This window comes from Vigna unguiculata, chromosome 9 (assembly GCF_037176805.1).
Source record: "Vigna unguiculata cultivar grain cowpea cultivar isolate G323 ecotype 2 chromosome 9, ASM3717680v1, whole genome shotgun sequence".
In the NCBI taxonomy this organism is placed as follows: domain Eukaryota; kingdom Viridiplantae; phylum Streptophyta; class Magnoliopsida; order Fabales; family Fabaceae; genus Vigna; species Vigna unguiculata.
This window is the reverse complement of record NC_140800.1, coordinates 35,462,556-35,534,644: the sequence shown is the minus strand read 5'-3', so window position 1 is coordinate 35,534,644 and position 72,089 is coordinate 35,462,556. Positions and strand designations below refer to the sequence as shown.

General features: G+C 30.2%; 5 protein-coding genes across 7 annotated transcripts; 3 read left to right on the top strand and 2 right to left on the bottom strand.

Annotated features, from left to right (window-relative positions):
* Window positions 1-5,074: 5,074 nt before the first annotated feature.
* Window positions 5,075-7,345, top strand: LOC114162819 (STAY-GREEN-like protein). 2 transcript variants are annotated; one of them, XM_085666294.1, is made up of 5 exons: window positions 5,075-5,427; window positions 6,104-6,280; window positions 6,360-6,545; window positions 6,768-6,914; window positions 7,016-7,345. In XM_085666294.1, exons 1-5 carry the CDS (start codon window positions 5,269-5,271, stop codon window positions 7,118-7,120), a joined length of 774 nt encoding a protein of 257 aa, XP_085522420.1. In that variant the 5' UTR covers window positions 5,075-5,268; the 3' UTR covers window positions 7,121-7,345. The 2 variants fall into 2 exon arrangements, with proteins under 2 accessions (XP_085522420.1, XP_027902599.1); XM_028046798.2 differs by having other exon boundaries at window positions 5,080-5,427; window positions 6,387-6,545.
* A 2,786-nt stretch (window positions 7,346-10,131) lies between these two features.
* LOC114163098 (TOM1-like protein 3) lies at window positions 10,132-15,743 on the bottom strand. Its single transcript, XM_028047184.2, has 10 exons — window positions 15,578-15,743; window positions 14,924-15,078; window positions 13,595-13,673; window positions 13,265-13,363; window positions 13,049-13,162; window positions 12,451-12,596; window positions 11,674-11,755; window positions 11,424-11,509; window positions 11,148-11,339; window positions 10,132-10,923 (listed from the first exon to the last, which is right to left on the bottom strand). Exons 2-10 carry the CDS (start codon window positions 15,031-15,033, stop codon window positions 10,305-10,307), a joined length of 1,527 nt encoding a protein of 508 aa, XP_027902985.1. The 5' UTR covers window positions 15,034-15,078; window positions 15,578-15,743; the 3' UTR covers window positions 10,132-10,304.
* Window positions 15,744-33,087: 17,344 nt separating this feature from the next.
* On the bottom strand, window positions 33,088-35,096 carry LOC114164628 (uncharacterized). Its single transcript, XM_028049365.2, has 2 exons — window positions 34,196-35,096; window positions 33,088-33,433 (listed from the first exon to the last, which is right to left on the bottom strand). The coding sequence occupies exons 1-2, from the start codon at window positions 34,933-34,935 to the stop codon at window positions 33,367-33,369; spliced, it is 807 nt and encodes a 268-aa protein (XP_027905166.1). The 5' UTR covers window positions 34,936-35,096; the 3' UTR covers window positions 33,088-33,366.
* An 8,179-nt stretch (window positions 35,097-43,275) lies between these two features.
* LOC114196312 (Tetratricopeptide repeat (TPR)-like superfamily protein) lies at window positions 43,276-46,284 on the top strand. The gene has a single exon (XM_028086914.2). The coding sequence runs from the start codon at window positions 43,348-43,350 to the stop codon at window positions 45,424-45,426; it is 2,079 nt and encodes a 692-aa protein (XP_027942715.1). The 5' UTR covers window positions 43,276-43,347; the 3' UTR covers window positions 45,427-46,284.
* Window positions 46,285-64,241: 17,957 nt separating this feature from the next.
* On the top strand, window positions 64,242-70,350 carry LOC114162409 (mediator of RNA polymerase II transcription subunit 15a-like). Of its 2 annotated transcripts, none has more exons than XM_028046280.2 (5): window positions 64,242-64,363; window positions 64,847-64,970; window positions 66,913-67,024; window positions 67,123-67,237; window positions 69,973-70,350. In XM_028046280.2, the coding sequence occupies exons 2-5, from the start codon at window positions 64,861-64,863 to the stop codon at window positions 69,990-69,992; spliced, it is 357 nt and encodes a 118-aa protein (XP_027902081.1). In that variant the 5' UTR covers window positions 64,242-64,363; window positions 64,847-64,860; the 3' UTR covers window positions 69,993-70,350. The 2 variants fall into 2 exon arrangements, with proteins under 2 accessions (XP_027902081.1, XP_085522585.1); XM_085666459.1 differs by lacking the exon at window positions 64,242-64,363 and adding an exon at window positions 64,370-64,612.
* The last annotated feature ends 1,739 nt before the right edge of the window (window positions 70,351-72,089 follow it).

The window sequence follows — 72,089 nt, the reverse complement described above, 5'->3', positions numbered from 1 at the left end:
ATAATGTTTCTCTCAATTCCAAACCAAATTTATTATTTGTATAAATGTTATACTGATATTTTTTATTAAAAATGACTTTTTAACATATTACTTTATTAATTACTTTTTTATTAAGTACTCATGTTTTGTTAATTTTTTTTTTTCAAAATAGAACAATATTGTGTCTTACTAATTTTAAATCAAAATTTCTATTGGTATGAATGTTATACTATTTTCTTTTATTAAAAATGACTTAATAAAATGACTTTTACCACTAAATTTTAATATAAATATCAAATACTTAATTTTTGTAAAACTTTTATACTTAATTACTTTTAATTTTATAAAAACATATTTTAATTATTAAAAATATTAGGTCAAAATTGAATCAAATACATATAAGTAAGTACTAAATTGAAACGAAAAAACATAAATGGGGACTAAATCGAAATCAACACAATGACATCTGATAATGATACTGACACGTGGCATTGCAGTGTCACGTGGCATTGACAATGCCACGTGGCACACACATGGACTTCACACGTGGCATTTTTTTTATTTTTTTCAAAAAAAATAAAAAAATTTAAAAATTTAAAAAAAAATTAAAAATCAAAAAAATCACAGATTGACACATGGCACGTTGACTAACGACGTTAGTCAACTCTGTTTGAAAGGGACCTAATTGAAGCAATTTTTAAAAGTTGAGATGCAATAGACACTTTTTTTAAAACCGGGTACCTATTTGACACACTAGTCCCAAACAGGGTACTATACGAGTAATTAAACCTAAATTTTAATAAATAAAGAAAATGCATGAGATCAATCTTAATGTGTAGGATATTAAAAACTTTTTTATGAATTAAAATGAATGAATGCTAATGAAATTTTCTATCATTTTATGCGGAAAGAAGATCGAGATGCTTTCTTCACTTATTTAATTTAAAACAAAGCAGAAAACTATTATTTGGGATAGACAGTTATATTCCTGAAATAGGTATGAGTTTCTTTGTATGGTAATAATATGATGATCTATCATGCAGTTCATTCTATTATCATGTAGTATTATACCCCTGAATCCCTGATATTAGTATCTACCGAATTGTTAGTTATAATGTTAAGGGTCTTATTTAAGGTATTTTAATAATATAACTCCATAATAAATTCATACCAAGTTTGGAATAGTTTCTTTTTATTATATGCGCACTATAGGTATTTTTTATAAACTAAGTTAGAAACTTTTCGTTAATCCAAGTGTTTTGACGATCGATAGATAATTTATTTATTTCGTAAGTTCTTTTTTAATCTAAAAAAAATTTCTGACAAATATCTCTCAAATCTTTATTAGATTATGATAAATTATTTTTTATTTTTTTTAAATAGTATATTAATAAAGAATAAAAGAATAAATTCATTTGGAAACTATCTCATTAAGATGAAAATTAAACAAATTCAATCATTCAACCTCTTCATATATTCTGAAGCGATGATCCAATTGTTCAAAGAATTGTCCTTTTTAAGATTTAAAAAATTATAGGTGAGAAGTTTCATATTAATTGTTTGGAACGTGAATTACAAAAATGTCTTTAAAGAGAATATTCAATGAGCCAAATAGATGAAATTAGAATATCTTATTTAAAATGGAGTTCATATCACATACAACTTGAATACTATCATTTTCTTATGAAAAAACAACTAAGGAAATTTTGATCTAATTAGCTTAGAATTATAGGTGAGGAGTTTCATGCTAATTGTTTGGAAGATGATTTGCGAAAACGTCTTTAATGGAAATATCCAATTAGCCAAAGAGATTAAATTAAAAGAGCATATTTAGAATGAAATTCATATCAAATGCAACTTGAAAACTATCATTTTTTTATGGAAAAAACATCCAAAGATATTTGAATCTAATTTTTCCTTTTTGACTAAAGTATTCCCGACTGATGATGAAGCTTATGGTTTGACATGTTATCTATTTAGTTCAAAGCCTAATGGTCGTCCTAGGTCAAATGTGTTTATTAAACAAGATTTTAGATCATGAAAAAAGGTTAATGTAGGAAAAAAATGTGCATTTCTCAATCACATTGGAGATATTTCTTGCTAATCGCATAACAATATAATAAAAGTTTGTGAAAACGGGTTCAATCAATCTATGCGCATTAATAACATTATAAATTAGAACAATACAATAAAAGTGTATATGATTCCTTTTTTAGTTATCGTACATTATATATTTATTTTTTTATTATATTAATAATAATAATTAAATATATAAATTTTGGATGTATTATTTCCTTCAATAATATGTCAAGATCGGTTATATATATATATATATATATATATATATATATATATATATATATATTATTTCATTATATTTTTTCTCGGAACAATTGATTTTGTTTCTTCTTTTATTTCTCTTTTTTCTTAATAAACTTTGACAAACTATATTTATAAAATTGATTGTGTTATTTTATTACTTTATTTTGATTAAAAAATTAAAAAAAATATCTATTTAGTTCTATTTATAAAAAAATTATCAAATTTGCAAAAAGTTTCTCAAACTATATTTTCCTTAACATATTTACCGATATCAAACGTAGTTCTAGTCTTTAACGTTCCATTAGACAAGAATTAAACATCAAATCAAATTATAAAGTATGCTAAAAAAAGTTAGGAAGAACTGCGGTGGGCTTCGTAACTTTTTCTTTAACTTAAATGCAAGTTTAGTAAATATTCAATCTTATCCCCAAAATATTGAATCGCTTTTTTATAAGTTTTTAAATAATTTTTTCAAATAAAATACTCTTTAAAATTTTCTCCTCATATATCTAGGCTTATTAAAAGTTTACACCTACACGGTAACAGTTTTTTTTTTTTTTTTTTACTTTGATACAATGAAATGAAATTTAAATGAATATAAAGGAATTATATTCATTGTTTTAAGCTCTTTTTATATACTATAAAACCCTTTTAAAAAATCGGTAATATAAATTCAAAACACTTATAATCTTGTCTCTCTTTTCTTCTCATATTGTTTAATTTGGAAAGAAAACGAACTTTAATGAAAAAGAATGTTTAAACTTTTTATGTTTGTAGTGGTAGTAGAAGAGTATTAAAAATGGTTGTGTGATTCTGTATTGGACTGTACATGTAGATATTTGCTAATAAAATCTATAAGGGATAAAAAATAATATTTGCGGGTAATGGATATATGTTTTTTTTTTTATACACGTAAGTTAATGGGTGGATATGAGTATTATAGTATTCGTACTTATGCATATTCGTACTCGTTATATTTTAATTTTAATTTAAAAAAATTAGAAAAACCTTATTAAAACATTAAACATTGATTTTGAATAGGTTATTTTTTATTAATTGGTTTTAAAAAATTGCCATTTCATTATAAACTAATATTCAACACTATTTAAATAGGTTATTTGCACACTTTGTTTGAAATTTATGAATGTTATACACTTGTATTTTTATTTTAATTTATGGTTAAAATATTTTGTTAAATATTAATTTTTCTTATGTAAATACTCGCAGGTACCGTAAATATTAAAAAAATATACGGATAATAACGGATACCTGCACAGATAAAAGTACGAGTATGAGGCAAATATATATCCAATAAATAGGATACAGGAGAGCTACTATCCATACCATAACCGTCCTGTTGACATCTCTAGTTATGGATAAAGAGAAAGTTTAAAGTTATAGGTTTTATTTGATAGTTATCTATTTGATAGTTATCGTTGATTTATTCATTATCATTATATTTATTTTCGTTTACATGAAATGTGTGTATGAAATACATGATTATTTGTGTAACTAGCTTAAGTTTATTTGTTATTTCTCTAATTTTTTCCTAATATAAAAATGTTATTTAATAAAATTATGACTTATATTCTTTCACTACAATAAAATGTCACATTAAAAAAATCAATTTTTTAGTAATCAAAAGTTATCAATCATTATACTAAAATAATCATCATTATAAATAAAAAATTATAATTAATCTTTAAATTGATTTTTACAATTTAATTATCAAGATTTTAGTTTTTAAAAAAAATTGGTTACTAATCACTAATTATTAAAATTTTTGTAAAATTAATTTCTAATGATCAATTTAACGATCAATTATAATTTTTTATTTGTAATTATGAGTAATAACTTTGAATTATTAAAGTTGACCGTTAATCAAACATCTTCTTATAATATCTGTGTACGAAAAGAATATGTAAAAAATAATTATTCAACGACCATCTTTTATTATAAACTCGTGTTAAGTACTAATCCATTTAAACTGTTTTCTTCCTTTTGTTATTTTTTCAAATTATTTCTTTTAAATTTAATTATATTTTAATTTTTAATAATATTAAAATATAATGATTTTATTATTTTATTATTTTATAAATTTTTATATGTATGCAGTAAATAAATTATTAATTAGAGTTATATATTATTTATAGACATTTTTATTCATATATTAAATGAAATAAAATTACATTTATGATAATTAGATTATAATTAATTTGATATTATAATTAACTATGATTTTTTTAAAATTTAAAATATAATAATTTTCTTTAACCAATGCTTTTAGAATATTAGGATTTTTATTTTATCATTTATATTATTGAACTCTTGGAGACCTCTGGCCTAGTAGTAAAATAAGGGGGAACGGAAGTTACTTTCTCCACCTCATCATTTTTTCTTCCTATACTCTAATACTTCCAGAATTTATTTTTTGGAATATAAAATTTTTTTTTTTTCCGGACAGCAATCACCCATTATTGTTATGCAAAACAATTTCCGGTAGATACTTTGATAGGGTGGATGAAGAAATGTGTAGGTGCAGGAAGCAACTGTTGAAGCCCAAGCAGATCTCAATTCGCTTCACACCGAACTGTTGACTCACGTAATGCCACGTCACTACATTATCCACAACATGTTATCGAAAATTTGAGCTCTTTCAGGACGTGGCACAGCACAACGTACCATTCCATTCTCAAATCATGCACTGTGTTTATGATATATATAATTTCTATTTTCTAATGATTTACTAAAACAAAAAAAAAAATCTTGTGGAAGGAATAGAGTGATGGAGATTTTCGAGTGTGGGGTCTGAATCACAGTCCACATGACGAACCAAACCACGAACACCAATTTTCTCACATCACTTTACTCTCTTTCTTTCTCCATCGCTGTTTTTTCTTTCGGTCTTGAGAAGAAGAAATGGTAGCCTCTGAAACATGAAGAGCAGCTTTGTGTTATGCATCTTCAATGGCATGTCAATGTGCTTACAATGCCTTTTTATTTTCACAAACGAGAGAGTTCTTCAGCACCAACCATGCCATGTATAAACCATTATCCACAAGATGCAGACCCTTCCTCTTGTCCATCACCAACGCCACACCATCCTACAATACCCTTGTTTCTGAGGTCCCCGTCTTTCTTTTTTTACTTTGATCAGTCCTGCCACCGTCTTGCATTCGCTGTTATCTGCCTGCATTTTGAATTTAATGTCTAACATTAGGGAAATTTTTGTTCTTTTGTTATATGTATAAACTGTATTTTTAATGTCGCTAGTTTTGTAGGCCATTAAGGTTATCAATTTGCTTGCTTAGCGTCTTGTCTATCTGCTATTTCATTATGTATGATAAAAGGGGTGAATTTATCATTACTCATGTGAAATGTATAGAAGGAATTGTGCTTCCTGTATTTCACTACCTGATCTGTTGAAATATTAAGATTGTAGCTGTCAATGATTTTGACTTATATTGGCCAGTTGCTATTGCATTCTGTGACTAGGGGCTGTGTTACAGTCATCAGTGAATTGTGGATAAACAACTTCAATCTATTTAGATTCATGCACAAAACCAATATGCTCCATGAGACAATTATTCGCAATTTGAGATCCATCCAATTGATTTCTCGCAATAGTCAATGATTATAATCCGAAATGAAAACACCACCAAATAGCTTCCTTCTCTTTGTTGAACTCAGTTTAAGCTTACAACTTTTCATATAGCTATACCTAAGATTACTATTTGATTTGTTATAAGCTTCATTGATATTCCTTGTAAGTTGTATAAGAGGGATTTTATATTATTATTAGGCTGTTAGGCTCTTGGTTCCAACAGCAAAATTTGAAGCTTCCAAACTGAAGGTTGTTCTATTGGAAGATCAGACAAGCAAATATGCAAGTATTCTTCCCAGAACCTACATTCTTTCCCACTGCGATTTTACAGCTAATCTGACATTAGCAGTATCCAATGTGATCCACCTAGAACAGGTTGGTTCCTATTCTCATTATTTCATGCTCGGCTTGGAAACCTAGAACAGGTTTTGAACAAGAACATTAGTTCTCTTAGTTAATAGGTATTTCATGTGCCGAACAGTTGAGAGGGTGGTACGAGAAGGATGATGTTGTAGCTGAATGGAAGAAAGTGCAAAATGAAATGTGCCTACATGTTCATTGCTTTGTCAGTGGTCCCAATTCCTTCTCGGACCTGGCTGCGGAATTTAGATATCACATATTCTCCAAGGAAATGCCTCTGGTAAGTTTGCATTTAACTTATAGATCACATCAAAACATAAAAATCTGAAATCCTTCTAAACTTCCACTTTAATCCTGCATGTTTGTGCAACTTGTGTTCTGTCTGCTATATGCTGAACTCGTTCCTTCAATTGAATATTGAGGAGGTTTCTGTTTCCTGAAGATCATATTCTAAAAAAACTTATAACCATGCCTATGCTGAAAAATGACTTGAGTATGGCAGGTTCTGAAAGCAATTCATTTTGGAGATTCTGCACTCTTTCGTGAGCACCCCGAATTGCTGGATTCTATAGTTAGAGTATATTTTCATTCTAGCTCACAAAATTACAACAGAATGGAATGTTGGGGACCTCTCAAGGATGCAATGGAGGTATTGAAATAAAGATTTTTCAGTTTTTTCTAGTCCTTTCAGCAAACACATTCATTACATTTAGGATATTCATTTTCTAAATATGTATCTTGTTTCTTCAGGGAAAACAAGCGAACAAGTTCCAAGGGTCCATAAGTAGAGATAATCCTGAAAAGTGGCGGAGCCCAAAATCCATTTTTCAAGCTCTTTTTGCTTTTCTTCTTTGAACTGTGTCAAATCCATAACTTGGATTATTTGTCTTTATCCCAATTCTTTCCACAGCTCAGAATTTCAGGTGGGCTAGACAGAGGAAAATTCAGCTTGCAGGAATGAACTAATCCCAAAACCAAACTATGTATCTTTGGGAAGACTCAAAACAAGAAAAAATGTAAAGTTACACAAAAAACAGAATTCTTGTGCCGCCAAGGCAATTAATTTGCTTTTCTGATTTATGTGACCATTGCAATCTGCCAACTCAATTCACATGTCTGTGATCTTTGTCAACTGCGCCAAAGACTATCTTCCTCACTAAATTTTAAAATTAAATAATGATACACTGATCATTCTCAACATTAAATTTGTGTTTAGCAGAGATTGAAGACATATGAAGTGTTTGGTTTTAAGAGAAATAAAATGAAAATAAAAAAGTAGAATTTAAAGAAATTATATTATAATTTTATTTGTATCCTGCACTGATTTTAAAAATCCAATCTTCGATTATCATGAGATAAATTAGTGAAATTGGTATACTTTGTCTTTCACTTATTTTCTTCAACAAATCATGGTGCCAAACCATGTATACAATTTTTCTCTAAATATGAATAAAGGCAGCTTCGTTCTAAACCCTACCATTTTCTTCCAGTACCCTGCCATTCCGGAATTTATTTTTCGAAACATAATAAATAATTTTGGAATTTATTTTTTAGGACATAGTAAATAATTTTTAAACTTTTTTTCAGGGTAGGAGTATAAATTTGATGAGGTGCAGGAAGTAGTTGCCATGGATAAATGGTATATGTATCACATCGCAGGACCAGATCACCAGCAGACTCGCCTTAGTTGATGAAAGTAAAATCTTATAATAGTTAATGTTTAATACATAATAAATTATGTCCTTAGTCACGATACTAGATATAATTTCATACTTTTTGAAACGAATAAGGGTAATTTTCATAGAAGTTGTCCAAAAAGTTATTGAAATAAAATCAGAAAAGAATTTATTGATAACTTATACTCTTTTTAATCCAAATAATAAACTAACTAGTGCTAATTAAAAACATTTTTAAAATCTTCTAATTTTATTCATAAAATAATTTTTAACACAAAAATAAATAAAATTAGTTTTGATGCCATTCATTATAACTTTATGTCAAGAATAGAAAAAGCATTAAAAATAGAATTTTAATTGAAGAGTATTTTGAAAAAGAAATCAATTAAATTTTTTTATAGTTCAGACTAAGATACTTGTATTTGTTTACTTATATTCAAGAGTAGGAAAAGTGAATTATCTAAAAATGTTCTTAAAAATATTTATACAAATACTTATATCACAAAATAAATTATAACTAAGTGCTTTCAAACTAATAGCATGTTTGCATTGTCATGTAAGAGGTGAACACATCTGTATTAAAGCATATTTTAGAAGTTTTCGAACTACAATACACACATGGTATAATAAATTGTAAACCAAACACTATGGGGGAATTTGATATATTAGCAACCACCAGAGGAAATTCTATAGTGATGATGACCGTACATTATTCCTAACTCACTCTAACTTTTATGAAGTTTACAATATAAACAATGTCCAAGAATGAAATGTGATTGGATAAAACCCTCACCTGCGATAAATTAAGTCTGTACGAAAATAGCTGCTCTTGCATGAACCTTGTTATTATCGGAAGTTTATAGCCATTAAAAGCAAATTGTTAGGAAACACGAAGGTTCCTATTCTAACTTTATAGTTTATACAACACATCTTGTGTTCATATAAATGCATGTGTCACTTACTACCTCTCATACAAACACAGTCTCACATTCTCTGGTGAGATAAACCAGGTTATCTCATATTCTCGTGGAAAAGAAAGTGGGAATGGAATCGGTGCATGGAAGTAGGCAAGCATCACGCAAGAGCAGCAGAGAAGACTCATTCCCTCCTAGTAGAGGAAGCATCAAGAGGAAAATATTCATCTTCATGTGTACAAAGATAAAGAAACGCATTATTGCTTACCTGGTCGCGTCAACATAGCAAGCCATTCTCTTCGTGGGTTTTAAAAACCTGCAACACTACGTGTGTGATCCAGTACAAATTATGCATGTATCCACAAACAGTACGTATTAATTAACTACCACCTCTCTCTCATGGACATGTAATATTTTGTCTCTAAATAAATGTTACCTTATTAAAGTATTAAACAAGGATGGTTTTTCCATGTATCATATTATGATATACAAAATTTGTCCCATTTCTTTGAGAAATTGATGAAGAGGGAATTGGAAACAAGATAATATTAGCTCTAACGATGTTGGTCGGGGCTAGATCTCTGCGCACATAAATCCACTAAAACGGACAAATTAGTTGCACAACCACTTACAGCATATTGTTGGGGACGAAAGTTCCTCCAGTTCAGTCCCAACTCCCAGGAGAAGGTAAAGACACCAACATTTAACTTCATCTGGTGGGTGTCTGAGTATAACTCTCCGTTCATCTGATCCACTTTTGAAGCATAACAGCTATTTCGTATGTCGCTCCAGACCAATCCAAGCACGATATTATAGAAATAAAATATTTTATCAATAACGAATTTAAATTAGTTGGCCATCTCCATAATGAATATTAGTCATAGATTGCACCTAGATACTACTCCTTATCGACATGTTTGCTGGATGTAGTTGGTGGCTTTTCAGTTCCGACCACCGAGTAAGGAAAACTTCTATAATTCCAATGCTAGTTGTCTTAATTCTCTGAGCAAAATAAAAGCATAATCCAGGTTTCTGACGGTCATGGGGTCCAACTATTGACTGTACAGTGATATTGTTAGCCTACGAGCTTCTGGGCTTGAGCATTTCTTCTAGTTGTCGATCATCAAGCCGGATCTGAGAAGTTGGACCCCGAATCTATGCAAGAGCTTAAAATTGCCCATGCAATAACCACCCACTCCCTTTTTCAAACCAGCGTATTTGCTGAGACTCTGACACTTAAAAGAATCTGATATTATTGAAAACATAAGCCAACAAATTCAATATGAACAATATACATGAATATACGCAATATATGTAAATACACACATGATCAATTCATATCCGAAGGGTCCTAAACAACCACAAACCGGTCGTCTCAGTGATCTGAAGAAAAACGTGAAAAACAACATTCATAAACTATACCAGCATAAGCAAAGCAAACACAATATATCAATATGACCTATTGGGTTTGGAAGATGATGAGGTTTTGGATTTTGCAAAATCAACAAGATCTTTGAAAAGGGCATCTTCTGGCTTCTGTTCTTTGGTTGGGGTGGATGAATTCAGCGAGAGATTTTGAGTTTGTCCCACCAAGCTGTCATAAGAGGAACTAGATCCACTACTTGAATGGGATGCACCTTGTTGCTCAAAAAATTGTTGTCTCTGATTATACTTTGAAGGTGGAGGTGGAATGATGCCAGTAGATTGAGTGTCCCAGTGAGCTGGAGGCAGCCGCTCAGAAGATTTGTCCACAGAAGATGGCTGTTCATCATACACAGGCTGGCTGCTAAAAATTGGTGATGAGGTACTCACGGTATGGGGACGAGAAGAAGACACTGATGAGGTTGGATTAGGGCTAGAGTGAGCGGGAGCTGCTAATGAAGCGGGTTCTGAGTTTTGAGATCCTTCTGTCTTGTATGTATCACCACTGAGATAGTCGACCACACCAGTGCCAGAGTAGACAGGCTTCTTTGATGCTGGTGGTGGGGGAAGAACTGGGTTTATAATCCCTGATTCTGCCTTGTCGTAGATTGGTTTCCTATTCTGTACATGAGCATCACGTGATGACCTGAAATCATGGTATTTAAATGTTAACGAAACTGAAAAAGAAAGAGAAAAAGACAAGCGGGATAGGCGATCTATTGTCATGGTTACAGGGGAAGACATATCATCTACAAAGGGTATCATATCAATTATCTAATAAAAATACGTCAAGTCTATCCTATGACTCCCAGGCACAATTGTGCGCACTAAGAATGATGAAGTAACTACACAAGAACTTCTGGGGTTCACCTATGGGCTAGTTGAGCGAAATCCTCTTCTGCTTCATCATCTTCGTGGTTTACATTTACAAGTGGCAGAACTGAAGTTTCTGCTTCTCTAGCACCTGAATCAGAAGTTCCTTTCACAATATCATCATGTCTACGGAGCACACGCTGAAGGCTGTCATTCAGTGCCAATCCCTGGCCTAAAAGCTGCTCATCCCTGAAAGTGAAGTAACCATTACAGTCACTCTTTATAATTGCACAAAGAAAAGAGACCTAGAAATTGAAAGCAAAAAATACTTACGTAGTACTGTTCACAAGAAGCATGACCCGCTTTTGGTATGAACGGCACTGGTCAACAAGGTCAACAATCACTTCCTCCTTCACACCCTAACATATTTGTCCAGAGTAATAAGAAACAAATGAACAATGAAAACTTGCCACGGCAGTTTTGCACTGAACTATAAAGTTAATACCAAGCAAAGGCATTAAGTTTGAATCATCCTAGTTCTGCAAATGCAAGCGATGCTTCCTAATAATAATAATAGTATCACCTCATGGTCTTTAGGATTCAAGGCACTAAGCATTTCCATCAACACATCAGCTAGTCCTTCAGCATTTTGAATCTCTGTCAAACTGCTTACAAGCAAATCACGTATGAGATGGATAAAGCAAACACCAACATTTATTTCGCATGTTTCAAACAAGAATGACTACTTACGAGGAAAAACAGAGGTACAAAAAATTCCCAGAACAATGACAACAATAGTTCAGAAGAGCGTCAAAATACCCTTGTAAATTTGTAAGCAATTTTTCCCGAAATAAATTAACACCAATAGCATATCTTAACCTAAGGGAATTAATAATCCTAAATGCATCAGGCCAATGTGATAGTCAACAATGTTGCGATTGAACAACTTCTGCAATGGAAAACAAGGTAAATAAAATCTATAAACTTCACCATGATATAGCCGTCTGTGACACCATAACTACTGGCCACAAAGCATTCTTACTAACAGTGTGAATCTGTGGCATAAGGGTAGCTATGAACATTATGAAATAATCTCACTAACATGTCACTTGGGAAGATTTCTTACCAATGGTGAACTACAGTAAAGTATACATCAGTTATAGAAAGCAGGGAGCTTGTACAAAAATGCATATATTAAAAAATTAAGAAACCAAAATTTACAAGATCCACTATTATGATAAATACCCTGTTAATTTCCTTGCACAATGTGGAATGTATAATAAAACTGTTAACTAACTTCGACCCACAAAACAAAAATAAGTATTAGAACATTATGAACATGATAAAGTTCAAAAAGCACCTAAGGCCAGATGCATCTGACTGGAGAGAAGCCTGAATAGTAGCGTCATCAAATTCTTCAGCAGCATGAACAATTGGCTGAGTTTGAGGAGGAGTGAAGAATGGTACACTATTCTCATCTCGTGGTGGAAACTCAACTCCCGCAGACTGTTAAATATCAAAATAATACATTAGCTCTAAGTCAAAAAAGAAACAACTTAATGATATATTAGTTTAGAATAATGAGCTTGACATATTATTAGCGAACATAATAACATACTAGAAATGAACAATAATTTCTTATATATTATTAATTATATATGCATATGTATTTGAGAGGGTGGAATTTCCAAGATTGGATATGAATAACGCAAGCTCACAGTTGGATGCAGGTGAAGCTCAGGTAACAGTATTACCCATTAACTAAATAGAAAACCAAGAAACAAAGATGACCTAAGTCTAATTTAACCGTGGATAACAAAGCAAATATTGTAATATGATGAATACAGGCAGAAGAAACTAACATGACTCTAGTAGAAAAGAATTTCACAGTTGACACAGTACAAACGTACAGCATAAATTAATTTCAGAAAGCAATATCTAGGTAAAGAATAGCTCACCTTCAATTCATTATACGCTGCATGGTATTGAGGATAAACCCCAGTTGGCCCCCCAAAAGCTTCTTGCCATGTATCAATTAAAATCAGTATCTTTTCCCTCACATTTAAATCTGGCTGTAAAAGAAGACAGCAATGGATAAGAAAGTATTCCACTCCCAAAATACAGTTGCACACGGAACATTTAAAAAGAAATATAGCGTCAAAACCAATAAATACCTTCTTCTTCACTATCTTAACCATTTCATGTAAGATATCCCGCTCGATTATCTGCTGAAATACACTTTCACCACAATTTTTACTGAGGGTCTCCAATACCTAGATTAAATACCAAGCACCCAAGTCAGGTAATCATTGCTTTTTGAAGAATTTTACACCTAATCTCTTTCTATGACGGCAGATTAAAATCTTGTAATCATGACGACTTTTGCATATTGTAACTTTAAAAAGTGTAAAAAAAAAACTAGGAATAACTCAAAATACATATTTAACATCCAAGTAAATGAAATATTCACAATTATCCAAAAGAAAAGCAACAGAAATACTGACAAAAAGTGCCAGAAGCTGTATTTTTGGATTTTTACTGCCCAAACGCTTTTTGAGTATCTTCAATGCATCCTTTGCTTGCCTGTAAGATTTAATTAGTTATAACATAGATCATAAACAATTGAAATAAGGAAAACCCATGAGAAATCAAAATAACAATCAATCAAATCATACATACTAGAAATCCAAAACTAAAATGCAGAATCAAATTTATAAGTGGTTTAATTTCACTTATAGTCCTCCTGTTTTCATCAATTTTTGGTTTTATTCCCCTGGTTTTGAATGAAAAAACATAATGTCTGCAATGTTCAAATTGATACAACTGAATTCCTTGTCCATTTTCTCTCTACGTGGTAAGAACTTTCTATAGTTTCCAACTCAATAATCCTTTAAAAAATAAAAAACCTATACTTTTTTCAGTTCAGCTATATTTGTGATACATTAATAGAAATTCCGTTGCTCCCTTTTCAATGAAAACCCTGAAGACATAGCAGTTGCTTTACGAGAAAGAAAAGAGCTACCAGCAGTTAACACTGCCCTTTTATTCACAAATATATCAGTGCGTGACAGGAACATGGCAACTCAAAACTTGAGAAGATAATAAATGATGTAGTGATGTACACATGTCCAATAAAAGGTGACTTTGTCAAATATGATCAGCCAGACAACTTTTGTTTAAACTACCTAAACAACAAAGAACTCTTTCTAGCACAGGAAGAGTGCAAGATAAAACTTAAACCCCCTCCCACACATACACATACACACAGATACCTTTTACCAACATATAAGAGGGTAGAAGATGTACAAGTCCAGTCTTTATTTTCCAAAAAAAAAAGATTAAATTAACATCTTTTGAAGCAAGATTACTAATGAACTTACTGAACCAGAGTACAAGCAGTTATCGTAGATATAAACCAACAAAGGGTGTGTATGGACGAGTTTCCCGGAAGGACTTTCAGGAGAACAAAAAATGAAGAAAAATTAAAATTATTTTCACTATAAAGAAAAAATTATTTCATGTGCACGTTAATTTGTAAATTTTCTTTGATATAACTTCCCTAAATTCTTTTACTTGAGCATAAGCATATTTTAGCTAAGGCAGAAGCTCATTTCATTTTTTGTTCTTACTTTTTTTCTTAGAAATGTAGTTCAAAAGTCTGTCCAATCAGACCCTAAGAAACCGTTCAAGTTTGAGTGGAAAAATAAAACTCTTATCATGTATGACAATATTCATACAGCAAATACACCGACTCTCCAAGCAAAGCACAATTAGAGATTTAAGCAGTGATTGGTGGAGTACGCTAAACAAAGCATCACAGAAGAGAGCAATACCCCGGGTCCATATTAATGATATCACACAACTCTATGTTGATAGCCCAATCCGGGCCAATGAGCATGTCACTAGTTGCTCTCTCAGCACAGGCAGCAGCATTGTTAGCCATCTCTCTTTATCACCAGCGAGTCAGGTCCCTCTACTTTCAACTTTTCTGCAAACCCAACGGAACAATATCAATAATAAATCCCTTGCAGAAATGTAGAGTGCATCGTACAAAAAATCAACAGTTATTTGATCAACATCTAAAATCAAAAAACAAAAAAAATAAATAAAAAACAAAACCCAAATTCATTCAGTCAAGGTGGTAAAACAAAAACATGCTAAAAATCAAACAGAGAGAAAGAATGCAACGAAGTGAGCATCGGAATTGACTTCAGAGAAACTCAATCCAGTAGATGATCGAAATCCAGATATGGCAAAGAAACCCTATGGGAAAGTAAAAAGCTGAATCGGTTGATAGAGTGGAAAGTTGAGAACAAGAAAAAAGCAGATCATAATCATTCATTCCAAATCAAAGAAGTGAGTAAGAAGGAGCAGATGAACGAAGAGAAATAAGAAGAAAGAGATAAAGGATTATGCAGAGCGAGAAGTAAAGAGTTGACGAGAAAGAGAAATTGAAGTGAATAATAAAGACCGAGAAGAAACGATACCTGTGTGTGAGAAATCAGAAGAGAGAAGAAGAATTGAGAATGAGAAGCTGAAATGAAGAATAATGAAGTGATGATAGCACTGAATTTGGGATTGTGAGAGCAACAACACCCACACCCAACCCACGCTTTTTCTATGTCACCGTCCGCTCCTCTTCTTTATTATTCCGTCTATCAATTTATTAATTCTTATTTTCAATGTCCACATGCCTTCTTCAAAACTTCTTTTTACAAGTCTTTTTGTTGAAATTAATCTTATTATTAAAGTATTGATTATTAATATTTTATGACATTTGCACTCCGAATATTAACCAAATGTGTCATAATTGATAATACTTCTTCTGATTAGTACAAGGACGTGTGAACAGACAAATTAGGAAGATTAAGAAAAGTAGAAGGGTAGGCAAAATAAAATAGTTTGTTGATTAAAAAATGTAATGAAGCTATTGTTTTATACTAGTATATTTGGTGAGGTTTCCTATTATGACTTTGGTGGAGAAGGGAAGAAACGGTTCCAAGTCGTAAGCGCGTTTTCTATGTTTTCTCCGTTTGTCTCTGTTTGGATTGGATTGGGAATCACGGGGGTGACGTTGGAATTTGGAAGGGTCAACGGGATTGTACAAACCCCTCTCTTCTCGATGCTGGTATTCAACCTTCTAGTCAAATCTTTCTTTTTAACGTCTTTACTACATCAATATATTATTAATATTTAACATTAATTTTGAGGATTAAAAGTTTAAATACAAATTAAATTTTAATAGAATACTTCTATTTTTTGCAGAAATTATTATTTTCTTATATTATATATCCTTTATTGTAACAAAATTTGTTTACACTATGAAGAACGGGTTTAAACATTATTAATATTTAACATTAATTTTGAGTATTAAAAGTTTAAATACAATTTATATTTTAATATAACGACTTGTTTTTTTACCGAAATTATTATTTTCTTATATTATATATCCTTTATTGGAACAAAATTTGTTTCCACTATCAGATATTAAGCATGCAAGACTTGTAATATAATTATATATAAATATAAGAGTTAAGTATGTTTTTACTTCTCAAATGTTAACTTAAAATTGAAATTCGTTTTTATCTAAAATTTTGATAGATTTTTGTATTTAAATTTTAAAAATAAATAAATATAGTATTTTTAACTCAATTATATTAACTTTTGTTTAAGTATTGAATATAATAGATATCAAATCAAAAATGTGTCAAATAATCTAAACAATTTTAATACTAACATAAAACACATTTAATACATCAACAAAAATTAATATAATTGAGTTAAAATGATTATATTAATTCGTTTTTAAAGTTCAAAAACTAAAATGTATTAAAATTTTGAACAAAAATAAATTATAACTTTTAATAAAAACTTAGAAATTAAAAATATGCTAAACCTTAATTTATATATATATATATATATATATATATATATATATATAATGCAATGAAATAATACTACATATTATTCTTCTGGAAAGTTTTTCCACGAATCAACTCATGGGTCAGATCAAATGTACTGTTTTTCTATTTGATTTTTTGAGAAACAGATCATCTTGTTGATAAAATGACAATTAATCCTATTTTTTCTTATTCGTGAAGTATATCACTTGTACGTATTGAAAAAAAAACAAAAAAAAATAGAAAAATAAGGAGAAGTAAGATAATTTTGTAGTTTATTTAGAAGTTTTTCTTCATAGTATCAACAAACAACTATGGTGTGAAATAATTAGGATCGATATATCTTCTATTTTTATTTATATTAATAAAAATATTATATATTTAATTTTCTTTTATTATTATTAAATATTATATTATATTATATTATATTTTTTTTTATATGATGAGACATTATATTTTAAATATTTTAATAAATCAATAAAAAAAATTCTTTTTGAATTGTTTTTTACTAAACACTTGTTTATGTATGTATTTTTTTCTTCTCTCATGACTTACACATATTAAATGTAAACTATATGAAATAACTCTTGTACAAGAATGCTATTTATAGTAATTAATAAATCACAGTTGCATAAAATATTAAATAAAAATATATAAATACATGTAGCAAAAGAGAAAAGTATACACAAAAGTTGATAATTTAGTTTTTCTAATCAAACAAAACAATTTTTCCTTTCTTTTATTTTCGTATATATTTTTAATCGGGTTTAATTAAAACATGAGCTTAATCTGTTAAAAAAGTAAACTTGAACTTGACTTATTTTACTTTTTTGTAACTTAGTTAATATTCATTTTTAATTATTGATTTTTTAGTAAACGATTATTAATCTATTTTTTTATTAGAATATATTTTGAAAGAGTTGAAATTTTTTAAAAGATATTTCTATTTGGAGAATAGATGATGAAACAAGCTTGATTGTTGAATATCTTAAAAACCTACTCTTCATCAACTATAATTTCATCCAATTTTCCAACGTCTCAACAAGGTTATAATGCATGCATTGGAGGAAAATCTAGAAATATGAATATGAAAGAGACTAGTCACGGAAATATCCAATGGTAGCTGGTAAGCACTGCGTAATTCTCTTATGTGCATAACTAAGTCCTCGTAATTATTGAAATTGTAGGTATAAATGAGATATGGTAATTATTTTGGATATGCATGAAACATTCTCCATCATGTATGAGGTGAAAGTGGGAGTGGTAGTAATGGAGGTGAATCAACATCAAAGGCCAATTACTCATCATGGACAAATGGAGACCCATCATCACCAGCAAAGCCATGAAAAGCGGAGGAAAAAAAAGTAAATATATTTGGTCAGGTGTTTCTTCCTGCACCTACTTTTCTCTTCCTGCACCCGTAAATTTTGTAATTGCCAAATTACTCATTATTAAAATTATAACAAAAATTACTATTCCTCATCTTTTTAATATTTTTTGGATTGAATATTTTAAGAGATATTTTTAAATCTAAAAATATATCCAAAACATCTAATTCAAAATATACAAATATTTTTTGAATTAAATATTTTAAAAGATATTTTTAGATTCATAAATAACTTTTATACAAGAGTTCTATAAAACAGACGACTAAGACCAATTGGTGATGTCGTCTTTCCTAGAAGAGGGGTACTGCCAGTGGAAGAGGGAAGCCACAGCTGGGTAGAGGGGGCAGGGTAGGAGAGGGTAAAATGGTCAATTTATCAAGTATATGACGCTGCAGGAATAAGAAAGGGAGGTGCAGGAAGAAGCTGCCGATTTGGCCAACAAGGACATTTTAAGGCCCACGTTGTCTTTGTATAATAGCCCAACTCAATGTGCTGTCATAATTTATGGGCGGAGTTTTCTTCCTGCACCCCCAATATTTCTTCTGCACCTCCAAGCTTTTCTTAAATTCCAAAATTGCCCTTTTACTATTTTAAATTTTTAAATCAATCAATCTCTATTTCTCTCTCCTATTTAATGCCTCATTTTGTTTTGACTAAACCCTAGCCGTCGCTCACCCCAATCTCTCATCTGTCCCACTCTCCTCTCTAATGTGTCCCATTTTTCTCTATTTTTTGTCCGCTCTCCCTCTTCCCTTCACCATTCTCTCCATTAACAGATAAGGTAAACATATCCCCTTGTTGTATATTTTAATTTTTTAATTCTTTTTATTGTTTCTGCCATGTTTGCTTTGCTGCATCGTATATAGTCATTTTCTTTTTTAGTATAGATATGTAAAAACGTAAACCACATAAACCCGGAAGTCGACTTCCATAAGTGACGGAAGTGAACTTCCATAGAACAAGTTTTGGAAGTGTAGATCACGTAAAAACATAAAAAATGGCACTTACAGAAGTCGACTTTCGTAAGCCATCAATACCGGAAGTTGACTTCTGTGTTGAAAATGAATTATGACTTCCGTAAAGATTATTGATTTCCGTAAAAGAGTATGACTTCTGTAGAAGCGTGGCATGACTTCCGTAAAGATTGTTGACTTCCGTAAGAGAGTATTACGATTTTGAATAATTTTAATTTTAATTAATTTTATTATTGAGTAAATATAATTTTAAATAATTATAATTTAGAATAATTAAAATTTTAGTTATTAACAATTTTGAATAATTTTAATTTTAATTAATTTTATTATTGAGTAAATATAAATTTAAATAATTATAATTTAAAATAATTATAATTTAGAATAATTAAAATTTTAGTTATTTATGATTTTGAATAATTTTAATTTTAATTAATTTTATTATTGAGTAAATATAAATATAAATAATTATAATTTAAAATAATTATAATTTTGAATAATTAAAATTTGAGTATTTACGATTTTAAATAATTTTAATTTTAAATAATTTTATTATTTAGTAAATATAATTTTAAATAATTATAATTTTGAATAATTAAAATTTTAGTTATTTACGATTTTGAATAATTTAAATTTTAATTAATGTTATTATTGAGTAAATATAATTTTAAGTAATTATAATTTTAAATAATTATAATTTTGAATAATTAAAATTTTGGTTATTTACGATTTTGAATAATTTTAATTTTATCATTGTGACATTACACTCACTATTTTCTTTCAGAGTGAGTAGAATATTTGCTGGCTTGACTTGACTCTTAGACATGTCAAGAAGTAAGGATTGTTCAGAAGATTTTAACCTTCCAGCAAATGGGTGACCAACTAGTGTATGAGACATATCATGGTTATGATATCCACACATTACCTTCAACATCCAACCATTTCCATTACTAATTGGTTTGCCTCTGAGTTTAAATGGACAATCACATTTTCTTGTGTCAGAGACACTAGGCTGAACATCAGATTTATACTTCCTATACTTACCACCCCTTTCACAGCCTAATACATACGTTTTCCTCCCAGGTTGACCAGTAGCTTTGTCAGATCTGATAGTGACAACAACAAAACCAAGATGAAATGCTATCCCTCGAACCCACTAAATCAACTCATTTCTTGTTGAAAATATCTGATCAGTCGTAAAATTATTTGTATAGTCTCCATCACTCATCTGATTTATAAAAGAAGAGAAATCTGAGATGAAACTCGAATTTACTTGTGAATCCATGAAAGTTAAAGGGAGATCGTCCATCTTAGATAACTTTAACCACCTATGATCTAACATTAGTAATCAATACCACTTTTTACAAAATAAAATAAATATAAAAAAAAAATATTCCTCAAACAATTAAATAAATATAAAAAAAATAAAACATACATAAACACTCAACCATAAAAAAATCAAAATAAATAAAATTAAATCAATAAAAAAATAAAAATATTCATTCAAAAATATAAAACAAACACACAATAAATAAATAAATAAATAGTAAACTTAAACAAATAATAATTAAAACACACAAAAATATAACAATAAAAATAATATAAACAAAAAATAATTATTCATGTAAATAAAAGTTAAATGAATAATATAAATAAATAATAAATAAAACATAAGTTATTATTCCAATCCTAACAAAATTATAAATTACAAAATAAAACTAAAACTAAATTAAAACATCACTTAGTATAAAGCATCTACGGAAGTGGAAAAGTGAAAAAAAAAAGTTAGTCTAAAAGTATCTACGAAAGTGGAAAAGTGAAAGAAAATAAGAAAAAAGAAAGCTTAGTTTAAAAGCATCTACGGAAGTGGAAAAGTGAAAAAAAAAAAGAAAAAAGAAAGCATGGTAGAAAATAGAAAGCATCGAAAGTAGAAAAAGTGAAAAACAAGAGAAACCACCTTACTACGTAAGTGGAAAAAATTTACTCACCACAAAAAAAGCTACTTACCAAACAAAAAAAAATACTCTTCGGAACTCGACTTCAGTTGCGAAAAATTCACTTAAAGACCGGAAGTCGACTTCCGTAACACTAAAAAAAATTTACTTCACTGGAAGTCCACTTCCGTTTTAATCATACACTTCCGGAAGTCGACTTCCGTTTCCCACATACATTTTCGGAAGTCGACTTCTGTATAAGGGAAAAAATAATTTGACTTCCGTATAATTTCACTTGTCTTCCGGAAGTCGACTTTTGTTTTACATATACACTTCCGAAAGTCGACTTCCGTATATGGAAAAAATAACTTGACTTCCGCACAAGTTCACTTCTCGGAAGTTTTCACTTCCGTAAAATGTAACATGAAATATAAAAAACGCAGCTCAGTTTTTTCTTATTTTTTTCACCTATAACATTTACCTCAGACATATTTTATCAAATATAAACTTATATTCTAATGCGCATACCTTTTTTTGAGAAGAAATGAAGCAAATGGTGAAATACGAGTGGACCCTCGACTGGAAAATTCACACCTCAACCACCAACGAAATTTCTTCTTTTGTAGTGAAAGTGAAAGAATTGCAGTGTAAATGAAACCGAAAGAAAAGGAGGTGTAGGGTATATAAAACACTACTGATAATTAATTCAGGCAGTTAACTAACTCTGCCATTTTATAATTGTTTAATTATTGCGTCTACCTAATTAATTTTTTTTATTTAATTTTCCAAGAACATAAATGGAAGAGCATGAATATTTGAAGGTGCAGAAAAAATATTAGAGTGCAGGAAGAAACCCCTTTTTACTTGAGGATTAAAAGTTTAAATACAAATTATATTTTAATATAACGACTTCTTTTTTTACCGAAATTATTATTTTCTTATATTATATATCCTTTATTGTAACAAAATTTGTTTGCATTATGAAGAACAGGTATTAAATTAAGCATGCCTCGAGTTGTAATATAATTATATATAAATATGAAAATTAAATATGTTTTTAGTTATAGAACATTGATTTTTTGTTTTTGTTTAAAATTTAGATACATTCTATTTTTAAAAAAATATTGAAATATGTTAAATAATGTAAATAACTTCAATATTAACATAAAATATATTTAATACATAAAAAAAATTAACATAACTGAATTAAAAAATTACAGATAAAATCGAATTATAATTTTTAGTCAAAATTGAATATAAATATAGATAATGCAATGAAATAATAATATATATTATTCTTCTGGAAACTTTTCCACGAATCAACTCACGGGTCAGATCAAATGTATTGTTTTTCTATTTGATTTTTTAAGAAACATATCATCTTGTTGATTAAATGACAATCAATCCTATTTTTTCTTATTCGTGAAGTATATCACTTGTACGTATTGAAAAAAAAAAAGACAAAAAATAGACAAATAAGTAGAAGTAAGATAATTTTGTAGTTTATTTAGAAGTTTTTCTTGATAGTATTAACAAATAACTATTGTATAAAATAACTAGTGTAAACCATATTAAATAACTCTTGTATAAGAATACTATTTATAGTAATTAATAAATCATTATTGCATAAAATATTAAATAAAAATATATAAATACATGTACCAAAAAAGAGAAGTATCCACAAAAGTTGATAATTTAGTTTCTCTAATAAAATAAAACAATTTTTCGTTTCTTTCATTTCGTATATATTTTTAATCGTGTTTAATTAAAAACATGAGCTTAATTTGCTAAAAAGTAAACTTGAACTTGACTTATTTTACTTTTGTAACTTAGTTAATATTAATTTATAATTATTGTTTTTTTAGTAAACGATTGTTAATCTATTTTTTTATTATAATACCTTTTTATTTTGAAAGAGGTGAACTTTTTTAAAAGATATTTCTATTTGGAGAATAGATGATGAAACAACATTGATTTTTGAATATCTCAAAAACCTACTTTTCATCAACTATAATTTCATCCAATTTTCCAACGTCTCAACAAGGTTATAACATATGCACGCATTGGAGGAAAGTCTAGAAATATGAATATGAAAGAGATTAGTCACGTAAATATCCAATGATAGCTGGTAAGCATTACATAATTCTCTTATGTGTATAACTAAATCCTTGTAATTATTGAAATTGTAGGTATAAATGAGATATGGTAATTATTTGGGTTAAATATGTTTTTTATCTCTCAAATTTTAGTGTAATTTGAAATTAGTCTTTCTTCAAAAAAATTTATCAATTTAGTTCTTCATCTTTAAAAACGCGTGAATTTAGTATTTTTAACCAAATTTTGTTGATGTGTCTTACGTTTCAAGCACATTTCATGATAGTATTTGAATTATTTATATCGTTTGACACACTTTTAGTTCAATATTAACTAAAATATTATCATAAAATGCGTTTAAAATGTCAAATAAACTTAACAAAATTTGGTAAAAAGGACTAAATCTACATATTTATAAATATGAACGACTAAATTTGTATAAAGTTTCGAAGAAAGACTAATTCCAAAATTCACTAAAACTTGAGAGAAAGAAAAGATATTTAATCTAATTATTTTGGATATGCATGAAACATTCTCTGTTATGCATGATGTGAAACCCCTTTTAACATTCCTCTCTCTCCTTAGAAGAAACCACCATACTTCACTTCCTCATCCTGTAACATCCCTGGCTACCCCTCCTCGGGCCTCAGAGGCTGTCAGGTTACTACAGCCCAATGCACCCCAACCCATCACCCTTCTCCGTCCATTCATACTGGGTGGGTTGTTGCCAGTAGAGATGGCAAATAAATCCGTCCCGTGGGTATTGCCCGAACCCGTCCCCGTTTTGACGGGGAATCCCCGCATTGACTGGGTATGGGTATGGGTATGGGGAATCCCCGATTTTTTCAATTGGGTATGGGGATGGGGATGGGGATGAATACCCGTCCCCGCCATATTTCCATCATCGTTTAAATTATTAAAATATTCACAATTAATTAAGTAACCCTATATATTCTTTTTATTTTTTATTTCTTTTAAATATTTGGTTTGTCATGAAACTCATTCGCATCTCCAATATATTTTTTATCTTATCATAATCTTTATGTAATTATGTTAAAATGATGTATGTCAATTAAAAAAAAATTATGTCTAACATTTGAATATTTCTATTATTTTTTAATATTTTTATTTATTGTATATTTTCCTTTCACATGAGAATGTTTAATACTCTTAATTTAAATGTTTAATAGCATAAACATTTCATTTACTTGGTAATATAATTTTTTTTTTCTTATTATTATTAATTTTTATTTCATTTCAATAACTCTTTTATTTCGCTAAAACAATTTTTGTATTTTTCAACCATTGAGTATATATGTTGATATTTGAAAAGTTTTCTTAGATCTCTAAGACATTTTTCGTCTTATCATACCCTTAATTATACATTTGTTTTTTCTTTGTGCAATTCTTTCCAATAGTCTCCAAATTGTTTATAAGACACACATTTGTTAATTTTTTAATATTTTTATTTTTGTTTATTTTCATCATGTAGAATACTATTTCGATAATTTTTATCTAATTATTTTTTATTTTCTAACTCATTACAATCATACTTTAATTTTTTCACTATAATTGTATAAATAATTTTTATTTACTACAATATAAAAATTTAATGTAATTGTCATGAATATTTTTTTATCACCATCCAACATATATTGGAGTTTAAAAGATACAATATCTATGATAAAATTTTATTATGTTTATTATTTGTTCTTTGCGTCATTTCTTTATCAACCATTGAGTATATATGTTGATATTTGAAAAGTTTTCTTAGATCTCTAAGATATTTTTCATCTTATCATACCCTTCATTATATATTTGTTTCTTTTTGTGTGATTACTTCCAATAGTCTCCAAATTGTTTATAAGACACACATTTGATAATTTCTTAATATTTTTATTTTTTGTTTATTTTCATCATGTAGAATACTATTTTGATAAATTTTATCTAATTATTTTTTATTTTTTAACTCATTACAATCATACTTTAATTTTTTCAATATAATTGTATAAATAATTTTTATTTACTATAATATAAAAATTTAATGTAATTGCCATGAATATTTTTTTTACCACCATCCAACATATATTGTGGTTCAAAAGATACAAGATCTATGTTAAAATTTAATTATTGTGTTTATTATTTGTTCTTTGCATTATTTTGATCAAGTGATGTATTATAACTTTTATTAGTGTATAAAATATAGATTCATTATAATTTTAAAAATTGAAGTAAACAAACATTTAAAATATATTTTAATTTAAATATTTTTTCCCTTTTATATTTTTTTAAAAATATTTTTTCCTTTTATATTTTTTTTAAAAAATATTTTTAAAGTTTATCAACTAGGTTTCATTAATGTTTGCAAATTTAATAAATGTTTGTGTTCTCATTAAATTTTATTTGGTATTCTAATCTAAAATGTAAACAATTATAATTTATTTCAAAGTATTTGATATCAAAGAAACAACCATACTCCTAATATTGAATATTTGATAATATTATGTTTCCTTTACCGTAATTTTTATTATTTTATAAAAATTAGTTAAAATTAATATTAAAGTAGTAAGTAAACGGGTACGGGTATGGGTACGAGATTATACCCGTTACCCGGTGGGGATGGGGATGGGACAAAAGTTTGATACCCGTTGGGTTTGGGTATGGGGATGGGGATGAATTTTTTTACGGGGATGGGTATGGGATAGTGAAACCCGTCCCCGCCCCGCCCCGTTGCCATCCCTAGTTGCCAGTGGGAATCAAACCCCCAACCTGACCTTTAACACCTTTGGCTCACCAGCAGATGCTACCAGTTGTGCTAAAAAAAGTGCACTTTTTTGTAACATCCCTGGCTACCCCTCCTCGGGCCCCAGAGGCTGTCAGATTACTACAGCCCAATGCACCCCAACCCATCACCTTTCTCTGTCCATTCATACTGGGTGGGTTGTTGCCAGTGGGAATCAAACCCCCAACCTGACCTTTAACACCTCTGGATCACCAGCAGATGCTACCAGTTGTGCTCAGCCTCTGCTGGTGAGCCAGAGGTGTTAAAGGTCAGGTTGGGGGTTCGATTCCCACTGACAATAACCCACCCAATATGAATGGACGGAGAAGGGTGATGGGTTGGGGTGCATTGGGCTGTAGTAACCTGACAGCCTCTGGGGTCCGAGGAGGGGTAGCCAGGGATGTTACACATCCTCTCTACTCCTCAATTCTATCCCAACCTCTCTTCTCAAACTGTTGCCATCTCACTGTCTGCCTGTTTTGTGCTCAGATTCTGGAAGGACCAACCCAACAGGACCCTGTGCAACTCCCTCCCTCGGCTCCCTTCCTCCTAGGTAGGTTCCATCTCCGTTTTTGTTCAATTCCAACTAGGATTCACTAGTTAACCTCTGAATTCTGGGTCTGATTGTGTGATTCTCCCTTCTCCATGTCTTGGTGATGGATTCTCCAGATTAAACTAAGATTTCTGCCCTCTTGCAATTTACTTGACTCCACCAAACTAAATTCTTAGCAAAAAGGTAAGGGGAGCTAACTCTTTACTCAACTTTCGTGTAAAAAGTGTCTTTGAGTACTTAGATTGCATGGTTATGTGATTAATTGATGTGTGGAACTACTTGTTGTGTGAAATTGAATTGTTGTGTGAAATTCGTAGCTCTGCATGTGAAGAACATATTGAAATCCTAATAATTTTGCCCAGGCGAGCAGCTCTCGCCTGAGCGAAAGTATCAGAGAGTTACATTTGTCTCTGCGCGAGGTCTCGCCTAGGCGAGCTGGAGTCGCTTGAGCGAGAGATCATCTCGTCTAAGCGAACCAGTTTAGCCTGAGCGAGAGTTTGCTCAGATTCTTGAGGTGCCCAATGTAAGAGGTCTCGCCCGGGTGAGAGCAACTCGCCTAAGCGAGATAACTCTCTAACTCAGGCGAGATCCTTTAGCTTGAGTGAGGTTCACTGCAAAATTGGATTTCTTCTCTATTTCAGATTAAATAAAGTTGTGTTAATTGATTTGATGTGATAATTGTCTATCTTGCACGTAAGTTTTATGAATAATAGTGTATGAGATGGAATTGTGTGAATTTGGTTCATTAGAGGATGTGAATGAATTAGGATTTCAAGGGAAATCCTAAAGAAGATGGTTTTAGTGAATGTAAGGACATGAGGACTCATTTTGGTGGTATCCTGACGCTCCTATAACCATTAAGACTCATATAGAGTATAATGGATTATGTCGAGAGGAGTAGCAGGAGGTCCTAGTCTATGGACCCGATCCGTCATAGACGTGAAGGGGACTTATCTTGGGAGTGGTTGGGTGAATACCTCTTGTGCCCAAAACTCTGCAGAGTTTGGGAACCGTCACAGGTGCAAGCCACCAAGAGCTCCAATGTCACTTACATAATCCGGATATCGAGTCTAGAATTGTGAATGTGTGTTATGATTGTGGCGATTTAAACAATTATGATAAATGTGATAAACCTTGACTGATGCTTAATTATTAAATTGCATGATTTCTTTTTATTTAAGTTAGCTTACCCTTCTTGCATATGTTTGTTCTGTGTGTCTTTCTCTTTTGCAATGATCGCCCTTAATGATTGGCGTGAGCAACTAAAAGTGCAGGTGATGACACACCCCTCCTAGATAGGAGTTTAGTAGTGACTGAGCGTTTCCAGCAGTAGCCTTGACTCTTTGTTTTGCTTAGATGGTTAGGTGTTTTGTAACCCTTTCTTAGTGTAGGCTGTATGTATAGGTAATACATGTATGATGATTTAAGGATGACTGTATTGATACTATATACTGGCCTATTCTTATCATCTGCCTCGAATTATCATAATATAATATTTTGTTTGATAGCATAAAAACTATTAAAATTAAAATGAGACATTACACATGAGGTGAAAGTGGGAGTGGTCATGGAGGTGAATCAACATCAAAGGCCAATTACTCATCATGGACAAATGGAGACCCATCATCACCAGCAAAGCCATGAAAAGCGGAGGAAAAAAAAGTAAATAGATTCGGTAAGGTGTTTCTTCCTGCACCTACTTTTTTCTTCCCGCACCCGTAAAATTTGTAATTGCCAAATTACTCATTATTAAAAGTATAACAAAAATTACTATTCCTCATCTTTTTAATATTTTTTGGATTGAATATTTTGAGAGATATTTCTAAATCTAAAAATATATCCAAAACATCTAATTCAAAATATAAAAATATTTTTTTAATTAAATATTTTAAAAGATATTTTTAGATTCATAAATAACTTCTGTATAAGAGTTCTATAAAACAGATGACGAAGACCAAGCGGTGATGTCGTCTTTCCTAGAAGAGGGGCCCTGCCAGTGAAAGAGGGAAGCCACAGCTGGGTAGAGGGGGCAAGGTAGGAGAGGGTAAAATGGTCATTTACCAAGTATATGAGGGTACAGGAATAAGAAAGGGAGGTGCAGGAAGAAGCTGCCGATTTGGCGAACAAGGACATTTGAAGGCCCACGGTCTATTTTGTACTCTCATTTTAATAGCCCAACTCAATGTGCTGTCATAATTTATGGACTTCTCTAGTCCCTTTTTATTATTTCTTTTACCAATTATTGCACATCAAAGACATGATTTTTTTACTACAATTGTCAATTAGTATATTTTAGTAAAGTAATTTAAGTTTTTACAAATGGTTTATTGTCAATGGATTTAAATTTTACCTATAACAAAATAAAAGAAATTGAAAACACATACAAAATTAAAAACCAAACAAAAATTACACTTTTCTAAAATATAAGGTGTAAATTGCAAACAGGAGATACAAAGTTGCAATTTGGCATAGATTTTACAAGTACGAAAGAAGAAGATCGTCTCTATTATTTAGAGACTTCATAATTAAAAATTTCTTAGTATTACATTATCACTTAAAATTATATATATACATATACTTCTTTTGAATTTAACTATTTGAATATTATTTAATTATCTATATTTATTATTCTCCTTTATTATAACAAGTATGATTTTATTTGATATTTCTACATACATAATTTATATATATATATATATATATATATATATATATATATATATATATATATATATTGCATCTATGTATGCCATTAGTAAATTAAACATTGAATATAACTGTATTTTTCGGGATCATGACTTCTTATTCCTCGTCATAAACAAGATCGTTAATTAATATTGGTTGTACTATTTTATATGTATGTTTTAAAATCTATAACACGAGGCAAAGAAAATCTATACAATTTTTCAAAAAAAGTATGTTGTATTTCGGTAATTGAAAATAAGATCCACTTGCTTTCCTGACATAACAGTTTCCACATAGTTTTCTTTTAGACGATAATATCCACTTGGTTCTTGACTTTAACATTTATTTCCTTTCCTGAAAAAAATAAATTATACTTACAAGAAAATGTAAAAGGAAAAAAAAAGTGTGAATGCGATTACTGTTAGTGTGAAATCGCGTTTATTGATCATTAATAGTCCACACTTGTTATGGGTCTTTTATGAATAAATAAATTTAATCCATGTCAAAAATATTTTTTTTTTGTCTAATAATTTTCAATCGCACTATTTGCATTAAAATAAGAAAACAATTATTGTTGCTGGTGTGATTGTTTTAATTGGAAAATAAAAGAATTTGAGTGAACAGATATGTTTTGTCTCTACTTCATAAAACTTTCGAGAAAATTTTAATGTATATTCTTCTTTAATTTTGATCCATAATTTTTTTTCCTAATTTTAATCTTAATACTATAATCCAATTTTATTTTGTTACTAATTTCTTTTAATACTTTTTAATGCTTGTCTAATTAACCCGTACACTTATCTATTACTTTAAGATACCTTTAAGAAAACCTAAGAAATAAAAAAAAAAGTATTAAAAGATAAAATAAATACAAAAAAAAATGAGGATGGAAAAAAATAGAAAGATGAATAAAGAAAATTCAAATTTTAATTTAGTCCATATCTTAAACTAGTATTGGGTAAATTAATTGTACAAGTAGTATTTGTAAAGGAAAATAAATTAATAGATAATAAACTATTAAAATTAAAACGCATGATATTTGTTATCTGTTGACATTGTATATTCATATTTATTTTAATTTAAACTAATGAAAACACATAGTTAACTTTTTTATTATAAAAAATAAAATTATTATAGTTATAATTATAAAATAAATATAAATAGTGTTTAGAGTTTTATTAAAGATAATCGAAATGACTTCAAATTGATACAAATAAAAATATTCTAACAACTAACTTTATCTGACATAAACATGTCAACTCAGGTCGTATGTATTACTTAGTATAAATCTATAGAATTTAATGAAATGAATAATGTTAGTTATTAAAGAAGGTGGGTAAAGAAGAAAAAAGCAATTCATATTGTATTGAGTGCATTCATGATGCTTCTTTACGTAAAAGCTTGGTGAATAACAAAAGAAGAAAACCCGACGAGTGAGTTCAAAATCACCCAATTGCAACAAAAGAATGTTCGACAATAATTTATTTTCAAGTTTATATAAAAACTCTTTTAGAAAATGGGAGATAAGAGTTTTTATTTGCATGTGTCAGAATTCAACTAATTTTCTCTTGAAGGTGTTGTGAGAACACAATTTGTGTTCATGTTAGCAAACTATGTGAGAGAGCGCAACTATTATATATGTTGAAAGATGATACTTTTTGGCGAGTTAGAAAATAAATGTTGTCCACTAAAATTTAGAGTTGTCAAAGTGAGTTAGAATTCTTAGGTTAATCCAGTCCATCACGAGTTCAGACTGAGTTGAGTTGAAATTTTTTTATAAATTTTAGTATCGGTTAATTTTTGACTCGGTCCACCAAGAACACGACTCACCCGATTTGAATCTGTGATGAGCCGGGTTAGTCCACCAACCCGCATGGTGACACATATTATGTTGGCTTTGCAATGTTGGGTTGTTTTTTAAACCAAACACATTGGTGGGTTGACAAATGAAAACATAGTTTCAACAACATCAATTGCGACTCAACAAGTAGATATATTTGCATCCCTCACTCACTGTCGACTTTTTTTTCTTCCATTCTTCTGGTATTATTGATTATATAAGCAATCACTTTATAACCTCATGTTTTATTCCCAATTGTAATTTTCCCTATTTTTCTTTTCAGTTCAAGTGTTCACTGAACAATTAGGGTTCTAGCTCTGCATCATGTACCTTGTTGATCTATTGAGATTGCTCTGACGACAAATCTAAGGTATAATTAGTTTGCTGAAAGAAGTATTACATTCAATAAAAGATTGGGTCATTATTTTTTGTTTTCATTCTTCTAGTATATAATAATGTTTTCATTCTTTTTTTGAAATACTTATGAATCCTATTGCATTGTTAGAAGAACTATATAAATACTTTAAATATTATTCCCGTGAAGTGTAAACAAAGTTTTTTTTTTAATATTTGAATATTTAAATACATAAATAAGTACTTTTTAATATTTGAATATTAAAAAGCATAATCAATACATGACGTGCATAAAAACATGATGTACATGATTTATATAAATACAAAGTAAAGCTCATTTGATGAAATGGAAAAAAACATGAACTTCCATAATTTATATTCATTGGTTTGTTTTTCTATTACATGTATGCATGGCTCTCAAAGAATCAAGAATTAAGTTATTACAATTTAAAATAATTAAGTTTATACTTTTAAAATAAGTTATTTATTATATAGTTTTCATATTTTTTAATTAATTATTCAAAAAATATATAAAATTTTAAAAATATAAATACACATACAATAGCATGAACTTTCCTAGTAAATTCATAAACACGGTTTCAATTCAGTAAAATAATTGATCAATAACAGAAATTTCTACAACAATTACTATTAACAATATACACCCTATTTCAATGAATATCCCTCATTTTTTAATAACAGAAATTATATTTTTTTAATTAAGTAGGTTAGTGAGCCGATCCATTTAACCCATCAACCCGTAATGGATCGGATCGAATTAAAATATTTTTAACTCGTTAATAAATAAATCAGGTTAGGTTAACCTACTAAATAATCAACTCATGATGAATTGGATTGGGCCGGACCGTATTTTGACGGCTCTACTAAAATGTTGTCCTCGTAAGAGTTGGGAGTGTAAAATGAATATTCGTGTTAAGACTAAAATAACTCATTGAAAGAACATTTGTTATTTGTTTAAATAAAAGTAACATAAGAAATAACACTTATTTATATTTCGAGACGTGAGTCTGTCTCATCAAATTTAGGTGATTAGTTACCTTCTCAAATTTAAGTAGTTGGTCAGGAAGGTTTAATTGGACAAACCAATATACACCAGTGAGTACTTCTTTTTCTTTAACCTTTTGCATTGTATGTTATAACTGTTTAATTAGAAGAAAGGAAAAAACTAAAATTAAACTTTTTCTTTACTGAACAACTACATATTTTTTTGTATTGTTTTTTTTTTTCTTGAAGTGTCGTTCAACCTTTTATTACTTATTACTCAATTAGATTAGAGGATCAAATTTAAAAAAAAGAGAGACTAAATTAAATAATAGAAATAGAAAGAAAAGAACATCATTGTTTTTTCAAATACTAACATGTTAATTCGTATTTACGGATCACTTAAGTAACGACGACTTCATTTGTGGGATCCAAGGCATCATAAAATGTTTCCAAGCAGTTTCATACTCATCCAGGGATATAAAACAAAAAAATTGGAACATAGTAAATTTTCTCTTGGCATGCTTGTATTGTATTTGCCTTATCAATCAGAAAAGCTTTAGTTACATGAAGCACAGTGACATTTATACAGATTCCATCCCCACAATGCACTTTTACGAGATTACAAGGTGGTGTACCTTCATCACTCATAAACATTTACATGCAACAGTTATCAAATCACTTGCGCTAAAACTTGTGAGGAAGCTTCCGAGGATCATGAACATGAACATGAACATCATAGAGCACTGTGTTCCATCACAAGCTGCCATATCTTACTTCTGTGTTTGGCTTTTGCGTCTGCTAATGAAAAACCAGCAAAGCCTACCACTCTTCTCACGCCTGCATCACATCCAAAAATTGATTACTAACTCATTAAATTACAATCACGATACTGGCATAAATTACACAAGCAAATATTTGGTAAGTCAAGATTTATATTTACTATCCTTGTTACTATTCATAAACAATGTTTCATAATTGGTTAAGCGATTTTCCTAATTCAAAGTACACACTCCATACCAGGTTGCCTTACACCTATGCCGTGCTTTGCAACTAGGTGTTGTCCCTTTGTGCAACAACTTGAACACTGAACATTAGAGTATGGACATAACCCCACTTTTCTTCTTCTTATTGATATTAAAGTTCTTAAAAGAAGCACTGAAAAAGGTGCTGTCGCCTCTTGAACCGTGACAGTCATGGATTGATTTTTAAGATACTGTTTTAAGGCAAGTTCAAGCAACCCGACAACCTATGCGCGTTGCACCTTTTTTGGGCGTTGAAATTTTACTCTGACTTTTTAAGTCACAACGTATTGGGTTGAATGCAACATCGAGACACCAGATATTTTTTTCGGCTTTCAAGCAGATATGCTTCCTAAGAATCAGTTAAATTTGAAGGACAAACAACTGAATGTTCTGATCTTGTTGTTACAAGAACCAAACAACCATTGGAAAAAACAACTTTCGACTAAAAAACTATAGCTGTAGTTTTAATCTGTTGTTACTTTTAAATCTTTGAGCATTTATGTTTAATTTTTGGACAAAACACGCAATTTCCTATATGCATCTGTTATGAAGTGGCTCGAACGAAGATGGAACATACCTGCTATTACTCCTGCTATTGCTGCTGCTGTTGCTGTTGCTACTACTGCTACCGGAACTTTTGGAACTGCCACTATTGATACTGGATTCACCACTGTCACTCCCTTTACACGCGGAAGGGCTCTTCTTCCACCACTCCTTATCAACACCACCCTTTGTTGATCCATCAGGTTTAGGGGTAACTCTTGAACTGCTATTCCCAGAGGACTCACTCTTCTTCTTCTTGCTCTTGTTCTTGTCCTTAGACCCCAGAGAAAAAGGAAGCCCCATTTTGAGGTAGAAACCTCCACGGTCAATGTTTCCGTTTCTCTTCACCTGCGTCATCTTGTTATCAACCCTTTTACCGGCACCGCTTTTGTCCCTCTTGTAGACGGTCAAATTCCTCCGCTCCTCCACTGCGGTCTCTAGCCTGTGGTGCTCGACGAGGTCCTTCAAGGAGAGCTCGTAGTTGGACTCGGGCATGTTCTTGACCATTTCCATGAGTTCCCTCTGCCCTCTAACTATGGCCTGGGTCCTGGACGTGGGTGAAAGGGTGCGGTGGTCGTTTTGGCTGTGTGGGGGGCTGGTGGTCCACATGGGAGGAGAACAAATTCCGGAATCATCCTCGTTTAGTTCCTGAAAAGGCGGTTTGGAAGGCCACATAAGAGAGTTGGTGGGTTCCCATGTGGTGTGAGGTTTGTGTCGGGTTCCGTCGTACAGATGAAAAGAATCGGTGGGGTGGTGTGTCCTGGGATCAAGCATGGCGTTGGTTCTCTGTTCTGTTCTGTTTGTGTTCTGTTTTAGAGTAAACAGAGGAATGAATGAAGGAAGGAATATATGTGTCCGTGTTGAGAAGAGAAGAGCGTGATGATGTGTTGAGGGACGTCAGGGTTTGGCTGAAAGGTGTAGGGTGATGGTATTAATTTCGTGGTAAGGAAGATTTAAAATGACACATAAAGAGAGAGAGTTAAAGAGGGGTCTAAAAAGTCAAGGGATTCTAGATAGTTGAGGATGATGTATTGTAATTGCTGCAATTTCCTTTCACATTTCTCGCATTTCTACGTCTCTCAATTGTAGGTGCCTATGCATAATACATTCAATAATACTTTATAACACTCTCAACAACACAAACAATTCTTTAGCATTTTTTTCAAATACATTATGACATAACTAAAATAAATTTATATCATACTTTAGATTCTCGTTATAAATTTTAAATATTTATTTAATATAAATATACTTTAATATTATAAATAAAATATCGTTTTGACTAAACGTTTTTGAGAGCAGTTCTTCGCAGGAGTATTTCTTTTTTCAAATTGAAACGTTTTTAGTAACCATAAGTTTTTGAGTCAACCTTAATCAAACTTGATGTATGGAGCATCAATTCTTTTAATTTTCAATTATTTGAAATGTATTTTTAATTTAATTTAACAGTTAATTAAACAAAATATCAATCGTCTCAAATTATTTTTCCTTTTTTATCTGTTGACTTAATATTATTCGCTAACAATAAAAGGTCGAGTATTATAATGTAAGTTATTTTTCATAAATATAAAATATAAATATTATATATATATATATATATATATATATATATATATATATTCTAAAATATATTTTTATTGTGAGTTTTAATTATGTCAAAAAAACCATCTTATCTATCCATTACATACTATTTTTGTACAATCTCTACTTAAACAAAACTATTAAAACTCTTAAAACTATCTTTGAAAAAAGTTAAAATAAATGTAATATTGTGTCCCATCGGGTGTGGGCTTACCTAACTTTATACCAGAATTCAACATTAAGATTAACCAAATCAACATTAAGATTAACCAAATGGATCTACCACGTATTCCTCAACCTCCCTCGTTTCAAATCAACCTCACAATTCTCCCACCACATATCACTCGCTTAGCGACATTTCCTCTTTAAACCGCGCACAACATTTACACATACCAATGTTAACTTACGAGAAGACAAATTTTACTAATATTTCAGTTTAAACATTCTCTATTCTTTGATACGGTCTCACTAAAAATAACACTGTTTTTATGGATCCAAATCGATTAAAAATTTGCAAATTATTAAGAAGTAGACTTTAAGGATAACTCAACCCCACAAAACAAATTTGTAAGATAAGGTTTGTATCCACTTATATACTATACATTTACTTTATCTATAATCGATAAGTGAGACTTCCAACAGACAACCCTCATGTTGATGTATATACATCTCGAATGTGAAACTTAATATTAATAGGTGATCCACAACAGGTGGAACAAATATACCCAACAAACAACAAATCTCATTAGGATAGACTTTAACAATGACTATGATACCATGTCAAAAAGTGAATTTTAAGTCTATCCTAACAAGATTTGTTGGACATATTGTTTCATCTGTTATTTGACTGCTGTTAAACCACTCATTCATGTATAATATCACTTACAAGATGTATATCTGGACATGAGAGGATGTGTTGAAAGTTACACATCAACTATAGATAAGCTAAATTTAAAATACATAAACAAATATAAATCCCACCTTACTAAAAATATAAATTAAAAGGTATAAATTTTTAAAAATCAAATTATATAATATTATTTAATTCTTTTAATATACATAATGGTTACACATGTAATAATATTAAATATAATTAAAATCTTAAAATTCTAATTTTTAGTATTTTTATTTTATCATTTATTTAAATTTTATATTTATAATAAAAAAATACTATAAAAACTAGTATATAAACAAATATAAATTTCACTTTACAAATCAACTTTGTGAGGTTAAAATTCACTTCTTAACACAAATCACACAGAAAAACATATTACACATAAATTGATTGAAATTTAAAAGGAAAAGATGGAGAGGCCTACTAGTTTAAAGGCAGTGCCCTTGTTAATATGTAGGGACTTGATTTCAATACCTTGGGGGCTCCTATGGATGTGGCCTTTTCATGTCTGCACTCTTTTTTATTACAAGCTTTTGGCGATGGAATTCAGTAAAGGCCATTTCTTCTTAACGTTTATTTTGTTTTATACAAGGACAGGGTACTTTGGAATTATTTATATTTCTTCATTATAAGTATTTATCGCTTGGGACACTGAAGAATGCCCCAAAGATTCTCTAAAACGGCATGAGAGAATTAATTAGTGACGATGAATCATCATGCTCATCTTAATCTTTCTTTCCAATGCACATCAACACATAATCATAGCAATCTTCTCCATTACGAATCTCTGCTGAAGGATCATTATATGCTTATCATTATGATTGTTAACAAATAATATTGAATGTTTCCGAAGCATCATGGATATGTAGTTGGTATATCAAAAAATCAGTTCTTATAGAGTGAGTGCTAATCAAACTCTCCAACCCATATAATTGCTTTGCCAACACAATTACATGTCCACAATTCAAGCTTCTTACAGCTTTTAAAACACATTCGTTGGTTCGGTGAGGCTTATTGGTCCCCTAGTCATGTTTTAGCTTTCAACCAACACTTCCAATTTCTTGTATTTCTAATAAATTTTATTATGCAATCAACAGAATTGGTGATTATAAATTCAAGAATGTTAAAGATACAAGGGAGATGAACCATACTCCAAATAAATACCAAGTACGTGTTTGGTGAGATACAAACTATATTATAATAACTAGTCTATCTGTCACCTTTTCATTTGATAAAAATATTGCAAGTGTTTTATAAGCGTAACGTTTTTTTTTCTCTCTCGTTTTTTAGTGACTACAAAACCTGTCTTCATTTATTGAGCACTTTTTCTTCTTTACCACAATTTTGAAACTTGATATAAAACGCCAATGAACCCACTAAAAAAGGCAGAATATATAAGTTGGAGATTAAATTGAATTACATAGCGTTAACTAAATTCTTTACCAAACCTAATATCAATTTTCGTGATGCAAAAGTTGGCGATTTTCTCCTTCTCTCTCTCTCTACCGTGTAGTACTATAAGAAAATATTATGTAATAAAATATTTTATGAAAATTAAATGATAATCTTGTCTTGTAAGCACCAATTATTATTAAATGAATAGAATTATTTGTAAATTGATAAGAATTCAAACTAATTAAATAAAATATTTCTATACATGTTCAATACTGTGATGCATATATATATGTATGTGTGTGTCATTTAGTTTTTCTTTTATAAAAATACGTCTTTAATTAGTCTCAAGAGGTAGGTAGCTAAAATTTATGATATAGCAAAACTTGAATAGGAAATTGAAAGCGAAAGTAAAGAAAAATGATACAACTCATAAAAGACATTTGATTTATTTATTTATTATTATACGGGAAAATTTATTTTGAGGTCTATATTATTTTACCAAAAATCGAAGTAAAAGGACGTAGCAGATATAATAATTATTATAGAAAAAAGGTTCCCTTAATTGGTGAGATAGAAGCAGTGGTTATTAGAAGTAAAGTAATCTTAAAAAGAAATTGTGAGAAACATGGCACATTAAATAGAGTATTGACATGCACATGCAGATGTTGGTGTGGCACAAACAGAATCGAGAAGATCGAAAGAAGACAGTGGGTGATTTGATTTGATGAATTATTAGAGATTTAAGAGTTTTGTGTCGTGTTTCTGCACCGCTAGTTTGAAGTTGCATGAATTGGCCACTGCACTTGTCTGTTTCCATTACTTAACGTGAAAGAGAAACATAGGATATTTAACTCCTTCTGTTGAGATTTTCTTGAAAAATAAACATAACAAATGCATATCATACTATATGTTTCATCCCTCTTTCTTTCTCATTTCGTTATCTCCTCCACCAAATTATCACTTTCGTAAAATCTTTGGACCCACACCTCCTCACTATTCACTTTCTCTTTCTTCTGCATAACATAAACTACCCTCACACTACAATTTGTTTGACTTACAATAATGATTGTTTCGTTTTTTAAATATTTAGGGATAATTTTTTCAAACATATCTGTGTTCTGCAATTTGTAAGATGTTCTTAAAAAAATGAGTGGTAATAATTACAAGCAGAAGCATTATTTCTGATATGGCCCTCCCTCTTGCGATCTGCAATTAATAACATGTTGACTTTTATTGGTTTTGCAAGCAACACTCATTTTCTTCCAACAAAAGTTTGAGATCACCACCAACTCCATAGTTTGTTTGTGATGAACTCGTGATGGTATCTATTAAGAATTTTTGTGGGTCATTTCTTTCTCTCTCTCTCTCTCTCTCTCTCTCTCTCTCTATATATATATATATATATATATATATATATATATATATATATATCCATAAACTTAATTATAAGTGATTTTTACTCTCATTCTTAATCACGTTACTGTTGCTGTGTGTGTGCATTTGCCGTAACTCACAATGAAATTACATTTGCCTAACTCTAATCATGATATACACCTAATTATGAATTATGATGAGAGGATTTTTTTAATAAATTCAACTAAAAAATAAAAAATATAACTTCTACAGGAAATAAAAAAAAATGAAAATGACACAACAATACAAATGATTGGTGAATGGAAAAAATTGTGCTATCTTAACCATTCAAATATATATATATATATATATATATATATATATATATATATATATATATATATATATAAGATTTTTTTTTTCACAAAAACTTATAAATAATTTATCCTAAAAAACATTAAACTTCTATATGAAATCAGTTAACTAATTACGAAAGTGACTAAAATTTTACTTACACTGTAAAATTATTAGACTTATCAAATTCATCCGTCAAACTATTTGATTAATATCTAACAGTAATTTAGGTTAAAAAGTGTATGATTATAGACTATAAACGATTAATATGAAAGTCTAATATAAAAATATACCGTTTTTATCCTTCTTATGATCTTTCCACATGTTCTATCAATGTAATAATCAATTCACAACCCCAATTCATTGACTCTTTTTTGTTATATTATTGATTTTCTTTTTAAAATAAACATTTTTTTAGCGTACTTTAGGTCCAAAGATTGAATTTCTTGAAGTCATTGATTATTTACATACAAAAGAGTTGAGTTTTTTTTTTTATAATTGAATTAATATTAAACCTGACCAGTCAATTGTAATGTACTAATTTACATTCAATTTTTAAACCTGTATAAATAAAATTAGAGAAACTAAATAGTACTAGAAAATATAATATCATAATTTAATGAAATTAAAAATTAAAACTTTAATAAATCAATGCATAAAAAATGAAACTTATTATATTATTTTAGTGAATAAAAAAATAGTCTTTTCGATTTGTAAAGCGTGGACTAAACGGGTTATCTGTTACCTAAAAACAAGGTAAATATTATTATCTTAATTTTATACGACAATATCATAACAACTGTAATAAACATTTAAGGTCGTATTTTGATTTTCGCAATTAGGATGCGAAATTATGAAGTTTTAAGACTCATCATATTATAGAATATTAAGTGTTATATAATTACAATATTAAATATTATAAATATGAGAAATTTTTAGGAATTATGAAAATTTGTAAGATATAAGATATATGTTAAAGGTGAAACTTGTTATGAGTTGAAAAATTTTCCTTATTTATCATCATATTAATTAAATCAAGATAAGGACGTGTTCTTTCCCTTTTGTCGCATTTTACAATATGGTCAATTGGTAATCATACGTGAACAAATTGAAAATAGTTGTCGAATGACTTTACGTGATTTTTTTAACTGAAAATAAAGTCACACAATTATTAATCCAAAAATGTTTTCTTTACAAATGCGAATTTTAGCAAGATGCGGACTTAAATGAGGGGAGAATTAAACGAATGTTTACTGTAACCACATCAATTTTTTAATGCTGTTAATGGTAAAGGATAATACTAATAATACTAAATGATTAAGGTTAATTAATAATAGTAAAGTGAATTTGATTTTTTAAGAGTTATTGTATAATTTGTGATGTGGCTGTAAATGAAAAATCCACTTTCTCTATTATAAATATAATTGAGGTGGGTTGGTTTTTACCATTAGGATTAACTAAATTATTTACAAAGTTACAACTCCAACTATTTTTTATTAATGTCATTAATTTAATTTAGCACATCAAGTCATAATATATAAATGGGTCTTTATAACATGCATCTACATATAGATATTGGTTAAAGATAATTAATATATTTAAAATCTACAAAAAATCATAATTAATTATAATATTAAATGAAATATGACCTAATCATAATTAATACAGTTTTATTTTATTTAAAAGACAAGAATATTCATAAAGATTGTATAGTTGTTATAATATTTTATTGAATATTTATTGATAAAAATTAAAAAATAATTAAATAAAAAAATTAAAATTACAAAAAGGATAGTATTAAAAAGGTTAAAAAATAGTATTAAAACCTAACAAAATTACAAAAACAAAAATAAAAATTAAAGTATCAATTTAAGATTTAATTAAATTTTCAAAATACTTATTTTTAATATTTAGAGATTTTAAAGGATATTTTTGTCTTTATAAAATCAATTATATTCATTTATACTATTTTAATTAATAGAATTAATTATTCCATCTTTCAATGTAAAAATGATAAAATCAAAACGTATTTATTATTCCTTAACCACATTCTCCTATATAAATTTATGTTAACAACCCTAAAATTACACAATTTTATCCTTCATTTGAGGAAATTTGTGCATCAATAAATTATGTAAGATTGTCGATGGATACATTCTACTCTATCACAGTGAAAAGTACTCACACAATGTTATAGCCACAATTTAAAGGGATGCTGGAATCGTGGACTAAAATGAAAACAAAATATTATTTAGAGGGGTTAAAATAAAAACAAGTACACTGAAATAAAGTAACGTGTTACATGATATGCTGAAGCATACTGTTATTGATTCTCAATATGTTGGTCATTAACGGCTAAAACTAACACAAAAATTGAATACTGCGTGGATTATTTTAATTTTTTTTTCAAAAGAAATAAAATGTAAACAGTAATTATATTAGAGAATCTAAAAAATGTATTTAAGTAAAGATATTGCATCGGCAGCAGCCCCTGCACCGCAGCCAAAGGATTTATTAGGAATAATGGTTTATAAAGCCGACGGCTAATATTTGACTTTGCTCGTATTTTAATCTTCTTCCTATGTTTAATGATGTTATTATATCAGCAGTGATGACATGCACCTTTTCTTGTTTCATTAAGGTTGGATTTTTACTTTGAATAAATGTCATACACGTGTATGACTGGTGAGTAAAACATATTCTGTGGTTGCGGCCTCTTACAGTTTCTTCTTCCCAAGCTAAGCAATTTTTAGAGACTATCTCGTTAACACGCTGAATTTCCTTTTCTGATCTTCTTCCATCAATTCGCTTTCTAGAAGTGACAACTGGTTCTTTTACACCCTGTTACAAGCACAACCATAAAAAATTAAAATGTTCTTCGTGGACTTAAGGAACGTGCATACCTATCTTACGTGTGTTTCAAGATATGAATATTGATGAAGAAAAGGGTAGCTACGTGAGATATAACACCGGCGAGATCACGAGGGAGAATAAACTAACACAAATGATCTTATGCATTCGTATTTTTTTTATGGCAGGGCCAACAAACAGAACCAAACAAGCGTTTTGAAATCTAGCACCTAAATAATACTAAACAAATAAAAGTTCTAGAGAAAATGATGCAGCTCATCTAGAAGGCTATTTCAAAGTCAAAAACGTCATTATTCATGATTTTAATAAACTGAGGCCACAAAAAGAGACAAATTATAATCCCCACGAGTGGCGCGAAGACTGCTGTGGCCAAATTCTGTGGAATTATTTGGATTTGTTACTTCACCGTCACCACTTTGTATTGTATATCTCCTATGTTTTTCGTTCTTGTGTCGTATTCCACGCGCTTTTTTGTTTTTTTTTTTAATATCCATGGTTTTCATTCATTTAAATATGTTTTAGTTATTTATTTTCTAGTTATTAATTTTGTCTAAATAAAAATTAAAATCGTGGTGATTTGTTTTGGGCCGAACTCGTGAAAGTAGCTTTTATGTGATTTAATCACGATGTAGATTTGGGCCCGAGCATTAGGGTGGTGCAAAAAGGTATCCCAGTGAAGCCCGTTCCAAATAAATACAGGGAAGAGCGAATAATGCGATGAATGATAATCGTGTTGCATGGGCGTGAGTGCCGCTTCTGTACTGAACCAGCTCCTCCGCAAGGAAAACCTGAAGCCACAGCAACCCCAAACCAACGCAGTGATCCAAACGATCCTCACTTACCTCAAAGCGGGTCGTATCCGAAAAGCTACTTCCATTCTCTTCGCCTTCCCAAAACCTTTTCCATACTCTCTGTATGCCCTCTTCTTCCGCCTATGTCCCTTCCACCGCGCCATCGTCGAGGCTCGCAAGGTCGAGTCGCACTTACTCACTTTCTCACCCAATCCCCCCATCTTCCTCCTCAACCGCGCCATCGAGTCATACGCCAAATGCCACTGCCTCCGCGACGCCCGCGAACTGTTCGACGAAATGCCCCGACGAGATGGCGGCACTTGGAACGCCCTCATTACTGCTTACTCCCAATTGGGTTTCCCAAACCAGGCTTTTTCCTTGTTTGTATGTATGACTAGGTCCGGGTTTTGGCCCTCGGAGGTTACTTTTGCTAGCGTTCTTGCTTCTTGTGCTGGTGATTCTCAGCTTCTTCTTTCCAAGCAGGTTCATGGGCTGGTCACAAAGTTTGGCTTTTGTGGCAATGTGATTCTCGGGAGTTCACTTGTTGATGTGTATGCCAAGTGCGGGGTTTTGGTTGATGCTCGCAGGATGTTTCATGAGATTCCGCAGCCTAATGCTGTCACTTGGAATGTGATCGTGAGGCGTTATCTCGATGCTGGTGATGCAAGGGAAGCGGTTTTCATGTTCTCGCGGATGTTTTCCACGGCGGTTCAGCCGATGAATTTTACTTTCTCTAATGCTCTTGTTGCTTGTTCCACATTGTCTGCACTCCAGGAGGGTATGCAGATTCATGGGGTGGTTGTGAAGTTGGGCCTCCAAGAGGATAATGTCATTTCGAGTTCGCTTGTGAACATGTATGTCAAGTGTGAGAAGCTGGAGGATGGTTCTCGGGTTTTTGATCTGCTTGGTTCGAGAGATTTGGTGTCTTGGACTTCCATTGTTTCGGCGTATGCAAAGAGTGGGAAAACTTTGGAGGCAAGAAAGCTTTTCGATAAGATGCCTGAACGGAATGTGATTTCATGGAATGCAATGTTAGCGGGATATGTTCGGTGCTTTGAATGGTCCGAGGCGTTAGATTTTGTATATCTCATGCTTGATGAGATTGAATATGTGGATCATGTCACACTCGGTTTGATGTTAAATGTATTTGCGGGTGTTTCGGATCATGAAACAGGGAAACAGATTCATGGATACATCTACAGACATGGCTTCCACTTGGACATTAGGGTTAGCAATGCCCTTCTTGACATGTATGGTAAGTGTGGGAACTTGGACAGTGCCAGGGTTTGGTTTAACCAGATGAGTAAGTGGCGTGACAGGGTTTCTTGGAATGCTTTGTTGGCTAGCTATGGCCATCATCAATTAAGTGAGCAGGCGTTAACAATGTTTTCAGAGATGCAGTGGGAGACAAAACCAACCAAATATACATTTGGAACCCTTTTGTTAGCTTGTGCAAATACCTTTGCCCTTTACCACGGTAAACAAATTCATGGATTCATCATTAGACATGGATTTGAGATAGATACTATAATGAGAACTGCTTTGGTCTACATGTACTGTAAATGCCGTTGTCTTGAGTCTGCTATTGAGGTTCTGAAGGGAGCAGTTTATAGGGATGTGATAATTTGGAACACCATAATTTTGGGATTTTGTCACAATCATAGGGGTAAAGAAGCGCTTGAACTTTTTGTGATGATGGAAGCAGAAGGCGTCAAGCCAGACCATGTGACCATAAAGGGCATTCTGCTTGCTTGCGTTGAAGAAGGCCTAGTTGATTTTGCCATTGAATGCTTTAAGTCACTGAGCAGTAAATACAATGTCCTTCCTCGACTGGAGCATTATAACTGCATGATTGAACTCTACAGTCAGCATGGATCCATGCATGAGCTTGAAAATTTTATGAGGACAATGACCATTGAGCCCACACTTCCTATGTTGGAGAGAGCTCTTGATGCTTGTCAGAAAAATGAGTGGTCAAGATTGGGAGAATGGATTACAGAAAAAATTAATGCATTTAAACACTAATTAATTTCAACCTGTAGGGTGCGTGCATTGTAGCAGCCAGGGCAGAGCAGGCTGGTGTTGTCATAAAGACAGTAAGTCACATGGCAAATACATGCAGTGGAATATAAGTGATCAAGGTTTATATTGATGACCATCAGGTTAATACATGGGTGTGCTGCCGGAGCATGGATACTTTCTGCCGTTGCAGTGAGCAAGACATTCTCCACTTTTGCTGAAACAAGATGATCGTGGTGACTATTTTCCTGGGATGTAGCAAGCTTTAGGATTTACGATGAGAAGTTTATGTTTTAAGTTACAATAAGCATATGCAAAGAGAAAGGACAAACTCCGCTTTTATCGGAACATTGCCAGTTGATAATGGCGTCAAGGAGTGATGATTGGCATACTTGGATTGGAGTTTAACATTCATTTGAGGAAATCATATTACATAGAGGCATTGACCGGAAGTGTCGTATTTTGAAACAACCTGTTTCTTGCTTGGAGAATAAATTGCACAAGTAAGCTTTTCACTGGATTTGAAATTCTAGACCACAACGAAATTATTTGCTGGAAAATGTGAAGGATCGTTAGTGACAGTTGGCATGCTGAAGTATGATTGCTACCTCGGTCAAATACCCCAATGAAAGGAGGTTTGTAGTTAACAATACGGTGGAATATTCTCGGCAAGATAGTAAAGTAGGAAGCTGAGAACTAATTGTTTAATAGGACCATTTTGCTTAGGGGTGTTCAATATGATCATAATGTGATCTTAAGGGAGTGAATATAATTTTCTTTATAATTTTTATTATATTTTTTATTAAATAGTTGAATGGTTACATGAGAAGATAAAAAAAAAAAATTAAGATGGCGAATTATTCATGTTTTAGTGAGAGTTAATTAGTAGTTAAGATTGAAAGTTATTTAGTGAAAGTTAATGTGAAATGTAGAAGGTCTTATCTACTAGTGAGTATGCTATTTTTGCATTTCTTAGGTTTGCCCATGTGAAATTTAGAATCGTGTATAGTTTTCGTTAGTTTTCTTTGTTTCTAGTCTTAGTTGGTTGTTTTACACTTGTAGGAACTAGGTTAGATTGAATCTATTTGCTGTTTTAGGATTAGCTTGTTTAATATGCCTATTTTTGCTGTCAAATAGTGAAATTTTGGGTCTACACATAACAGATTTCGTTTTTCTTGTTATTTTTTACTTTTAGCTTAATTTTTATCTTTCGTATACCAGTTAGAAGTTGTCTATATACTTGCTTAACTGTTTCAATTGCTATATTAGGGCAGTCTAAGTTGTTAGGCTAGTTTAGGATGCATTTTCTAGATTTGAATAGTGAATTTTGGGGTTATGATTTTTTTGTGCTAGTTTTCATGTTTTAAAGCTTTTTCAAGATTTAAGCATTTTTTTTTTTCAAAAATGAAATATCTACACACTGTGATATACAGGACATTTTTTTTTTTGTTCATAGCTCCATTTTGTTATGCAATTAAAGTTTCAATTCTTCTTTGTTTTTTGAATTTTTGAATAGTCTGACATATCTATTTATTTTTAAATGAAATAAAAAATGATAATATATAAAATAATACTAAAGATAAATATATAAAATGAATGAATTAAAACAATAAAATCCGGTTTTAGTTGTTAAGAAAATAAACTTGATAGTAGACTTGTATCTTAAAGTCTTAAGTCTTTTTTTCGTTCTTAAGTCTCAACTTTTTTACAAACTTACAAAGTTATTTATTTTAAGATTAATCATTAATAAAAATAATTAAGAAATATATATTGCTCTTCTAAATTTAATAGTAAGTCTTTTTTTTCCTCGAAACTTGAATTATCTTTTTATAGAAAACTCAATTTTGAATTATGTTCCAATTAATCTATTATCTACCAAAAGATTAAACTATAATTTAATTAATAGTTTTGTAAAAAAAATTCAGTTTCTCAAGATATATTCAAAAAGAAAAACTTTCGAAACCCGTAAATCTAAAAGTACCTAAAAACAAAACTAGACAAAAGAAACACATTTCTAATTCTAATACAAATTCAAAACAGAATAAAATAACAATACAAATAAAAGAAAAACATACTAACCAGAAATGAAAAACATACTAACCAGAAATGAGAGGTAAGAGAAGTCATATAGAGATAAAAGAAGAAAATAAAATTCAGATTGATTATAAGAGAATAAAAATAACTAATCATTTTCTTTCTTATAAACAAAATTATAATTCACTAAAAAAACGTTTTAACTCATTAATTATCATTTTTACTACCAATCAAAATTAATGTACACTAATAATAATTTAATTAAATTTTATTTTCAAACATAAACTTATAATTAATTTAGTAGAACCATATTAATAATAAAATATTTTTTGAGGCCACTTTTATCTTAAACATATTTTTATAATTAGTTTAATAGAAGTATATTAATTAATACTAAAAAAAAATTTGAGATTTTTTTTTCTTAAACATAATTTTATAATTAATTTAATAAAAAAAATTAGTAGTAAATTTTTTTTTTTGAGACATTAAGTCTAAAGTGCTAAACTCGCTTTATCCTTAAGCAAGAGCGTGGGGTGAAGGATTTTGAAGAGAAGAAATTGAAGTGATCTGTGGGCTAGATTAAAGTGAGGTGGTGGAGGTGGTGAATTAATTTATAAAGAGTGAGAGAGGTAATATTAACCGGGTTAAAAGTAAAAAAAAAAAAAAAAAAAAAAAGAGAGTGACACTGTCAAAATAAGAAATATTTTTGGGGGTGCTGGAGGTGCGGAGAAGCCTGCTAAGACAAAAGCCTGATGGGTTTACATAAGAAAAAGCCGAACAAAAACGATCTTAGAAAGAAAACGGTCCAAAACAAAACGAGAAGAGAAACACGTTGGTGACTCTTCAACGCTTGTTTAGCCTTTGACTATAATATATATTTTAGCATTGTCTATAAAATTTCAATATACCGAAGAAATATTTTTTGGCAAAAATTACATTTCTTAATATTAGCTTTGTCTTAAAAAAATGTAAATAATTTTTTCATACCTTCAAAATTGACTCATACCGAAATTGAAATGTCTATAATTTTATCAATATTTTTTATATCATACATTTATTAATTCAATTCTAAGAGTAATCATATTTTTTTTAATTAACGATGTATACATTTAATAGTTTTAATGAGATATTTGTAACTTTATTATATGTTGTTTGTTATGAGATACTGTCTAACTTAACAGGATTGATTCAAAAGTAACATAATAACTACCGAAGTTAAATTAAGATATTCATTAAATATTAAATATAAAAGATATTGATAATCATCCAAGTTGTCAAAAATATACTCTAAAGATTAAGGGTAATGACATTTTAACCCTGTGAATCTTACCATTTATTAACCTACTAACACGTTACTTGAAGTGACATTTTAGTTAATGTTTGAACTGTATGATGTGGCAATTGAGTGAAGCGTGAGGGTGCGTGTATGTTTGAAGTTGTACAATGGGATTGAGTGATGAAGTGCATTCCTAAAGAAAATACCATTCGCAGGAAAGAAAGTTTTGGAGTGAAGTGGTCCACGTAAAAAGAAGTAAGTGATTCCAATGGTTGTATAAACATTTTTAATTTTATACCTATAAATTATATATATTATTAAAATTATATAATAATATTTTCTTAATAATTTGATAAGTAAATTAAAATAAAAAATATACATATTTATTTATTTAAATAAATAAGTTTTAATAATAAAATTTTCTAAACAATTCAAAATGAAAATGATTTTATATAAGAAATAAAAAATATTATTTTTGGTTAATTAATTAAATTATTAATAAACATCTAAAAATTAAGAATATATAAATAATATATAATTGTATAAAAATGTAAAAAAAATAAGAAATTCTTTAAAAACCATTAGCTATATTTTAAAAAATAGTATAAAATTAAAAAATATGGCTATAAAAAATTTTAAAAATATAAAAACTACAAACTTCTAAACATATATAAGTAATAAATAATAAAATAAATAAATTGTTTGCTAGAACCACTATTTGTATAAGTTAAAAAATAAAATTATACATATAAAATAGTAGATGTAATAGTTAAAATTAAAATATACAACTTTTGTATAAAAGTATAAGTCTCATTTTTTTGAATATGACTTTATTGTTTGAAATCTTGTTACCCATTTCATTGAACACAAAACGTACGTGATTTTATTGGACTTCTACGATTTGATTAGCAGTTTTTAAATTTATGAGTGACCTAATTAATATATTTTAAATTTATAGTGGACTTAATTGAAATTTTTTAAATTTATTAGGAATATAATTATAAAGTTTTTAAATTTATCAGGGACCTAACCGCAAAGTTTTTAAATTTATCAGGTACTTATCTATAAAGTTTTTAAATTTATCAGGAACCTATCTATAAATTTTTTAAATTTATTAAGACCTACCTGCAAAGTTTTTAAATTCATTAGCAAACTACCTGCAAAATTTTTAAATTTACCAGAAACTTACACACAAAGTTTTTAAATTTATCAGGGACCTAACTACAAAGTTTCTAAATTTAAGTTTATTAAAGACCTAATTGAAAATTTTTAACTTTAACATGGATAAAATTGAAAATTTTTAAATTTATCAAGGTCCTACCTGTAAAGTATTTTAATTTATTCAGGACCAATCTCCAGTTTTTAAATTTAGTAAGGATCTACCTGCAAAGTTTTTCAATTTATCATGGACCTTCATGCAAAGTTTTTAAATTGATGAGATACCTACTTGCAGTGTTTTTAAATTTTTTGGGACCTATTGGAAAAGTTTTTAAATTTATCAGGGACCTACCTGCAAAATTTTTAAATTTATCAGGGATTTACCTGCAAAGTATCTATATTTATCTAATACCTACTTGCCAAGTTTCTAAATTTATGAAGGACCTACCTTCAAAGTTTTTAAATTTATCAAGGACCTACATGCAACATTTTTAAATTTATCAGGGATCTACCTACAAAGTATTTAAATTTACAAAGGACCTACCTTCAAAGTTTTTAAATATATGAGGGACCCACCTGCAAAGTTTTTCAATTTATTAGGGACCTACTTGTAAAGTTTTTAAATTTATCACGTACCTACCTGCAATGTTTTTAAATTTATTAGGGACCTACCTGCAAAGTTTTTAATTTCTTTAAGGACCTACTTGCAAAGTTTTTAAATTTATCAATGTCTACTTCCAATATTTTTAAATATCTCATGATCTACCTGCAAAGTATTTAAATTTATGGAGGACCTACTTGCAAAGTTTTTAAATTTATGAGGGACCTACCTACAATTTTTTTTAATTTATTAGGGACCTACCTGCAAAGTTTTTAAATTTATCAAGGACCTACCTGAAAATTTTTTAAATTTATCAGGAACCTACTTGCAAAGCTTTTAAATTTATTAAGGACCTACTTGCAAAATTTTTAACTTTATCAGGGATCTACCTGCAAAGTTAGTTTTAAATATCAATCATCTACGTACAATGTTTTTAAATTTATCAGGACCTAAATATAAAGTTTCTAAATTTATGATGGATCTAACTACAAAGTTTTTAAATTTATCAAGGACATACCTACAATGCTTTTAAATTTATGAGGGACCTACCTGCAAACTTTTGAAATATATCAGGATATACCTGTAAAATATTTAAATTTAACAAGGACCTACCTGCAAATTTTCTAAATTTATGAGAGGCCTACCTGCAAAGTATTTAAATTTATCAAAGACATACCTGCAAAATTTTTAAATTTATCAAGGACCTACCTGCAAAGTTTTTAAATTTATGAGGGACCTACCTGCAATTTTTTTTAATTTATTAGGGACCTACCTGCAAATTTTTTAAATTTATCAAGGACCTACCTGAAAAAATTTTAAATTTATCGGGGACTTACTTGCAAAGCTTTTAAATTTATGAAGGACCTACTTGCAAAATCTTTAAATTTATCAGGGACCTACCTGCAAAGTTTTAAAATTTATCAATGTCCTACCTAGAATGTTTTAAAATTTATCAGGACCTAAATACAAAGTTTCTAAATTTATGATGGATATAACTACAAAGTTTTTAAATTTATCAAGGACCTACCTACAATGCTTTTAAATTTATGAGGGACATACTTGCAAACTTTTTAGATATATCAGGATATATCTGTAAAATATTAAAATTTAACAAGGACCTACTTGCAAACTTTCTAAATTTATGAGAGGCTTACCTGCAATGTATTTAAATTTATCAAGGACCTACCTGCAAAATTTTTAAATTTATCAAGAACCTATCTGCAAAGTTTTTTAAATACATTAAGGACCTACCTGCAAAGTTTTCAAATTTATCAAGGACCTACCTACAATTTTTTTAAATTTATCACGGATCTGCCTGCAAAGTATATAAATTTATCAAGAATCTACCTACAAAGTTTTTGAATTTATTATGGATCTACCTGCAAATTTTTTCAATTTATTAGGGATCTATCTTGAAAGTTTTTAAATTTATCAAGGTCTTACCTTCAAAGTTTTTAAATTTATTAGGGACCTACTTTCAAAGTTTTTAAATTTATCTAGGCTCTCCTACAAAGTTTTTAAATTTATCAAGGACCTAAATAAAAAGTTTCTAAAATTATTAAGGATCTAACTACAAAGTTTCCAAATTTATTAACGGCCTAATTGAAAAATTTAAACTTTATCATGGACGTAATTGAAAATTTTTAAATTTATCAGGGATCTACCTGCAAAATATTGAAATATAATCGGCAACGTATCTGCAAAGTTTTAAATTTAGTAGCGACCTACCTGTCAAGCTTCTAAATTTATCAGGACCTACCTGAAAAAATTTTAGATTTATTTGGGATTTACATGCAAAGTATATTAATTTATCAAGAATGTATTTGCAAAGTTTTTAAAACTATGAGTGACCTACTTCCAAAGTTTTTCAATTTATTCCGGACATACCTGCAATGTTTTTAAATTTATCAAGGACCTACGTGCAAAGTTTTTAAATTTAATATAGACCTGCATGAAAAGTTTTTAAATTTATTAGGGACATACCTATAACGTTTTTAAATTTATGAGAGACCTACTTGCAATATTTTTAAATTTATCAGGGATCTGTGTGCAAAGTATTTAAATTTATCAAGGATCTACATGTAATGTTTTTAAAATTGGGAGCAATCTACTTGCAAAGTTTTTAAATTTATCAAGGACCTAACTACAAGCTTTTTAAATCTATCAGTGTTCTACTTGCAAAGTTTTTAAATTTATAAAGGACTTACCAGCAAATTTTTTCAATTTATTAGGGACCTACCTGTAAAGTTTTTAAATCTATCAAGGAATTACCTACAAATATTTTAAATTTATCAAGGACCTACCTACAAAGCTTCTAAATTTATCAAGGACCTACTTGCAAAATTTTAAAATTTATCAGGGACCTACCTACAAAGTTTTAAAATTTGTTTTAAAATTTATCAAGGACCTACTTACAAATTTTTAAAATTATCAGGACCTAAATACAAAGTTTCTAAAATTATCATGGATCTACCTACACAGTATTTAAATTTATCAAGACCAACCTGCAAAACTTTTAAATTTATGAGCGACCTACCTGTAAACTTTTTGAATCTATCAGGATCTACCTACAAAGTATTTAAATTTATCAAGGACCTACCTGCAAAATTTTTAAATTTATCAAGGATCTACCTGCAAAGTCTTCAAATTTATCAGGGACTTACATGCAAGGCTTTTAAATTTATCAAGGACCTACCAGAAAAATTTTTAAATTTATCAGTGATCTATCTGCAAAGTATTTAAATTTATCAAGGACCTACCTGCAATGTTTTTAAATTTATGAAGAATCTACCTGCAAAGTTTTTAATTTATCAAGGACCTACCTGCAAAATTTTTAAATCCATCAGGGATCTACTTGTAGAGTATTTAAATTTATCAAGGACCTATCTACAAAGTTTTTAAATATATGAGGGATCTACCTTCAATTTTTTTCAATTTATTAGGGACCTATCTACAAAGTTTTTAAATATATCAAGGACCTACATGCAAAGTCTTTAAATTTATGAGGGACCTACCTGCAAATTTTTTTAATTTATCAATGACCTACCTACAAAGTTTTTTAAATTTATCAGGGACCTAAATACAAAATTTCTAAAATTTTCAGGGATTTAACTCCAAAATTTTTAAATTTATTAGGGATCTAATTATTGAAAATTTTAAACTTTATCATGGACGTATTTGTAAATTTTTTAATTTATCAGGTATCTACTTGCAAAGTATTTAAATTTATTCGAGACCTTCTTGCGAAATTTTTAAATTTATTAGGGACTTACCTTTGAAGTTTCTAAATTTAATAGGGACCTACTTGTAAAACTTTTAAATTTATCAAAGATCTACCTGCAAAGTATATAAATTTATCAAGAATGTACAAGTAAATTTTTCAAATTTATGAGGGACCTAACTCCAAAGTTTTTCAATTTATTACATACACACCTGCAAAGTTTTTAAATTTATGAAGGACGTACCTGCAAAGTTTTTAAATTTAATATGGACCTGCATGAAACATTTTTAAATTTATCAAGGACGTACCAAAAAGTTTTTAAATTTTTGAGGACCTACCTGCAAAATTTTTAAATTTATAAAGGATCTATCTACAAAGTATTTAAATTTATCAAGGACCTACCTACAATATTTTTAAATTTATGAGGAATCTACCTGGAAGCTTTTTAAATTTATCAAGAACCTGCAAAACTTTTAAATCTATCAGAGATCTACTTGCAGAGTTTTTAAATTTATTAAGGACCTACCTGCAAAGTTTTTAAATTTATAAGGGACTTACCAGCGAATTTTTTCAATTTATTATTGACCTACCTGTAAAGTTTTTAAATTTATCAAGGACTTACCTACAAATATTTTAAATTTATCAGGGACCTACCTACAAAGCTTTTAAATTTATCAAGGACCTACCTGGAAAATTTTAAAATTTATTAGAAACCTACCTACAAAGTTTTAAAATTTATTAAGGACCTACCTACAAAGTTTTTAAAATTATAAGGACCTAAATACAAAGTTTCTAAAATTATCATGGATCTAACTACAAAGTTTTAAATCTATCAGGGAGTACCTACAAAGTATTTAAATTTATCAGGGACCTACCTGCAAACTTTGTAAATTTATGAGGGACCTACTTGCAAAGTATTTAAATTTATTAAGGACCTATCTGCAAAATTTTCAAATTTATCTACCTACCTACAAAGTCTTTAAATTTATCAGGAACCTAACTTCAAAGTTTCTAAATTTATTGGAGACCTAAATACAAAGTTTCTAAAATTTTTCAGGGGTCTAACTTCAAGTTTCTAATTTATTAGTGACCTAATTTTTGAAAATTTTAAATTTTATCATGGACGTACTTGTAAATTTGTAAATTTATCAGGTATCTACTTGCAAAGTATTGAAATTTATTCGGGATATTCCTGCAAAATTTTTAAATTTATTAGAGACCAACCTTTAAAGTTTCTAAATTTATCAGGGATCACCTGCAAAATTTTTAAATTTATCAGGTATCTACCTGTAAAGTATTTAAATTTATTTGGACATTCCTGCAAAAATTTTAAATTTAGGGACCCCAATATTAAAATGAATGCACTAGCCTAACATGTGTAGTGTGTGAAGGGAGCAACCTAAGACTACTCAAACCCACACATGCAAAACAACCAGAAAATTCCCAAACAGATATAGCAATTGTCTTCTACTCTAAGGTTCAATAATTTCAACCATATAATCATATGAGGACATCAAAGCAAGTAAAGATGACATCAACAAAAATAAAGATAGATAAATGTACATCAAGTAAAACAAAAATAAGGAGAAAACGAATATATAAAAACAACATACGTTTTGCACACTTAACTAATAGGATCGACTCTCCAAAACTTCTCCAGTGGAATCGCCATCTGTCACAACCGAGATTGCGGCGAGACGGCAAAAATGATTTAAAAAGGTATAAAGGAATCTTCACCATAGTTTATTATGGAAAACTATAGAAAAATCTTAAAAAAGAATGGTTTTCGAAACCAAATTTGGATTTAGGAGTTGGTTACGTGTGGGGAAGGTATTAACATCCCACAACGTCTGTTTTAAGACGGTTCCTCTTTAATTAAGTGTGCAAGATAGAATTTTATGTTTAAAATATTTGTTGTTCCCCCAAAAATAAAACAAACTAAAAAACACATACAAAAATAATAAAGATTAAAAACAATTTTTTTTTATTCTTTTGGCCCGACAAGGATTATATCTCGCTCCTACGTATTTTCATTTGGAAAATCAGGGATAACGTAGTTCTTTATAAAAATATTTGTTGTTTGATATTATTATTATTTTTAAAATTTTAGATTTTAATATATATATATATATATATATATATATTATTAATATCAAGAAAATTTGAGATTCCATGTGATAAAAGATTTGATTATCAAGCAAATCCGAAACTTGACATGATATTCAAAAACAATTTTATAATTTTTAGTTTTTTTTATTATTTTTTTAATAAAAAAAAGAAGAATTAAAGATCTATGAAGGAGTGTTTTGATTATCAAGCAAGTCCAATACTTGACATGGTTTTCATTTCTTATATAAAAGAAAAAAAAATTATTTTTTTATTATTTTTTTAATTTTTTTTAAGGAGAATTGAAAGCCTACGAAAATATTTTTAATTACCAAAATAATGACATCCCAAATAAAAGGAAAATAGAAAGGGTTGGGCATATCAATGACGAACCCAAACCCAAAATCACCTAACATTCGAACCCCAAACACATTTATCCATACAACGAGTCAATCAATCATACTCTCCATAATATAAAAAGAGTCTCAACAGTACATGAATAACATTAGAAGCAAAAAAAATTTACCTCTCAGGGTCACGAATAGAGCAAAACTGACCGAAAAGAAGTAAGATGACCCACCTTTGCTTGTGTACTTTGGTAATAAAAAAGAAGAGAGGTTTTTCAAATTTCTTTTCTATATTTTTTTCATTTTTCCCTTTTTTTCTTGGTAGAATTTAATTTAAAAAGCCTAACATATTTTTATTTTATTATATTTTATTTAACAAAACAAATACATTCACCCGGACAAAATTAGATGTTGACATAAATTTATCAATGACCTACCTGCAAAGCTTTTAAATTTATCAAAGATCTACCTGCAAAATTGTTAAATTTATCACGGACCTACCTGTAAAGTTTTAAAATTTATCAAGAACCTACCTACAAAGTTTTTAAATTTATCCGGACCTAAATACAAAGTTTCTAAAATTATCATGGATCTAACTAAAAAGTTTTTAAATTTATCAAGGACCTACTTGCAAAGCTTTTAAATTTATCAAGGACCTACCTGCAAAATTTTTAAATTTATAAAGGACCTACCTCCAAAGTTTTAAAATCTATCAAGGACCTACCTACAAAGTTTTTAAATTTATCATGACCTAAATACAAATTTTCTAAAATTATCATGGATCTAACAAAAAAGATTTTAAATTTATCAATGACCTATCTACAAAACTTTTAAATTTTTAAGAACCGACCTGCAAACTTTTTAAATCTATCAGGGATCTACCTGTAAAGTATTTAAATTTATCAACGACCTACCTTCAAACTTTCTAAATTTATGAGGGACCTACATGCAAAGTATTTAAATTTATCAAGGACCTACTTGCAAATTTTTTTTAATCTATCAGGGATTTACTTTCAAAGTTTTTGAATTTATCAAGGACCTACTTGCAAACTTTCTAAATTTATGAGAGACCTACATGCAAAGTATTTAAATTTATCAAGGACCTACCTGCAAAATTTTTAAATTTATTATGGACCTACCTGCAAAGTCTTTAAATTAATCAGGGACCTACCTACAAAACTTTTAAATTTATCAAGGACCTACTTGCAAAATTTTTAAATTTATCAGGGATCTATCTACAAAGTATTTAAATTTATCAAGGACCTACCTATAATGTTTTTAAATTTGTTAGGAAGCTACCTGCAAAGTTTTTAAATTAATGAAGGACCAACCTGCAAAATTTTTAAATCCATCAAGGATCTACCTGTAGAGTATTTAAATTTAGGGTTAAATATGTTTTTGGTCCCTCAAGTTTCAGCGAAATTTGGAATTAGTCCCTCATCAAAATTTTTGACCAATTTAGTCATTCATCTTTCAAAATGCGTGAATTTAGTCCTTTTAACCAAATTTTGTTAAGTTTATCTGACATTTCAAGCGCATTTCATGATAGTATTTAAATTATTTACATTGTTTGACACATTTTTTCTTCAATATTAACTTAAATACTATCATGAAATGTGCTTGAAACGTCAGATAAACTTAACAAACTTTGGTTGAAAGGACTAAATTCACGCATTTTGAAAGATGAAGGACTAAATTGGTATAAAGTTTTGATGAGGGATTAATTCCAAAATTCATTGAAACTTGAGGGACCAAAAACATATTTAACTTTTAAATTTATCAAGATCCTACCTGCAAAGTTTTTAAATCTATGAGGGACCTACTTGCAAATTTTTTCAATTTATTAGGAACCTATCTGCAAAGTTTTTAAATTTATCAAGGACCTACGTGCAAACTTTTTAAATCTATCAAGGATTTAACTACAAAGTATTTCAATTTATCAAGGACCTACCTACAAACTTTCTAGAGTTATAAGGAACCTACCTTCAAATTATGTAAATTTATTAAGGACTTACTTGCAAAATTTTTAAATTTATGAAGGACTTACCTGCAAAGTTTTTTAAATACTTATATGAAAAATTTTCAAATTTATCATAGACCTACCTACAAAATTTTTTAAATTTATCGGGGACCTAAGTACAAAGTTTTTAAAATTTGAAAAATTTATAAATTTATTAGAGACCTAATTATTGAAAATTTAAAAGTTGATCGTGGACGTAATTGTAAGTTTTTAAATTTATTATGTATCTAACTGCAATGTATCTAAATTTATTCGGGACATTGCTGCAAAATTTTTAAATTTATTAGGGAACTACCTTTAAAGTTTCTAAATTTATTAAATTTATTAGGGACCTACCTCCAAATCTTTTAAATTTATCAAGAATCTACCTGCAAAGTTTTTTCATTTATGAGGGACCTACCTGTAAATATTTTAAATTTATTAGGAAGCTACGTGCAAAGTTTTTAAACTTATCAAGGACCTACCTGTAAAATTTTTAAATTTATTAGGGACCTCTTGCAAAGTCTTAAAATTTATCAAGGACCTACCTACAAAGTTTTTAAATTTATCTGGATCTAACTACAAAGTTTCTAAAATTATCATGGATCTAACTAAAAAGTTTTTAAATCTATCAACGACCTACTTGCAAAACTTTTAAATTTGTGAGGGACCGAGTTGCAAACTTTTTAAATATAACAGGGATCTACCTGCAAAGTATTTAAATTTATCAACTACCTGCCTTCAAACTTTCTAAATTTATGAGGGACCTACCTACAAAGTATATAAATTTATCAAGGACCTACCTGCAAATTTTTTTAAAACTATCCGGATCTACTTGCAAAGTATTTAAATTTATTAAGGACCTACCTGCAAACTTTTTAAATTTATGAGGGACCTACCTACAAAGCTTTTAAATTTATCAAGGACCTACCTGCAAAATTTTTAAATTTATCAGGGATCTATCTGCAAAGTATTTAAATTTATCAAGAACCTATGTACACTGTTTTTAAATTTATTAGGAATCTACCTGCAAAGTTTTTAAATTTATGATGGACCTACTTGCAAAATTTTTAGATCCATAAGATATATCGATAGTATATTTAAATTTATCAAGGACCTACCTGCAAATTTTTTAAATTTATGAGGAATTTACCTGCAAATTTTTTCAATTTATTTTGGACCTATTCATTTTTACTTCTTTATCCTTTTAAACAAACAACCGCACTTTTCTCTCTCTATCTCCTCAAATTCATCTTTAAAAACAAACACACCTTAGGACTTAAAATGTAAAATTTAAAATATAATTTATAAATTTATATTGTGAATTATATATTTTAGAATATAAATTTATATTATTTTACAATTCATAATATAATAATCTTTCATGAAAATTTGTACTCTGAAATATAAATATATATTTTAAATGATGTAATTCAAAATATATTATTTATTTTTTATTTTAGGATATATAATTTAAAATACAATTTATACAAATTTGCAATTATTATAATTCTAAAAATATAAAAACATTAATATTTAATATTCTAAATTATAGGATTTGAAACATTTTTTAAACATTTATGAATTACACAAACCAGACAATTAGGGGTGGGCAAAAAATTTAATTTTCTTGATCCAATCCACTTTTGCTCCAATCCACTCCATTTATAATCCATTTTATTAAAAATCTAATCCATTTAAAATCCATTTAATAGATATGGATTCCAATCTAATTTACATTGTATATATCTTATGGATTGGATATCCATTTTATAAATCAAGATTTTTAAATATGGATAATCCAAAAAATCCAATCCAAATTTTCAATTTAAATTTTTAGTTGGGTTAGACTAAAGGTTGAGATGAACTATACTAAATTCAGACTTGGATGGGTCTTGCTCGACGACCTATACGAATTGGACAGGCTCGACAACTATAAGAGGTTGGGCGGGCCTAAAGATATGAACGAGATAGGCGGGCCCGACAAACCAAACGAGTCGATCAGGCCCAATGACCTGATGAGCCAGGTGGGCCCGAAGACCCAAATAGGTTAGGCAGGTTCGAAGATCCGAACGGGCCAAGCGGGCTCGAAGACCCGAACAAGCCAAGCGGGCTCGATGACCCGAATGGGTCAAGCAGGCTCGAAGAACTGAACGGGTCAGGCAGGCCCGAAGACCCGAACGGGTCAGGCGAGCCTGATGACCCGAACGAGTAAGGCGGGCCTGAAGACCCGAACGGGTCAGGCAGACCCGAAGACTCGAAAGGGTCACGCGGACCCGAAAACCCGAACGGACCAGGCAAAACCAATGACGAAAACATGTCAGGCAGCCCAAAGACCCGAAAGAGTCAGGCAGGCCCAAAAACCCGAACAGGCCTGACAACCCGAACGAACCCGAAGACCCGGATGGGCCAGACGACCTGGCGACCCGGACGGGCCCGACGACCTACACGTGACTTACGACCTGGATGGGCACTACAACACGAACGGGCCAGACGACCTGGCGACCCAGACGGGCCCGACGATCCGGACAGACCTGACGACTTGGACGACCCTAACGGGCCTAGCGACCCGGACGAGCCTGACGACCTACACGGGCCTTACGACCCGGATGGCACGATGACACGAACGAGCCCTACGACCCGGACGGGCCCTACAACCCAGACGGGCTCGACATCCCGGACAGGCCCTACGACTCGGATGGGCCCGACGACTCAGACAGGCCTGATGACCTTGACGTACCTGACGACCCAGATGGGCCCCACGATTCGAACGTGCCCGACTACCCGATTGGGCCCGACTATTTGGACCGGTCCGTTCGGGTCGTCTGGCCCGTCCGGGTCGTTGGGCCCATTCGGGTCGTCCGGCCCGTTCGCCTCGTCAAGCCTGTTCGTGTTTTCGGGCCCGTTCGGGTTGTCCGACCCGTTCGGGTTGTCGAGCCCGTTCGAGTCATCGGGCCCGTTTGGGTCGTTCGGGTCGTCGGGCCTGTCTGGGTTGTCCGGGTCGTCGGGTCCGTCCGGGTCGTCAATCCCATCCGAGTCATTCGGGCCTTAATGACACAAGTTTTAAGAAATTCAATTTAAATTTCTTTTATTAAAAATGGATTCTGGATTTTAAACTTAATCCAAATATTTGGATTGGATTTAAATCTTGATCCAAATATTTGGATCTGGATTTAAAAAAAATCCAAACTACTTTTGCTAAAAAAATGGATTTGGGTCAAAAATCTAATCCAATTATTTGGATCTAAAATGGATGTGGATTGGATCATTAAATATCCAATCCATGCCCACCCCTACAGACAATGTATGGGATTACGTATATTTTTTTGTTAATAAAAGTTAAATTACTTTTTTATTCTTATTTTTGTCAAACAGTGTCAAATTGGTCATTTAGTTTTTTTTGTTTCAATTTGGTTATAATTTTCTTAAAGATGATTCAATTTGATCATTGCTGTTAGTTTAACCAAACATTGTTAAAGTTAACGCCACATGTCAATTTGCAGATTTTTGAATATTTTAAAATTTTTAAAATAAATTTTGTTTTTATTTTTTTTTACACATGTTACTTCACACTTGTATCATGTGTCAAAACGATTTATTAAAATTGAGTCCCACTTTAAAAGAGACAATAATGCTTCAATTTTACAAAAAATGAGACCAAATTGGACCTAAAGACAAGTTGAATCATCATTTTGACACACGTGACACTCTACTAGAGTCAGATAAGTAAGGGACTTCACACCGAGACTTTCGTAATAGAGAAAGAACCCATACCTTGAACTGGGGAGAGACGATAACGATCCGGGAAATGGTGAAATACGTGAATCGACTCCCTCTTCGAGTCAAGACCATTTGTAAAATGTCATGTATAAAAGAATAAAAAATAAAAAAATCCATCAAATAAAAAAAAATCACAAATTTACACGTAAAATTGACTTTAATACCGTTTGGTCAAAATTGATTGCAATGACCAAATTGAATCATTTTTTTAAAAAATCAATACCAAATTGAGACAAATAAAAATTTAGAAGACCAATGTGACACTACTTGACAAAAAGAATGACCAAAAGAGTAATTTTAAAAAAAGACTTAAAATTTTTAAAATTATAAAGTTACACGTTAAAGTCCTATAAATACTCGATCATACTTCCACCGTCCTAAAAATAATCTAAAAAGATTCATAACAGATTTTGCTTATCCATATAAATCAAACATATTATCCATATAATTATATTTGTTTTATTTTTCTTTTATTGTGTTTAGACTTAACCATTATTTTTTTTCTTCGATTCTCCCTTTTATATATGAAATTTATGAATTCTGACATGATATTGAACATTTATGATTAAAACGCTAACAAACCTGTTGTTGACATCAATCATACTAATTGCCTTAAGGAGTAGATACCAAAGTAGGTAAAGAAAAACATCTTCTTAATCACATTTACACAAAAAAATGAGATAAGAAATACATAAAAAGATAAGATAAAAATGGAGTATAACGCAAAAATATGAGATATGAGAAATAATAACATATCTTATATGTGATCATGTGTTAAAATATTTGATACTTTTGAAGATGATTTAAATGAGAGGGAGAGTGAGTTCATGGATTGAAAGAATTTGATGATTAAATTTTTGTGTTTTTTTAAAAATTTTGGAGGTGAAATTGAAAGAATTTGAGATAAAAGTAAGTAGATTTTTAATTTTTTAACAGTTTGAAGATGAAATCGAGATAATTTAAGATAAAAGTAAGTGAATTTTAAAACGAAGTTTTGAAAATTTATGAAAGATTTGAAAATGTAATAAAATAAAAATAAATTAAAATGTAAGATTACTTTTGGTTTTTATAATTGTTATTGTTGTTATTAGTATTAATATTTATTATTATTCTTCTTTATTATTTATTACTATTGATATTTATTGTTGTTTTAATTAAAATTTTTCTATCCAACAATCTTAATAGAAAAAAAGTTATTGAGATTATGATTCTTTAAGTAATATGATTTGTTTTTAAAAAAAATCAGTGTATATTGTTTCCATGCCTGTGCCAAAATGTTAATTATAATTATTTTTCTTTGTATAATCCGTGCATTATTAATGCAACACAAAAAACAAGGTTAAACATAATTTCAGACATCAAAATCGGTTCCAGCAATAAGAGAACCTATTCTCATACATGTGAAATCGATCACTTTTTCCTTTGTTTTGTTATATAATCGATTCAACCACAACATAATCGATTCTCACCGTAATAACCCGAAACATGCATTATCCAACCACATTCTTCAATTACCATGGAAGTTTACAACACCTCCTATAATAGTGCATGCATGTGAAAATACCGTGATTTAGACAAAAGTATTATTATGAAAACTCATGTATTACTTTCAAATAACTCATCTCAAATGAGATTGAAAAAATTTACCATGTGACTAAAGTATTATTTCTCTCACCTTCAAATATGCATATATGATACCAAATATCACCTACAAATTTGTTGCTCATAATCATTTTTAACCGCAAATGACCGGAAGTGAAACGTAGTGTTAGTGATTTAAATGATTCAATGATTCTTCCCGTGATTTAATAAAAATACACACCTAATACAATTTTCTTTTTACTATTTTAAATATTATTGAGAAAAAATAAATTTCCTTGACTTCCAATCGTAAATATTTACAAATTTTAACGAATTTATATATTTTGGTGAAATAAAATACAATAACATGATAATACAAATGCAAAAATAGTTAAATTTGATATGAGTAGAAATATAATATCTCATTTCAAAATAATATAATAAAACAATGTAATTTATCAATTCCAGCCACATTTTGTATTCACAAAGTTAAAATAAATATGGAAAACTAAAAACTCATACATTATAAATACACATACTCAATAGTTAATATAATATAGTCATACATTAATAATAATTAATCAACCAGTTAAAGAAGTAATGTATACTTTTAATTTTTTCTTAATCTTACCTGTTTAAATACGATTTTATTGTCCGTATTATATTTTATATGTAATAAAATATTGAGAAGTTAGAAGGCTTTATAATAATAATAATAATTCGAAATTGTTTCTTTACCTCTAAGTTACCTACAATACAGTCGAAGCTCACGAGTCAGACACGCAATCTGTAACACTGCCCATACATCGCCGAATCGCATGAAAATGGCCACCACCACCAGGTCCGTTTTCTAATATTGGATTTCTTTTTTCTTTCTTTCTCTCTCATCGTTGAAAGATGATTATTGGCTCCACGGTCATGGATAGCTCTTTAATCCAAAGATCAAGTAGAAAAGAGGGGCGTTTCTTTGAATCGATCTTTGAGATATGAGAACGTTTCGTTTGAATCGATCTTTGAGATATGAGAACATGACAACTAATTAAGATGTGGCATGAATCTAGATATGGACAAAATTGAGGAAATACTTTATGTAATTTAATGTTTTTGCGTACATCTTATAAACCTAGGTTTTTATAACGTTTTGTTTTGTTGTTTAACGGTTTTCTTGACTATACAATTTATTGATGGACTGTTGAAAACCATTTATTTATATGGGTTATCTTGGATTATCTTCATAATATTTCATACATTTATATTCATCTTTTGCACTTTCTTTCCTTTAGGAATTCAATTTGACAAGAATAGTCCGTTTTTCGTTTTTCAGTTTATCAAAATTAAATGGATAACAATAATTGGAGACCTAATCAAGGTACTGAAGCCAATATGGATACCAGTGATTGGAGAGGTGGACTGCTGCAAGAGTCACGCCAAAGAATTGTCAACAGAATGTAAGATTTAGTCCTAATATTGTCGCACTGATTTTTACTTTTGTTCATAATTCCATAGATTGCCAACATTTCCGTGTGGACTCTGGTCTTCCTTCCAAGTGATAAATGGATGCATATGAAAGAGCATCAATAGCAGCGTCATATTGTGTAATTGTAATCCTCTGATGCAAAAAGATATGAAATATGTGCTCAAATGTCTGGCGATTAGGTTAACAAAATAATTAAATGGGTTAATTTTTCCTTCAAACGAATATTTAATAAAATATTTCTTTTATTATTGGTTTTAATGTCATAATTAAAGTGTAGGGATGAGGTTTAGCATGTCAGCGTTGCACATGCTCATTGATGTGTTAGTGGGACAATTTTGTTAAAATCATTTGTGCCTTGTAAGATCGTATCATTTTACATGTCAAAGGTCCTGCGCAAGCTGAACTTATTGAGGGTAGGATCACTCTGGTGATGTGATTTACCAGGTTGAAATTATTAACTTTTATGAATTATTTTGAATTATTTCTATCATGTTACAAATTTTATTTCTCTCTCTAGTTGTCTATACATTTATGATAATGAATTTTCAATTTTTTTTAATGATGTGAGTTTTTTTTTTCTTTATCTATGTTCTTTTTATGCATATGTATTATTTATAATTATTATTAGGTTGAAATTTAAGATCTTATGATTCGAGTTTCTAGCTTTCCACTCCCTCTTGATTCTAGGTAGTAACTAGAGTTTAACAACTTTGGAGTAGTCATACTTTGGTGTTGACCATGATATCACCGAAAAATACAAAGTTTTTCAATTTTTGGTGTTATTGCACAATGTGTTAGAATGAACTTTTGCTATTGTGGGTGCATATTTAGATATCTCAAAGGAGGAGAGCTGAGTTTATTTTTTCTATTTGCTGTTATTATTTTTCATGCACTATCATTACTCTCATTTGGTGTGTTTGGTTGGAGGTTACTGCCATTATTTTCACAGAGGAGCATGTTTTTCTTTGCATACTAGATTTAGGATTGTGTATTTTGCTCTTAAATAACTTATACATATTTTCTCTTCACAGAGAGTATGTGGCTGATGGATATTTAGTGGAAAACTATAGTACTATTAGTAGAACTTTTTTTCTCTTATGTTTTTGATAGAGTTCATATATGCCAAGGAAACTTAAATGCATACGAAACAAGACAACAATTAGAGTTGAATCTTATCCTTGCGTTAAAACTTGAAATCATTTCTTGAGAGGCTTGAATCAATGAATCTAATCACAAGATCAATATTGAACAGGAACAAGTGTAGGATCTAGAATTCTATACTAGAACAATGTAGAATTCAAGCTAGCCAAATAAAATCATTAACCAGAACATAACTATGGATAGAAATGGATTAGGATAGAGTTGAACTAAAAATTATAGAGCATAAGGACATGAACACAAATTAATGGAGAAAAGGTGGAGGAGGAGAATACTTAAATGGTGGAAGAAACTGGTATGCTACTTGAATTTGAAGTTCCATCTTCATCTTCATCTTCATCTTCATCTTCATGATAAGCAAAAAGGAAGAGTAATCACTTGGACTACTAAAAATCAAGATAAAACTCATGGTTGAGAACTACTCTCACAAGTGCTTCAAACTCTCAATTTTTCATATATTTCAGAAGTTATTTTCGAAAGAAAGGCATTCCTATACTTAACCACTCATGCTAGCCTTGGTTGAGAATATTATAGGAAAAAGAGAGGGAAATTCAAAAATTTAAATTTAAATTTGCTGCTTGCATTCCATTTCTGATATCCATTCTACTATATTTGTTTTGAATATGTGTATGATTTCAGTAAGGTATTTTTTACATTTTAACGAGCTTATAACATTATAGGATTGTCTATTGACCATAAGTTTTCTATAATTTGTATTATTTAGTTATTGAATCGCTTTTCTTCATCTTCTATAGAATGGACACGTTAAAAAGACATCTTCCTGTTTCTGGTCAAGAGGGATTGCATGAACTTCAAAAGATTGCTCAAAGGTTTGAAGAGAAGATTTTTAGTGCTGCAACAAGCCAGGTACATATTTGATTATAGATTTATCAATTTGTGATTATGTTTACAATTACATTCAATATGAAAGATTGATGGTTTAATGGGATATTCCCTTATTTCAGTTTGATTATCTACGGAAAATATCATTGAAGATGCTTACAATGGAGACTAAATCCCAGGGCAGCATGGCCAACGCTCCAAATCAAGGTGGTCCAAGTAATAAACCTCCCGGTCCAGGTTAGCTTTTTATGACTTTGGCATAGTGGCTATATTCACATTCTAACGTGATTTGACTTGGAGTTGTCTCAAGTTCAACTTAAGTTGTTGGGATTGTCTTGTGTCCTATTGGTGCGAAGTATTGTTAACATTTGATTTTTGTTTGCTGGTGTTACATATGATCCTGGTAGTTGTTTCTGAAACACTGTCCCTTTAAAACTTTTCCATTGATATCAACCTTTTAAATTTATCTGTTAAGAACATTGCAATGTCTCTATGTAAATCCGTTGTTGACTTGCAATTTTGGTTTCCTTTGCCATTCCTGTTTTTTGCCATGCCGATTTTCGTATCTAAAGTGAATTTTTTTTTAAATGTTTGGTTTGAATTTGAACACCAAATACATGTATGTTTTTTTTATTGGATTAGATTGTATGTGGATTTGAACTAAGTGATTGATTGCCAAAAGGTAAAGGATGCGAGTGTTGTATCCTACATCAAGAATCTTTTGTTAATCTTGGGTTTAAGACTTCGACCAAAAAGGGCACATTGAAATTACAAATCTAGGTGTTGGTTGGGTAACCGTTTTGACCAAAATTGATAGGGCAAGGAAGGTGGGCCTAGACACTCACAGTAAGCACAAGGTTTAGAGGGTGTGAAGAGTAGTGTTGTGGTGGCAAAAGATGTAACCGAATCAATTAAGGAATGAGAGGGATAGGGAGAATATAAGGGAGTAAAATAAGAGGTAGTGGGGAGAGAAAAAATCTGGTTAGGAGTGGGAATGTTGTTTCCTTGAAGGAGCTTGCTTTGTGTCAGTAGGATTGTTAACCCTACTGTATTTCTGATACATTTTTGAATAATAATATTGGCTTTATTTCATCCATTTTTGTTGTTGGATCCCTAACAAAAATCAATCTAATTGTGAATGGACAATACAGATTACACAAAAAGGAAAAATGTGATGAAATGCTTAATTTTTGAAAGTTCAAAAAGCTTGAACCACATTGTTAACTTTTTATTCCCTCTGAAGGCCAACTTGTATCCATTATTACAGGTAGTTTTGCTTGTTCATACAATTGCTTTCTTTTATTTGGACCTTTCTTGCTTGCTTAATAGCTTTTTGGTAAATTCAACTTCTTGTTAGGTTGCAAAATTCCAATTGTGTGTTGTTAACATTCATTTGGATCTTGATGTTATATCTTAAGCTTTTTGTGGGCTTGTCTATCTTAGCCAATCACTGTTTATTTAATAGGGCTTGTAATTCCATCTCAAGTTCACAATCCTGGGCAGCTACATTCTATTCCTATGCCCAATCAATCCCAGGCACGCCAACAACTTATGCAAAATAATATTGTCGCACTAATTTTTACTTTTGTTCATAATTCCATACCATAGATTGTTCCATAGATCGCCCCATTCAACCAGCCAAGACACCGAAAACACAACAAACCAATGAATCATAGTAAAATTGAAATTGAAATGATTGAACCAAATTGAATTATAGTTATCTTGTAGTTCTATCAAACAATTCCCGAAATTCATCACAATGTATAATAGTATCTAAACCTCCTGAGAACATCCAGATACAAGAGCCTGAAAAAGATAAAAACAGAGATAATATCAAAATGAAAAGGGTGGGAGAGGAGAACAAAGTAACGAAATTAATGGGATTTTTTTTTTTCGTTTTTGTTTTGATTTCATTTGGTTTATGTTTTCACTTTTGCTTTGATTTTAGGTCATTTGTGTTTTTAGTTTAATTTTTGAAGAAAAATATGCTGGAGTGTGGTAACTAATTTTCAAAAATTGACTGAAGCAATTTGAGTTGAAGCTTGATTATGTGAAATGCTAGTGTCAATGAGCTTACACTCAAGGATTTTGTTTTACACATTGACTAACATGATACTGGTTACTTTTAATTGAGATTCTTTGCAGGCATAGTAGTTGTTAGGTTAGGAACGTGTTGAGTAGAAATGTAAGGTTAGGAAAAGATTGGTACCTAAAGTATTAGGTTGGTGTGGGGTGCTTTTTTAGTAGTAGATGTTTCTCAGGTAAGATTGGTACACAACAAACCAATGAATCATAGTAAAATTGAAACTTAAATGATTGAACAAAATTGAATTATAGTCATCTAGTTAAAACTAAATTTTCTTTGAATTGTTTTTGAATTACTATATAAATTGTTTGAACTATTACCAATGGCCATAAGATTATGAAATTGAAGTAGTTTTACTTCAAGAAATAAAGAGTTTTTCTTTTATGTACCTTTTTACCAACCAGAAAAGGCCGAAACTCACTGGCTTTGTTTTAGATAAATATTCTCCTCCATATTTTTTTTTTCTGGCTCCTATTTTTCTTACAGTTCTGCAGATTTGATTCTAGGATGTCTAACTACTTATGTTCTCCATAAAATAAATCAAATCATGCATTTGTATTCAATGTAAAAGATAGAACTTGGGCACAATACACACTTTAAACATAAAACGGAATAGATAAATTCTGATGTGATTTTATATAAAAAAAGAACTAATCTTAAGTAGTTATTTATGGCCAAAAGTTCACGATAAGTTAAAGCAACACAGGTTCTTATTCAGTAGTATCTAAGCTAAATACCAAGGGAGACCTTACAGCTATAGTTATCGCTAGATCAGATAAAACACTTTGTGGTCATCAAACAAAAACAATAAAAGCGTTATTCTTTTTGTTTGATTAGATGTCACCATAAATAGAATTATCAATGTGAACTTTGACTTTCGCAATAGGAAATCTAAAGGAGACTTGAAGCCTTAGCGAAAGAGACAAGAAAAGGATGAGAGAAACACTTGGAAAGGAAAAGATGCACACTTTTTATTTATTTGAGTTGTAACTTTTACTTGTTTTGCTTTTTGTAATCTTGGCCTAATTAGGTGTCTTGGGGGAGCCTTTGGTGTTCAATCCCATCTCCTAATTAGAACCTTAATTTCTTATAGTGAAGCGCATCTTAGTTGGTAAGTGCTTTGAAGGTTCTAAGTGCCTTCTAGTCTTTCCATTAGGCCGCATAGTTTAGCTTATTTGCTTTCCTTTTTGCTTAAATTTTAGGGCTTTCAATTGTAATTTCTTTTGACAAGTTTGGTGAATTATATGTCATATTACTCATCTTAGGTCACTTTAGTCATCATTTCTTAAGAGTTTGTCCAACCTCTCTCTAGGGCACTCAAACATCATCATAGCATCTCCTTTTTAAGTCATACAGTTTGGCATCACATCACAATAACCACATGCAAACATATTTTAAACATATACAAACTTCTTCATACCACCACCATTTTTGAGCCTCACCTTGTGTGAGTTCAATAGCTTGAAAAAGTTTATCCTGTCACTATAATTGAGATGTTGCTAGTAAGATATTCCTATCAAATTATCAAATGAAATAATGATGCTTTATGAGCCTCATTATGTATCAAAAATTACTTTGTACTTCGTATGAATTTGAAAGCCTACAACATACTGTTTTTTCATTCTAAAAATCCAAGTTGTGGGTGCGACGCTAATTTTGAAAGCCCTATATAACTTGAGGTTGGTATACTCCCTAAACGGAATTGACGTAACTCTTAATGATGTCGGATATTACAATTCAAATAATGGTTGTGTAACTTGGGTGTGCATCTACATTGAGACTAATGGAGCACAATTTGAATTACTTATTTGTCATGGTAAGGATAGGGGATTGTTTGTGAGAGCAATTGACATGTAAAATTGGGCATTATATCGACGTTATTAGTTTTCGAAGATACTTTGTACTTCGTATGAATTTGACAGCCTACAATATACTGTTTTTTCATTCTAAAAATCCAAGTTGTGGGTGCGACGGTAATTTTGAAAGCCCTATATAACTTGAGGTTGGTATACTCCCTAAACGGAATTGACGTATAGCACTTCGATCTTTTTTGGTACGTAGTGCAAGTTCCAAAAGGGTATATTTTGGTTTGTCCCACGTGGAATTCTTGAATTGCACTTTGATTTTCTTGGTTCACTGTGCAAATTCCATATGGGTATATTTTTAACAGTGCCACCATAAATAGAATTGTCAATGTGAACTTTGACTTTCGCAATAGAAAATTTTGATTTGCCCCTTCTTATTCGATCGCTTGATGAATTACTTATTTGTCTTTTGATGATATGATGGGCCAAACGAGAAGGACTTCAGATTATAAGTTGAGTTCATATTTATTTGTCTTGAAAATGTGAGATAAGTATGGGTCATGATTTTTATTCTTTTTCAAATTTTCATGCACATGTCGAAATTGTCCCTTTAAAATGTTTCATGAAACTCTTTGTATCGATAGTAGGTAACAAATGTGCCTCCAATTTTGAAAATCCTATAAATTGAGTTGATATGGTGCCTGCGATTTTAAAAGTCCTAACTTCGGTTGATATTGTGCCTCCAATTTCGAAAGCGCTATAAGGTTACATTTATTCCTAATGCAAATTTCAAATTGTTATATATGAGTTGTTGCTTATAATTCTATTGTGAGATGAAAGCTTCATTCTGTTTGTGGCTATTTCTCGAGTCCTAATTATGTCGGATATTACAATTCAAATAATGGTTGTGTAACTTGGGAGTGCATCCACATTGAGACTAATGGAGCACAATTTGAATTACTTATTTGTCATGGTAAGGATAAGGGATTGTTTGTGAGAGCAATTGACATGTAAAATTGGGCTTTATATCGACTTTATTAGTTTTCGAAGATACTTTGTACTTCGTATGAATTTGACAGCCTACGATGTACTGTTTTTTCATTCTAAAAATCCAAGTTGTGAGTGCGACGGTAATTTTGAAAGCCCTATATAACTTGAGGTTGGTATACTCCCTAAACGGAATTGACGTATAGCACTT

Excerpts from the sequence above, each read along its gene's own strand:
- LOC114162819 (XM_085666294.1), top strand. The coding sequence starts at position 5,269 with ATGGCATGTCAATGTGCTTACAATGCCTTTTTATTTTCACAAACGAGA. Across the intron at positions 5,428-6,103 it reads ACAATACCCTTGTTTCTGAG|GCTGTTAGGCTCTTGGTTCC; the intron begins GTCCCCGTCTTT and ends TATTATTATTAG. Across the intron at positions 6,281-6,359 it reads ATGTGATCCACCTAGAACAG|TTAATAGGTATTTCATGTGC; the intron begins GTTGGTTCCTAT and ends TAGTTCTCTTAG.
- LOC114163098 (XM_028047184.2), bottom strand. The coding sequence starts at position 15,033 with ATGGCTAACAATGCTGCTGCCTGTGCTGAGAGAGCAACTAGTGACATG. Across the intron at positions 12,597-13,048 it reads CAGCGTATAATGAATTGAAG|TCTGCGGGAGTTGAGTTTCC; the intron begins GTGAGCTATTCT and ends GATATTTAACAG. Across the intron at positions 10,924-11,147 it reads TTCGCTCAACTAGCCCATAG|GTCATCACGTGATGCTCATG; the intron begins GTGAACCCCAGA and ends CCATGATTTCAG.
- LOC114164628 (XM_028049365.2), bottom strand. The coding sequence starts at position 34,935 with ATGCTTGATCCCAGGACACACCACCCCACCGATTCTTTTCATCTGTAC. Across the intron at positions 33,434-34,195 it reads AATAGCAGGAGTAATAGCAG|GCGTGAGAAGAGTGGTAGGC; the intron begins GTATGTTCCATC and ends GATGTGATGCAG.
- LOC114196312 (XM_028086914.2), top strand. The coding sequence starts at position 43,348 with ATGGGCGTGAGTGCCGCTTCTGTACTGAACCAGCTCCTCCGCAAGGAA.
- LOC114162409 (XM_028046280.2), top strand. The coding sequence starts at position 64,861 with ATGGATAACAATAATTGGAGACCTAATCAAGGTACTGAAGCCAATATG. Across the intron at positions 67,025-67,122 it reads TTAGTGCTGCAACAAGCCAG|TTTGATTATCTACGGAAAAT; the intron begins GTACATATTTGA and ends CCCTTATTTCAG. Across the intron at positions 67,238-69,972 it reads TAATAAACCTCCCGGTCCAG|GAAATCTAAAGGAGACTTGA; the intron begins GTTAGCTTTTTA and ends CTTTCGCAATAG.